Consider the following 72,089-nt stretch of genomic DNA (forward strand, 5'->3'; position numbering starts at 1 on the left):
AGTTAGTTAACAATAATTTATTTCCTAAACAGTATTGACGAATTGATTACATTATCTCCTAAGTTTAATTAAAGTAGAATTATTTTAAAAGTGTGCATCTATACTGGTAAAGTTTTTGTATAAAAACTTTAAAACTTAAAAAGGATGGACATAATATATAAAGTGGGTACATTAGGTAAGAGATAAATAGCGCTAATAGCTGCTATTTAGCATATCAAATGTTGTATGAACTTAAATCCATTTAGTGAGAATACAAGTTATTATTACTTGCGCAATTGCTGCAAAGTTAGTTAATAATAATTTATTTCCTAAACAGTATTGATGAATTGATTATATTATCTCCTAAGTTTAATTAAAGTAGAATTATTTTAAAAGTGTGCATCTATACTGGTAAAGTTTAGTATAAGAACTTTAAAACTTAAAAAGGATGGAGATAATATATAAAGTGGGTACATTAGGTAAGAGATAAATAGCGCTAATAGCTGCTATTTAGCATATCAAATGTTGTATGAACTTAAATCCATTTAGTGCGAATACAAGTTATTATTACTTGCGGAATTGCTGCAAAGTTAGTTAATAATAATTTATTTCCTAAACAGTATTGATGAATTGATTATATTATCTCCTAAGTTTAATTAAAGTAGAATTATTTTAAAAGTGCGCATCTATACTGGTAAAGTTTTTGTATAAGAACTTTAAAACTTAAAAAGGATGGAGATAATATATAAAGTGGGTACATTAGGTAAGAGATATATAGCGATAATAGCTGCTATTTAGCATATCAAATATTGTATGAACTTAAATCCATTTAGTGCGAATACAAGTTATTATTACTTGCGCAATTGCTGCAAAGTTAGTTAACAATAATTTATTTCCTAAACAGTATTGACGAATTGATTACATTATCTCCTAAGTTTAATTAAAGTAGAATTATTTTAAAAGTGTGCATCTATACTTGTAAAGTTTTTGTATAAGAACTTTAAAACTTAAAAAGGATGGACATAATATATAAAGTGGGTACATTAGGTAAGAGATAAATAGCGCTAATAGCTGCTATTTAGCATATCAAATGTTGTATGAACTTAAATCCATTTAGTGCGAATACAAGTTATTATTACTTGCGCAATTGCTGCAAAGTTAGTTAATAATAATTTATTTCCTAAACAGTATTGATGAATTGATTATATTATCTCCTAAGTTTAATTAAAGTAGAATTATTTTAAAAGTGTGCATCTATACTGGTAAAGTTTTTGTATAAGAAATTTAAAACTTAAAAAAATGGAGATAATATATAAAGTGGGTACATTACGTAAGAGATAAATAGCGCTAATCGCTGCTATTTAGCATATCAAATGTTGTATGAACTTAAATCCATTTAGTGCGAATACAAGTTATTATTACTTGCGCAATTGCTGCAAAGTTAGTTAATAATAATTTATTTCCTAAACAGTATTGATGAATCTATTATATTATCTCCTAAGTTTAATTAAAGTAGAATTATTTTAAAAGTCTGCATCTATACTGGTAAAGTTTTTGTATAAGAACTTTAAAACTTAAAAAGGATGGAGATAATATATAAAGTGGGTACATTAGGTAAGAGATAAATAGCGCTAATAGCTGCTATTTAGCATATCAAATGTTGTATGAACTTAAATCCATTATTGCGAATACAAGTTATTATTACTTGCGCAATTGCTGCAAAGTTAGTTAATAATAATTTATTTCCTAAACAGTATTGATGAATTGATTATATTATCTCCTAAGTTTAATTAAAGTAGAATTATTTTAAAAATGTGCATCTATACTGGTAAAGTTTTTGTATAAGAACTTGAAAACTTAAAAAGGATGGAAATAATATATAAAGTGGGTACATTAGGTAAGAGATATATAGCGGTAATAGCTGCTATTTAGCATATCAAATGTTGTATGAACTTAAATCCATTTAGTGCGAATACAAGTTATTATTACTTGCGCAATTGCTGCAAAGTTAGTTAACAATAATTTATTTCCTAAACAGTATTGACGAATTGATTACATTATCTCCTAAGTTTAATTAAAGTAGAATTATTTTAAAAGTGTGCATCTATACTGGTAAAGTTTTTGTATAAAAACTTTAAAACTTAAAAAGGATGGACATAATATATAAAGTGGGTACATTAGGTAAGAGATAAATAGCGCTAATAGCTGCTATTTAGCATATCAAATGTTGTATGAACTTAAATCCATTTAGTGAGAATACAAGTTATTATTACTTGCGCAATTGCTGCAAAGTTAGTTAATAATAATTTATTTCCTAAACAGTATTGATGAATTGATTATATTATCTCCTAAGTTTAATTAAAGTAGAATTATTTTAAAAGTGTGCATCTATACTGGTAAAGTTTAGTATAAGAACTTTAAAACTTAAAAAGGATGGAGATAATATATAAAGTGGGTACATTAGGTAAGAGATAAATAGCGCTAATAGCTGCTATTTAGCATATCAAATGTTGTATGAACTTAAATCCATTTAGTGCGAATACAAGTTATTATTACTTGCGGAATTGCTGCAAAGTTAGTTAATAATAATTTATTTCCTAAACAGTATTGATGAATTGATTATATTATCTCCTAAGTTTAATTAAAGTAGAATTATTTTAAAAGTGCGCATCTATACTGGTAAAGTTTTTGTATAAGAACTTTAAAACTTAAAAAGGATGGAGATAATATATAAAGTGGGTACATTAGGTAAGAGATATATAGCGATAATAGCTGCTATTTAGCATATCAAATATTGTATGAACTTAAATCCATTTAGTGCGAATACAAGTTATTATTACTTGCGCAATTGCTGCAAAGTTAGTTAACAATAATTTATTTCCTAAACAGTATTGACGAATTGATTACATTATCTCCTAAGTTTAATTAAAGTAGAATTATTTTAAAAGTGTGCATCTATACTTGTAAAGTTTTTGTATAAGAACTTTAAAACTTAAAAAGGATGGACATAATATATAAAGTGGGTACATTAGGTAAGAGATAAATAGCGCTAATAGCTGCTATTTAGCATATCAAATGTTGTATGAACTTAAATCCATTTAGTGCGAATACAAGTTATTATTACTTGCGCAATTGCTGCAAAGTTAGTTAATAATAATTTATTTCCTAAACAGTATTGATGAATTGATTATATTATCTCCTAAGTTTAATTAAAGTAGAATTATTTTAAAAGTGTGCATCTATACTGGTAAAGTTTTTGTATAAGAAATTTAAAACTTAAAAAAATGGAGATAATATATAAAGTGGGTACATTACGTAAGAGATAAATAGCGCTAATCGCTGCTATTTAGCATATCAAATGTTGTATGAACTTAAATCCATTTAGTGCGAATACAAGTTATTATTACTTGCGCAATTGCTGCAAAGTTAGTTAATAATAATTTATTTCCTAAACAGTATTGATGAATCTATTATATTATCTCCTAAGTTTAATTAAAGTAGAATTATTTTAAAAGTCTGCATCTATACTGGTAAAGTTTTTGTATAAGAACTTTAAAACTTAAAAAGGATGGAGATAATATATAAAGTGGGTACATTAGGTAAGAGATAAATAGCGCTAATAGCTGCTATTTAGCATATCAAATGTTGTATGAACTTAAATCCATTATTGCGAATACAAGTTATTATTACTTGCGCAATTGCTGCAAAGTTAGTTAATAATAATTTATTTCCTAAACAGTATTGATGAATTGATTATATTATCTCCTAAGTTTAATTAAAGTAGAATTATTTTAAAAGTGTGCATCTATACTGGTAAAGTTTTTGTATAAGAACATTAAAACTTAAAAAGGATGGAGATAATATATAAAGTGGGTACAATAGGTAAGAGATAAATAGCGATAATAGCTGCTATTAAGCATATCAAATGTTGTATGAACTTAAATCCATTTAGTGCGAATACAAGTTATTATTACTTGCGCAATTGCTGCAAAGTTAGTTAATAATAATTTATTTCCTAAACAGTATTGATGAATTGATTATATTATCTCCTAAGTTTAATTAAAGTAGAATTATTTTAAAAATGTGCATCTATACTGGTAAAGTTTTTGTATAAGAACTTGAAAACTTAAAAAGGATGGAAATAATATATAAAGTGGGTACATTAGGTAAGAGATATATAGCGGTAATAGCTGCTATTTAGCATATCAAATGTTGTATGAACTTAAATCCATTTAGTGCGAATACAAGTTATTATTACTTGCGCAATTGCTGCAAAGTTAGTTAACAATAATTTATTTCCTAAACAGTATTGACGAATTGATTACATTATCTCCTAAGTTTAATTAAAGTAGAATTATTTTAAAAGTGTGCATCTATACTGGTAAAGTTTTTGTATAAAAACTTTAAAACTTAAAAAGGATGGACATAATATATAAAGTGGGTACATTAGGTAAGAGATAAATAGCGCTAATAGCTGCTATTTAGCATATCAAATGTTGTATGAACTTAAATCCATTTAGTGAGAATACAAGTTATTATTACTTGCGCAATTGCTGCAAAGTTAGTTAATAATAATTTATTTCCTAAACAGTATTGATGAATTGATTATATTATCTCCTAAGTTTAATTAAAGTAGAATTATTTTAAAAGTGTGCATCTATACTGGTAAAGTTTAGTATAAGAACTTTAAAACTTAAAAAGGATGGAGATAATATATAAAGTGGGTACATTAGGTAAGAGATAAATAGCGCTAATAGCTGCTATTTAGCATATCAAATGTTGTATGAACTTAAATCCATTTAGTGCGAATACAAGTTATTATTACTTGCGGAATTGCTGCAAATTTAGTTAATAATAATTTATTTCCTAAACAGTATTGATGAATTGATTATATTATCTCCTAAGTTTAATTAAAGTAGAATTATTTTAAAAGTGCGCATCTATACTGGTAAAGTTTTTGTATAAGAACTTTAAAACTTAAAAAGGATGGAGATAATATATAAAGTGGGTACATTAGGTAAGAGATATATAGCGATAATAGCTGCTATTTAGCATATCAAATATTGTATGAACTTAAATCCATTTAGTGCGAATACAAGTTATTATTACTTGCGCAATTGCTGCAAAGTTAGTTAACAATAATTTATTTCCTAAACAGTATTGACGAATTGATTACATTATCTCCTAAGTTTAATTAAAGTAGAATTATTTTAAAAGTGTGCATCTATACTTGTAAAGTTTTTGTATAAGAACTTTAAAACTTAAAAAGGATGGACATAATATATAAAGTGGGTACATTAGGTAAGAGATAAATAGCGCTAATAGCTGCTATTTAGCATATCAAATGTTGTATGAACTTAAATCCATTTAGTGCGAATACAAGTTATTATTACTTGCGCAATTGCTGCAAAGTTAGTTAATAAGAATTTATTTCCTAAACAGTATTGATGAATTGATTATATTCCTCCTAAGTTTAATTAAAGTAGAATTATTTGAAAAGTGTGCATCTATACTGGTAAAGTTTAGTATAAGAACTTTAAAACTTAAAAAGGATGGAGATAATATATAAAGTGGGTACATTAGGTAAGAGATAAATAGCGCTAATAGCTGCTATTTAGCATGTCAAATGTTGTATGAACTTAAATCCATTTAGTGCGAATACAAGTTATTATTACTTGCGCAATTGCTGCAAAGTTAGTTAATAATAATTTATTTCCTAAACAGTATTGATGAATTGATTATATTATCTCCTAAGTTTAATTAAAGTAGAATTATTTTAAAAGTGTGCATCTATACTGGTAAAGTTTAGTATAAGAACTTTAAAACTTAAAAAGGATGGAGATAATATATAAAGTGGGTACATTAGGTAAGAGATAAATAGCGCTAATAGCTGCTATTTAGCATATCAAATGTTGTATGAACTTAAATCCATTTAGTGCGAATACAAGTTATTATTACTTGCGCAATTGCTGCAAAGTTAGTTAACAGTAATTTATTTCCTAAACAGTATTGATGAATTGATTATATTATCTCCTAAGTTTAATTAAAGTAGAATTATTTTAAAAGTGTGCATCTATACTGGTAAAGTTTTTGTATAAGAACTTTAAAATTTAAAAAGGATGGACATAATATATAAAGTGGGTACGTTAGGTTAGAGATAAATAGCGCTAATAGCTGCTATTTAGCATATCAAATGTTGTATGAACTTAAATCCATTTAGTGCGAATACAAGTTATTATTACTTGCGCAATTGCTGCAAAGTTAGTTAATAATAATTTATTTCCTAAACAGTATTGATGAATTGATTATATTATCTCCTAAGTTTAATTAAAGTAGAATTATTTTAAAAGTGTGCATCTATACTGGTAAAGTTTAGTATAAGAACTTTAAAATTTAAAAAGGATGGACATAATATATAAAGTGGGTACGTTAGGTAAGAGATAAATAGCGCTAATAGCTGCTATTTAGCATATCAAATGTTGTATGAACTTAAATCCATTTAGTGCGAATACAAGTTATTATTACTTGCGCAATTGCTGCAAAGTTAGTTAATAAGAATTTATTTCCTAAACAGTATTGATGAATCTATTATATTATCTCCTAAGTTTAATTAAAGTAGAATTATTTTAAAAGTGTGCATCTATACTGGTAAAGTTTTTGTATAAGAACTTTAAAACTTAAAAAGGATGGAGATAATATATAAAGTGGGTACATTAGGTAAGAGATAAATAGCGCTAATAGCTGCTATTTAGCATATCAAATGTTGTATGAACTTAAATCCATTTAGTGCGAATACAAGTTATTATTACTTGCGCAATTGCTGCAAAGTTAGTTAATAATAATTTATTTCCTAAACAGTATTGATGAATTGATTATATTATCTCCTAAGTTTAATTAAAGTAGAATTATTTTAAAAGTGTGCATCTATACTGGTAAAGTTTTTGTATAAAAACTTTAAAACTTAAAAAGGATGGACATAATATATAAAGTGGGTACGTTAGGTAAGAGATAAATAGCGCTAATAGCTGCTATTTAGCATATCAAATGTTGTATGAACTTAAATCCATTTAGTGCGAATACAAGTTATTATTACTTGCGCAATTGCTGCAAAGTTAGTTAATAATAATTTATTTCCTAAACAGTATTGATGAATTGATTATATTATCTCCTAAGTTTAATTAAAGTAGAATTATTTTAAAAGTGTGCATCTATACTGGTAAAGTTTTTGTATAAAAACTTTAAAACTTAAAAAGGATGGACATAATATATAAAGTGGGTATGTTAGGTAAGAGATAAATAGCGCTAATAGCTGCTATTTAGCATATCAAATGTTGTATGAACTTAAATCCATTTAGTGCGAATACAAGTTATTATTACTTGCGCAATTGCTGCAAAGTTAGTTAATAATAATTTATTTCCTAAACAGTATTGATGAATTGATTATATTATCTCCTAAGTTTAATTAAAGTAGAATTATTTTAAAAGTGCGCATCTATACTGGTAAAGTTTTTGTATAAGAACTTTAAAACTTAAAAAGGATGGAGATAATATATAAAGTGGGTACATTAGGTAAGAGATAAATAGCGGTAATAGCTGCTATTTAGCATATCAAATGTTGTATGAACTTAAATCCATTTAGTGCGAATACAAGTTATTATTACTTGCGCAATTGCTGCAAAGTTAGTTAATAATAATTTATTTCCTAAACAGTATTGATGAATTGATTATATTCCTCCTAAGTTTAATTAAAGCAGAATTATTTTAAAAGTGTGCATCTATACTGGTAAAGTTTAGTATAAGAACTTTAAAACTTAAAAAGGATGGAGATAATATATAAAGTGGGTACATTAGGTAAGAGATAAATAGCGCTAATAGCTGCTATTTAGCATATCAAATGTTGTATGAACTTAAATCCATTTAGTGCGAATACAAGTTATTATTACTTGCGCAATTGCTGCAAAGTTAGTTAATAATAATTTATTTCCTAAACAGTATTGATGAATTGATTATATTATCTCCTAAGTTTAATTAAAGTAGAATTATTTTAAAAGTGTGCATCTATACTGGTAAAGTTTTTGTATAAGAACTTTAAAACTTAAAAAGGATGGAGATAATATATAAAGTGGGTACATTAGGTAAGAGATAAATAGCGCTAATAGCTGCTATTTAGCATATCAAATGTTGTATGAACTTAAATCCATTTAGTGCGAATACAAGTTATTATTACTTGCGCAATTGCTGCAAAGTTAGTTAATAATAATTTATTTCCTAAACAGTATTGATGAATTGATTATATTATCTCCTAAGTTTAATTAAAGTAGAATTATTTTAAAAGTGTGCATCTATACTGGTAAAGTTTTTGTATAAGAACTTTAAAACTTAAAAAGGATGGAGATAATATATAAAGTGGGTACATTAGGTAAGAGATAAATAGCGCTAATAGCTGCTATTTAGCACATCAAATGTTGTATGAACTTAAATCCATTTAGTGCGAATACAAGTTATTATTACTTGCGCAATTGCTGCAAAGTTAGTTAACAATAATTTATTTCCTAAACAGTATTGACGAATTGATTACATTATCTCCTAAGTTTAATTAAAGTAGAATTATTTTAAAAGTGTGCATCTATACTGGTAAAGTTTTTGTATAAAAACTTTAAAACTTAAAAAGGATGGACATAATATATAAAGTGGGTACGTTAGGTAAGAGATAAATAGCGCTAATAGCTGCTATTTAGCATATCAAATGTTGTATGAACTTAAATCCATTTAGTGCGAATACAAGTTATTATTACTTGCGCAATTGCTGCAAAGTTAGTTAATAATAATTTATTTCCTAAACAGTATTGATGAATTGATTATATTATCTCCTAAGTTTAATTAAAGTAGAATTATTTTAAAAGTGTGCATCTATACTGGTAAAGTTTAGTATAAGAACTTTAAAACTTAAAAAGGATGGAGATAATATATAAAGTGGGTACATTAGGTAAGAGATAAATAGCGCTAATAGCTGCTATTTAGCATATCAAATGTTGTATGAACTTAAATCCATTTAGTGCGAATACAAGTTATTATTACTTGCGCAATTGCTGCAAAGTTAGTTAATAATAATTTATTTCCTAAACAGTATTGATGAATTGATTATATTATCTCCTAAGTTTAATTAAAGTAGAATTATTTTAAAAGTGTGCATCTATACTGGTAAAGTTTTTGTATAAAAACTTTAAAACTTAAAAAGGATGGACATAATATATAAAGTGGGTACGTTAGGTAAGAGATAAATAGCGCTAATAGCTGCTATTTAGCATATCAAATGTTGTATGAACTTAAATCCATTTAGTGCGAATACAAGTTATTATTACTTGCGCAATTGCTGCAAAGTTAGTTAATAATAATTTATTTCCTAAACAGTATTGATGAATTGATTATATTATCTCCTAAGTTTAATTAAAGTAGAATTATTTTAAAAGTGTGCATCTATACTTGTAAAGTTTTTGTATAAGAACTTTAAAACTTAAAAAGGATGGACATAATATATAAAGTGGGTACATTAGGTAAGAGATAAATAGCGCTAATAGCTGCTATTTAGCATATCAAATGTTGTATGAACTTAAATCCATTTAGTGCGAATACAAGTTATTATTACTTGCGCAATTGCTGCAAAGTTAGTTAATAATAATTTATTTCCTAAACAGTATTGATGAATTGATTATATTCCTCCTAAGTTTAATTAAAGCAGAATTATTTTAAAAGTGTGCATCTATACTGGTAAAGTTTAGTATAAGAACTTTAAAACTTAAAAAGGATGGAGATAATATATAAAGTGGGTACATTAGGTAAGAGATAAATAGCGCTAATAGCTGCTATTTAGCATATCAAATGTTGTATGAACTTAAATCCATTTAGTGCGAATACAAGTTATTATTACTTGCGCAATTGCTGCAAAGTTAGTTAATAATAATTTATTTCCTAAACAGTATTGATGAATTGATTATATTATCTCCTAAGTTTAATTAAAGTAGAATTATTTTAAAAGTGTGCATCTATACTGGTAAAGTTTTTGTATAAGAACTTTAAAACTTAAAAAGGATGGAGATAATATATAAAGTGGGTACATTAGGTAAGAGATAAATAGCGCTAATAGCTGCTATTTAGCATATCAAATGTTGTATGAACTTAAATCCATTTAGTGCGAATACAAGTTATTATTACTTGCGCAATTGCTGCAAAGTTAGTTAATAATAATTTATTTCCTAAACAGTATTGATGAATTGATTATATTATCTCCTAAGTTTAATTAAAGTAGAATTATTTTAAAAGTGTGCATCTATACTGGTAAAGTTTTTGTATAAGAACTTTAAAACTTAAAAAGGATGGAGATAATATATAAAGTGGGTACATTAGGTAAGAGATAAATAGCGCTAATAGCTGCTATTTAGCACATCAAATGTTGTATGAACTTAAATCCATTTAGTGCGAATACAAGTTATTATTACTTGCGCAATTGCTGCAAAGTTAGTTAACAATAATTTATTTCCTAAACAGTATTGACGAATTGATTACATTATCTCCTAAGTTTAATTAAAGTAGAATTATTTTAAAAGTGTGCATCTATACTGGTAAAGTTTTTGTATAAAAACTTTAAAACTTAAAAAGGATGGACATAATATATAAAGTGGGTACGTTAGGTAAGAGATAAATAGCGCTAATAGCTGCTATTTAGCATATCAAATGTTGTATGAACTTAAATCCATTTAGTGCGAATACAAGTTATTATTACTTGCGCAATTGCTGCAAAGTTAGTTAATAATAATTTATTTCCTAAACAGTATTGATGAATTGATTATATTATCTCCTAAGTTTAATTAAAGTAGAATTATTTTAAAAGTGTGCATCTATACTGGTAAAGTTTAGTATAAGAACTTTAAAACTTAAAAAGGATGGAGATAATATATAAAGTGGGTACATTAGGTAAGAGATAAATAGCGCTAATAGCTGCTATTTAGCATATCAAATGTTGTATGAACTTAAATCCATTTAGTGCGAATACAAGTTATTATTACTTGCGCAATTGCTGCAAAGTTAGTTAATAATAATTTATTTCCTAAACAGTATTGATGAATTGATTATATTATCTCCTAAGTTTAATTAAAGTAGAATTATTTTAAAAGTGTGCATCTATACTGGTAAAGTTTTTGTATAAAAACTTTAAAACTTAAAAAGGATGGACATAATATATAAAGTGGGTACGTTAGGTAAGAGATAAATAGCGCTAATAGCTGCTATTTAGCATATCAAATGTTGTATGAACTTAAATCCATTTAGTGCGAATACAAGTTATTATTACTTGCGCAATTGCTGCAAAGTTAGTTAATAATAATTTATTTCCTAAACAGTATTGATGAATTGATTATATTATCTCCTAAGTTTAATTAAAGTAGAATTATTTTAAAAGTGTGCATCTATACTTGTAAAGTTTTTGTATAAGAACTTTAAAACTTAAAAAGGATGGACATAATATATAAAGTGGGTACATTAGGTAAGAGATAAATAGCGCTAATAGCTGCTATTTAGCATATCAAATGTTGTATGAACTTAAATCCATTTAGTGCGAATACAAGTTATTATTACTTGCGCAATTGCTGCAAAGTTAGTTAATAATAATTTATTTCCTAAACAGTATTGATGAATTGATTATATTCCTCCTAAGTTTAATTAAAGCAGAATTATTTTAAAAGTGTGCATCTATACTGGTAAAGTTTAGTATAAGAACTTTAAAACTTAAAAAGGATGGAGATAATATATAAAGTGGGTACATTAGGTAAGAGATAAATAGCGCTAATAGCTGCTATTTAGCATATCAAATGTTGTATGAACTTAAATCCATTTAGTGCGAATACAAGTTATTATTACTTGCGCAATTGCTGCAAAGTTAGTTAATAATAATTTATTTCCTAAACAGTATTGATGAATTGATTATATTATCTCCTAAGTTTAATTAAAGTAGAATTATTTTAAAAGTGTGCATCTATACTGGTAAAGTTTTTGTATAAGAACTTTAAAACTTAAAAAGGATGGAGATAATATATAAAGTGGGTACATTAGGTAAGAGATAAATAGCGCTAATAGCTGCTATTTAGCATATCAAATGTTGTATGAACTTAAATCCATTTAGTGCGAATACAAGTTATTATTACTTGCGCAATTGCTGCAAAGTTAGTTAATAATAATTTATTTCCTAAACAGTATTGATGAATTGATTATATTATCTCCTAAGTTTAATTAAAGTAGAATTATTTTAAAAGTGTGCATCTATACTGGTAAAGTTTTTGTATAAGAACTTTAAAACTTAAAAAGGATGGAGATAATATATAAAGTGGGTACATTAGGTAAGAGATAAATAGCGCTAATAGCTGCTATTTAGCACATCAAATGTTGTATGAACTTAAATCCATTTAGTGCGAATACAAGTTATTATTACTTGCGCAATTGCTGCAAAGTTAGTTAACAATAATTTATTTCCTAAACAGTATTGACGAATTGATTACATTATCTCCTAAGTTTAATTAAAGTAGAATTATTTTAAAAGTGTGCATCTATACTGGTAAAGTTTTTGTATAAAAACTTTAAAACTTAAAAAGGATGGACATAATATATAAAGTGGGTACGTTAGGTAAGAGATAAATAGCGCTAATAGCTGCTATTTAGCATATCAAATGTTGTATGAACTTAAATCCATTTAGTGCGAATACAAGTTATTATTACTTGCGCAATTGCTGCAAAGTTAGTTAATAATAATTTATTTCCTAAACAGTATTGATGAATTGATTATATTATCTCCTAAGTTTAATTAAAGTAGAATTATTTTAAAAGTGTGCATCTATACTGGTAAAGTTTAGTATAAGAACTTTAAAACTTAAAAAGGATGGAGATAATATATAAAGTGGGTACATTAGGTAAGAGATAAATAGCGCTAATAGCTGCTATTTAGCATATCAAATGTTGTATGAACTTAAATCCATTTAGTGCGAATACAAGTTATTATTACTTGCGCAATTGCTGCAAAGTTAGTTAATAATAATTTATTTCCTAAACAGTATTGATGAATTGATTATATTATCTCCTAAGTTTAATTAAAGTAGAATTATTTTAAAAGTGTGCATCTATACTGGTAAAGTTTTTGTATAAAAACTTTAAAACTTAAAAAGGATGGACATAATATATAAAGTGGGTACGTTAGGTAAGAGATAAATAGCGCTAATAGCTGCTATTTAGCATATCAAATGTTGTATGAACTTAAATCCATTTAGTGCGAATACAAGTTATTATTACTTGCGCAATTGCTGCAAAGTTAGTTAATAATAATTTATTTCCTAAACAGTATTGATGAATTGATTATATTATCTCCTAAGTTTAATTAAAGTAGAATTATTTTAAAAGTGTGCATCTATACTGGTAAAGTTTTTGTATAAAAACTTTAAAACTTAAAAAGGATGGACATAATATATAAAGTGGGTATGTTAGGTAAGAGATAAATAGCGCTAATAGCTGCTATTTAGCATATCAAATGTTGTATGAACTTAAATCCATTTAGTGCGAATACAAGTTATTATTACTTGCGCAATTGCTGCAAAGTTAGTTAATAATAATTTATTTCCTAAACAGTATTGATGAATTGATTATATTATCTCCTAAGTTTAATTAAAGTAGAATTATTTTAAAAGTGCGCATCTATACTGGTAAAGTTTTTGTATAAGAACTTTAAAACTTAAAAAGGATGGAGATAATATATAAAGTGGGTACATTAGGTAAGAGATATATAGCGGTAATAGCTGCTATTTAGCATATCAAATATTGTATGAACTTAAATCCATTTAGTGCGAATACAAGTTATTATTACTTGCGCAATTGCTGCAAAGTTAGTTAACAATAATTTATTTCCTAAACAGTATTGACGAATTGATTACATTATCTCCTAAGTTTAATTAAAGTAGAATTATTTTAAAAGTGTGCATCTATACTTGTAAAGTTTTTGTATAAGAACTTTAAAACTTAAAAAGGATGGACATAATATATAAAGTGGGTACATTAGGTAAGAGATAAATAGCGCTAATAGCTGCTATTTAGCATATCAAATGTTGTATGAACTTAAATCCATTTAGTGCGAATACAAGTTATTATTACTTGCGCAATTGCTGCAAAGTTAGTTAATAATAATTTATTTCCTAAACAGTATTGATGAATTGATTATATTCCTCCTAAGTTTAATTAAAGCAGAATTATTTTAAAAGTGTGCATCTATACTGGTAAAGTTTAGTATAAGAACTTTAAAACTTAAAAAGGATGGAGATAATATATAAAGTGGGTACATTAGGTAAGAGATAAATAGCGCTAATAGCTGCTATTTAGCATATCAAATGTTGTATGAACTTAAATCCATTTAGTGCGAATACAAGTTATTATTACTTGCGCAATTGCTGCAAAGTTAGTTAATAATAATTTATTTCCTAAACAGTATTGATGAATTGATTATATTATCTCCTAAGTTTAATTAAAGTAGAATTATTTTAAAAGTGTGCATCTATACTGGTAAAGTTTAGTATAAGAACTTTAAAACTTAAAAAGGATGGAGATAATATATAAAGTGGGTACATTAGGTAAGAGATAAATAGCGCTAATAGCTGCTATTTAGCATATCAAATGTTGTATGAACTTAAATCCATTTAGTGCGAATACAAGTTATTATTACTTGCGCAATTGCTGCAAAGTTAGTTAATAATAATTTATTTCCTAAACAGTATTGATGAATTGATTATATTATCTCCTAAGTTTAATTAAAGTAGAATTATTTTAAAAGTGTGCATCTATACTGGTAAAGTTTTTGTATAAGAAATTTAAAACTTAAAAAAATGGAGATAATATATAAAGTGGGTACATTACGTAAGAGATAAATAGCGCTAATCGCTGCTATTTAGCATATCAAATGTTGTATGAACTTAAATCCATTTAGTGCGAATACAAGTTATTATTACTTGCGGAATTGCTGCAAAGTTAGTTAATAATAATTTATTTCCTAAACAGTATTGATGAATCTATTATATTATCTCCTAAGTTTAATTAAAGTAGAATTATTTTAAAAGTCTGCATCTATACTGGTAAAGTTTTTGTATAAGAACTTTAAAACTTAAAAAGGATGGAGATAATATATAAAGTGGGTACATTAGGTAAGAGATAAATAGCGCTAATAGCTGCTATTTAGCATATCAAATGTTGTATGAACTTAAATCCATTATTGCGAATACAAGTTATTATTACTTGCGCAATTGCTGCAAAGTTAGTTAATAATAATTTATTTCCTAAACAGTATTGATGAATTGATTATATTATCTCCTAAGTTTAATTAAAGTAGAATTATTTTAAAAGTGTGCATCTATACTGGTAAAGTTTTTGTATAAGAACATTAAAACTTAAAAAGGATGGAGATAATATATAAAGTGGGTACAATAGGTAAGAGATAAATAGCGATAATAGCTGCTATTAAGCATATCAAATGTTGTATGAACTTAAATCCATTTAGTGCGAATACAAGTTATTATTACTTGCGCAATTGCTGCAAAGTTAGTTAATAATAATTTATTTCCTAAACAGTATTGATGAATTGATTATATTATCTCCTAAGTTTAATTAAAGTAGAATTATTTTTAAAATGTGCATCTATACTGGTAAAGTTTTTGTATAAGAACTTGAAAAGTTAAAAAGGATGGAAATAATATATAAAGTGGGTACATTAGGTAAGAGATATATAGCGGTAATAGCTGCTATTTAGCATATCAAATGTTGTATGAACTTAAATCCATTTAGTGCGAATACAAGTTATTATTACTTGCGCAATTGCTGCAAAGTTAGTTAACAATAATTTATTTCCTAAACAGTATTGACGAATTGATTACATTATCTCCTAAGTTTAATTAAAGTAGAATTATTTTAAAAGTGTGCATCTATACTGGTAAAGTTTTTGTATATAAACTTTAAAACTTAAAAAGGATGGACATAATATATAAAGTGGGTACATTAGGTAAGAGATAAATAGCGCTAATAGCTGCTATTTAGCATATCAAATGTTGTATGAACTTAAATCCATTTAGTGAGAATACAAGTTATTATTACTTGCGCAATTGCTGCAAAGTTAGTTAATAATAATTTATTTCCTAAACAGTATTGATGAATTGATTATATTATCTCCTAAGTTTAATTAAAGTAGAATTATTTTAAAAGTGTGCATCTATACTGGTAAAGTTTAGTATAAGAACTTTAAAACTTAAAAAGGATGGAGATAATATATAAAGTGGGTACATTAGGTAAGAGATAAATAGCGCTAATAGCTGCTATTTAGCATATCAAATGTTGTATGAACTTAAATCCATTTAGTGCGAATACAAGTTATTATTACTTGCGGAATTGCTGCAAAGTTAGTTAATAATAATTTATTTCCTAAACAGTATTGATGAATTGATTATATTATCTCCTAAGTTTAATTAAAGTAGAATTATTTTAAAAGTGCGCATCTATACTGGTAAAGTTTTTGTATAAGAACTTTAAAACTTAAAAAGGATGGAGATAATATATAAAGTGGGTACATTAGGTAAGAGATATATAGCGATAATAGCTGCTATTTAGCATATCAAATATTGTATGAACTTAAATCCATTTAGTGCGAATACAAGTTATTATTACTTGCGCAATTGCTGCAAAGTTAGTTAACAATAATTTATTTCCTAAACAGTATTGACGAATTGATTACATTATCTCCTAAGTTTAATTAAAGTAGAATTATTTTAAAAGTGTGCATCTATACTTGTAAAGTTTTTGTATAAGAACTTTAAAACTTAAAAAGGATGGACATAATATATAAAGTGGGTACATTAGGTAAGAGATAAATAGCGCTAATAGCTGCTATTTAGCATATCAAATGTTGTATGAACTTAAATCCATTTAGTGCGAATACAAGTTATTATTACTTGCGCAAATGCTGCAAAGTTAGTTAATAAGAATTTATTTCCTAAACAGTATTGATGAATTGATTATATTCCTCCTAAGTTTAATTAAAGTAGAATTATTTGAAAAGTGTGCATCTATACTGGTAAAGTTTAGTATAAGAACTTTAAAACTTAAAAAGGATGGAGATAATATATAAAGTGGGTACATTAGGTAAGAGATAAATAGCGCTAATAGCTGCTATTTAGCATGTCAAATGTTGTATGAACTTAAATCCATTTAGTGCGAATACAAGTTATTATTACTTGCGCAATTGCTGCAAAGTTAGTTAATAATAATTTATTTCCTAAACAGTATTGATGAATTGATTATATTATCTCCTAAGTTTAATTAAAGTAGAATTATTTTAAAAGTGTGCATCTATACTGGTAAAGTTTTTGTATAAGAACTTTAAAACTTAAAAAGGATGGAGATAATATATAAAGTGGGTACATTAGGTAAGAGATAAATAGCGCTAATAGCTGCTATTTAGCATATCAAATGTTGTATGAACTTAAATCCATTTAGTGCGAATACAAGTTATTATTACTTGCGCAATTGCTGCAAAGTTAGTTAACAATAATTTATTTCCTAAACAGTATTGACGAATTGATTACATTATCTCCTAAGTTTAATTAAAGTAGAATTATTTTAAAAGTGTGCATCTATACTGGTAAAGTTTTTGTATAAAAACTTTAAAACTTAAAAAGGATGGACATAATATATAAAGTGGGTACGTTAGGTAAGAGATAAATAGCGCTAATAGCTGCTATTTAGCATATCAAATGTTGTATGAACTTAAATCCATTTAGTGCGAATACAAGTTATTATTACTTGCGCAATTGCTGCAAAGTTAGTTAATAATAATTTATTTCCTAAACAGTATTGATGAATTGATTATATTATCTCCTAAGTTTAATTAAAGTAGAATTATTTTAAAAGTGCGCATCTATACTGGTAAAGTTTTTGTATAAGAACTTTAAAACTTAAAAAGGATGGAGATAATATATAAAGTGGGTACATTAGGTAAGAGATAAATAGCGCTAATAGCTGCTATTTAGCATATCAAATGTTGTATGAACTTAAATCCATTTAGTGCGAATACAAGTTATTATTACTTGCGCAATTGCTGCAAAGTTAGTTAACAATAATTTATTTCCTAAACAGTATTGACGAATTGATTACATTATCTCCTAAGTTTAATTAAAGTAGAATTATTTTAAAAGTGTGCATCTATACTGGTAAAGTTTTTGTATAAAAACTTTAAAACTTAAAAAGGATGGACATAATATATAAAGTGGGTACGTTAGGTAAGAGATAAATAGCGCTAATAGCTGCTATTTAGCATATCAAATGTTGTATGAACTTAAATCCATTTAGTGCGAATACAAGTTATTATTACTTGCGCAATTGCTGCAAAGTTAGTTAATAATAATTTATTTCCTAAACAGTATTGATGAATTGATTATATTATCTCCTAAGTTTAATTAAAGTAGAATTATTTTAAAAGTGTGCATCTATACTGGTAAAGTTTAGTATAAGAACTTTAAAACTTAAAAAGGATGGAGATAATATATAAAGTGGGTACATTAGGTAAGAGATAAATAGCGCTAATAGCTGCTATTTAGCATATCAAATGTTGTATGAACTTAAATCCATTTAGTGCGAATACAAGTTATTATTACTTGCGCAATTGCTGCAAAGTTAGTTAATAATAATTTATTTCCTAAACAGTATTGATGAATTGATTATATTATCTCCTAAGTTTAATTAAAGTAGAATTATTTTAAAAGTGTGCATCTATAATGGTAAAGTTTTTGTATAAAAACTTTAAAACTTAAAAAGGATGGACATAATATATAAAGTGGGTACGTTAGGTAAGAGATAAATAGCGCTAATAGCTGCTATTTAGCATAAGAAATGTTGTATGAACTTAAATCCATTTAGTGCGAATACAAGTTATTATTACTTGCGCAATTGCTGCAAAGTTAGTTAATAATAATTTATTTCCTAAACAGTATTGATGAATTGATTATATTATCTCCTAAGTTTAATTAAAGTAGAATTATTTTAAAAGTGTGCATTTATACTGGTAAAGTTTTTGTATAAAAACATTAAAACTTAAAAAGGATGGACATAATATATAAAGTGGGTATGTTAGGTAAGAGATAAATAGCGCTAATAGCTGCTATTTAGCATATCAAATGTTGTATGAACTTAAATCCATTTAGTGCGAATACAATTTATTATTACTTGCGCAATTGCTGCAAAGTTAGTTAACAATAATTTATTTCCTAAACAGTATTGACGAATTGATTACATTATCTCCTAAGTTTAATTAAAGTAGAATTATTTTAAAAGTGTGCATCTATACTTGTAAAGTTTTTGTATAAGAACTTTAAAACTTAAAAAGGATGGACATAATATATAAAGTGGGTACATTAGGTAAGAGATAAATAGCGCTAATAGCTGCTATTTAGCATATCAAATGTTGTATGAACTTAAATCCATTTAGTGCGAATACAAGTTATTATTACTTGCGCAATTGCTGCAAAGTTAGTTAATAAGAATTTATTTCCTAAACAGTATTGATGAATTGATTATATTCCTCCTAAGTTTAATTAAAGTAGAATTATTTTAAAAGTGTGCATCTATACTGGTAAAGTTTAGTTTAAGAACTTTTAAACTTAAAAAGGATGGAGATAATATATAAAGTGGGTACATTAGGTAAGAGATAAATAGCGCTAATAGCTGCTATTTAGCATATCAAATGTTGTATGAACTTAAATCCATTTAGTGCGAATACAAGTTATTATTACTTGCGCAATTGCTGCAAAGTTAGTTAATAATAATTTATTTCCTAAACAGTATTGATGAATTGATTATATTATCTCCTAAGTTTAATTAAAGTAGAATTATTTTAAAAGTGTGCATCTATACTGGTAAAGTTTAGTATAAGAACTTTAAAACTTAAAAAGGATGGAGATAATATATAAAGTGGGTACATTAGGTAAGAGATATATAGCGATAATAGCTGCTATTTAGCATATCAAATATTGTATGAACTTAAATCCATTTAGTGAGAATACAAGTTATTATTACTTGCGCAATTGCTGCAAAGTTAGTTAATAATAATTTATTTCCTAAACAGTATTGATGAATTGATTATATTATCTCCTAAGTTTAATTAAAGTAGAATTATTTTAAAAGTGTGCATCTATACTGGTAAAGTTTAGTATAAGAACTTTAAAACTTAAAAAGGATGGAGATAATATATAAAGTGGGTACATTAGGTAAGAGATAAATAGCGCTAATAGCTGCTATTTAGCATATCAAATGTTGTATGAACTTAAATCCATTTAGTGCGAATACAAGTTATTATTACTTGCGGAATTGCTGCAAAGTTAGTTAATAATAATTTATTTCCTAAACAGTATTGATGAATTGATTATATTATCTCCTAAGTTTAATTAAAGTAGAATTATTTTAAAAGTGCGCATCTATACTGGTAAAGTTTTTGTATAAGAACTTTAAAATTTAAAAAGGATGGAGATAATATATAAAGTGGGCACATTAGGTAAGAGATATATAGCGATAATAGCTGCTATTTAGCATATCAAATATTGTATGAACTTAAATCCATTTAGTGCGAATACAAGTTATTATTACTTGCGCAATTGCTGCAAAGTTAGTTAACAATAATTTATTTCCTAAACAGTATTGACGAATTGATTACATTATCTCCTAAGTTTAATTAAAGTAGAATTATTTTAAAAGTGTGCATCTATACTTGTAAAGTTTTTGTATAAGAACTTTAAAACTTAAAAAGGATGGACATAATATATAAAGTGGGTACATTAGGTAAGAGATAAATAGCGCTAATAGCTGCTATTTAGCATATCAAATGTTGTATGAACTTAAATCCATTTAGTGCGAATACAAGTTATTATTACTTGCGCAATTGCTGCAAAGTTAGTTAATAAGAATTTATTTCCTAAACAGTATTGATGAATTGATTATATTCCTCCTAAGTTTAATTAAAGTAGAATTATTTGAAAAGTGTGCATCTATACTGGTAAAGTTTAGTATAAGAACTTTAAAACTTAAAAAGGATGGAGATAATATATAAAGTGGGTACATTAGGTAAGAGATAAATAGCGCTAATAGCTGCTATTTAGCATGTCAAATGTTGTATGAACTTAAATCCATTTAGTGCGAATACAAGTTATTATTACTTGCGCAATTGCTGCAAAGTTAGTTAATAATAATTTATTTCCTAAACAGTATTGATGAATTGATTATATTATCTCCTAAGTTTAATTAAAGTAGAATTATTTTAAAAGTGTGCATCTATACTGGTAAAGTTTAGTATAAGAACTTTAAAACTTAAAAAGGATGGAGATAATATATAAAGTGGGTACATTAGGTAAGAGATAAATAGCGCTAATAGCTGCTATTTAGCATATCAAATGTTGTATGAACTTAAATCCATTTAGTGCGAATACAAGTTATTATTACTTGCGCAATTGCTGCAAAGTTAGTTAAGAATAATTTATTTCCTAAACAGTATTGACGAATTGATTACATTATCTCCTAAGTTTAATTAAAGTAGAATTATTTTAAAAGTGTGCATCTATACTGGTAAAGTTTTTGTATAAAAACTTTAAAACTTAAAAAGGATGGACATAATATATAAAGTGGGTACGTTAGGTAAGAGATAAATAGCGCTAATAGCTGCTATTTAGCATATCAAATGTTGTATGAACTTAAATCCATTTAGTGCGAATACAAGTTATTATTACTTGCGCAATTGCTGCAAAGTTAGTTAATAATAATTTATTTCCTAAACAGTATTGATGAATTGATTATATTATCTCCTAAGTTTAATTAAAGTAGAATTATTTTAAAAGTGTGCATCTATACTGGTAAAGTTTAGTATAAGAACTTTAAAACTTAAAAAGGATGGAGATAATATATAAAGTGGGTACATTAGGTAAGAGATAAATAGCGCTAATAGCTGCTATTTAGCATATCAAATGTTGTATGAACTTAAATCCATTTAGTGCGAATACAAGTTATTATTACTTGCGCAATTGCTGCAAAGTTAGTTAATAATAATTTATTTCCTAAACAGTATTGATGAATTGATTATATTATCTCCTAAGTTTAATTAAAGTAGAATTATTTTAAAAGTGTGCATCTATAATGGTAAAGTTTTTGTATAAAAACTTTAAAACTTAAAAAGGATGGACATAATATATAAAGTGGGTACGTTAGGTAAGAGATAAATAGCGCTAATAGCTGCTATTTAGCATAAGAAATGTTGTATGAACTTAAATCCATTTAGTGCGAATACAAGTTATTATTACTTGCGCAATTGCTGCAAAGTTAGTTAATAATAATTTATTTCCTAAACAGTATTGATGAATTGATTATATTATCTCCTAAGTTTAATTAAAGTAGAATTATTTTAAAAGTGTGCATTTATACTGGTAAAGTTTTTGTATAAAAACATTAAAACTTAAAAAGGATGGACATAATATATAAAGTGGGTATGTTAGGTAAGAGATAAATAGCGCTAATAGCTGCTATTTAGCATATCAAATGTTGTATGAACTTAAATCCATTTAGTGCGAATACAAGTTATTATTACTTGCGCAATTGCTGCAAAGTTAGTTAATAATAATTTATTTCCTAAACAGTATTGATGAATTGATTATATTTTCTCCTAAGTTTAATTAAAGTAGAATTATTTTAAAAGTGCGCATCTATACTGGTAAAGTTTTTGTATAAGAACTTTAAAACTTAAAAAGGATGGAGATAATATATAAAGTGGGTACATTAGGTAAGAGATATATAGCGGTAATAGCTGCTATTTAGCATATCAAATATTGTATGAACTTAAATCCATTTAGTGCGAATACAATTTATTATTACTTGCGCAATTGCTGCAAAGTTAGTTAACAATAATTTATTTCCTAAACAGTATTGACGAATTGATTACATTATCTCCTAAGTTTAATTAAAGTAGAATTATTTTAAAAGTGTGCATCTATACTTGTAAAGTTTTTGTATAAGAACTTTAAAACTTAAAAAGGATGGACATAATATATAAAGTGGGTACATTAGGTAAGAGATAAATAGCGCTAATAGCTGCTATTTAGCATATCAAATGTTGTATGAACTTAAATCCATTTAGTGCGAATACAAGTTATTATTACTTGCGCAATTGCTGCAAAGTTAGTTAATAAGAATTTATTTCCTAAACAGTATTGATGAATTGATTATATTCCTCCTAAGTTTAATTAAAGTAGAATTATTTTAAAAGTGTGCATCTATACTGGTAAAGTTTAGTTTAAGAACTTTTAAACTTAAAAAGGATGGAGATAATATATAAAGTGGGTACATTAGGTAAGAGATAAATAGCGCTAATAGCTGCTATTTAGCATATCAAATGTTGTATGAACTTAAATCCATTTAGTGCGAATACAAGTTATTATTACTTGCGCAATTGCTGCAAAGTTAGTTACTAATAATTTATTTCCTAAACAGTATTGATGAATTGATTATATTATCTCCTAAGTTTAATTAAAGTAGAATTATTTTAAAAGTGTGCATCTATAATGGTAAAGTTTTTGTATAAAAACTTTAAAACTTAAAAAGGATGGACATAATATATAAAGTGGGTACGTTAGGTAAGAGATAAATAGCGCTAATAGCTGCTATTTAGCATAAGAAATGTTGTATGAACTTAAATCCATTTAGTGCGAATACAAGTTATTATTACTTGCGCAATTGCTGCAAAGTTAGTTAATAATAATTTATTTCCTAAACAGTATTGATGAATTGATTATATTATCTCCTAAGTTTAATTAAAGTAGAATTATTTTAAAAGTGTGCATTTATACTGGTAAAGTTTTTGTATAAAAACATTAAAACTTAAAAAGGATGGACATAATATATAAAGTGGGTATGTTAGGTAAGAGATAAATAGCGCTAATAGCTGCTATTTAGCATATCAAATGTTGTATGAACTTAAATCCATTTAGTGCGAATACAAGTTATTATTACTTGCGCAATTGCTGCAAAGTTAGTTAATAATAATTTATTTCCTAAACAGTATTGATGAATTGATTATATTTTCTCCTAAGTTTAATTAAAGTAGAATTATTTTAAAAGTGCGCATCTATACTGGTAAAGTTTTTGTATAAGAACTTTAAAACTTAAAAAGGATGGAGATAATATATAAAGTGGGTACATTAGGTAAGAGATATATAGCGGTAATAGCTGCTATTTAGCATATCAAATATTGTATGAACTTAAATCCATTTAGTGCGAATACAATTTATTATTACTTGCGCAATTGCTGCAAAGTTAGTTAACAATAATTTATTTCCTAAACAGTATTGACGAATTGATTACATTATCTCCTAAGTTTAATTAAAGTAGAATTATTTTAAAAGTGTGCATCTATACTTGTAAAGTTTTTGTATAAGAACTTTAAAACTTAAAAAGGATGGACATAATATATAAAGTGGGTACATTAGGTAAGAGATAAATAGCGCTAATAGCTGCTATTTAGCATATCAAATGTTGTATGAACTTAAATCCATTTAGTGCGAATACAAGTTATTATTACTTGCGCAATTGCTGCAAAGTTAGTTAATAAGAATTTATTTCCTAAACAGTATTGATGAATTGATTATATTCCTCCTAAGTTTAATTAAAGTAGAATTATTTGAAAAGTGTGCATCTATACTGGTAAAGTTTAGTATAAGAACTTTAAAACTTAAAAAGGATGGAGATAATATATAAAGTGGGTACATTAGGTAAGAGATAAATAGCGCTAATAGCTGCTATTTAGCATGTCAAATGTTGTATGAACTTAAATCCATTTAGTGCGAATACAAGTTATTATTACTTGCGCAATTGCTGCAAAGTTAGTTAATAATAATTTATTTCCTAAACAGTATTGATGAATTGATTATATTATCTCCTAAGTTTAATTAAAGTAGAATTATTTTAAAAGTGTGCATCTATACTGGTAAAGTTTAGTATAAGAACTTTAAAACTTAAAAAGGATGGAGATAATATATAAAGTGGGTACATTAGGTAAGAGATAAATAGCGCTAATAGCTGCTATTTAGCATATCAAATGTTGTATGAACTTAAATCCATTTAGTGCGAATACAAGTTATTATTACTTGCGCAATTGCTGCAAAGTTAGTTAAGAATAATTTATTTCCTAAACAGTATTGACGAATTGATTACATTATCTCCTAAGTTTAATTAAAGTAGAATTATTTTAAAAGTGTGCATCTATACTGGTAAAGTTTTTGTATAAAAACTTTAAAACTTAAAAAGGATGGACATAATATATAAAGTGGGTACGTTAGGTAAGAGATAAATAGCGCTAATAGCTGCTATTTAGCATATCAAATGTTGTATGAACTTAAATCCATTTAGTGCGAATACAAGTTATTATTACTTGCGCAATTGCTGCAAAGTTAGTTAATAATAATTTATTTCCTAAACAGTATTGATGAATTGATTATATTATCTCCTAAGTTTAATTAAAGTAGAATTATTTTAAAAGTGTGCATCTATACTGGTAAAGTTTAGTATAAGAACTTTAAAACTTAAAAAGGATGGAGATAATATATAAAGTGGGTACATTAGGTAAGAGATAAATAGCGCTAATAGCTGCTATTTAGCATATCAAATGTTGTATGAACTTAAATCCATTTAGTGCGAATACAAGTTATTATTACTTGCGCAATTGCTGCAAAGTTAGTTAATAATAATTTATTTCCTAAACAGTATTGATGAATTGATTATATTATCTCCTAAGTTTAATTAAAGTAGAATTATTTTAAAAGTGTGCATCTATAATGGTAAAGTTTTTGTATAAAAACTTTAAAACTTAAAAAGGATGGACATAATATATAAAGTGGGTACGTTAGGTAAGAGATAAATAGCGCTAATAGCTGCTATTTAGCATAAGAAATGTTGTATGAACTTAAATCCATTTAGTGCGAATACAAGTTATTATTACTTGCGCAATTGCTGCAAAGTTAGTTAATAATAATTTATTTCCTAAACAGTATTGATGAATTGATTATATTATCTCCTAAGTTTAATTAAAGTAGAATTATTTTAAAAGTGTGCATTTATACTGGTAAAGTTTTTGTATAAAAACATTAAAACTTAAAAAGGATGGACATAATATATAAAGTGGGTATGTTAGGTAAGAGATAAATAGCGCTAATAGCTGCTATTTAGCATATCAAATGTTGTATGAACTTAAATCCATTTAGTGCGAATACAAGTTATTATTACTTGCGCAATTGCTGCAAAGTTAGTTAATAATAATTTATTTCCTAAACAGTATTGATGAATTGATTATATTTTCTCCTAAGTTTAATTAAAGTAGAATTATTTTAAAAGTGCGCATCTATACTGGTAAAGTTTTTGTATAAGAACTTTAAAACTTAAAAAGGATGGAGATAATATATAAAGTGGGTACATTAGGTAAGAGATATATAGCGGTAATAGCTGCTATTTAGCATATCAAATATTGTATGAACTTAAATCCATTTAGTGCGAATACAATTTATTATTACTTGCGCAATTGCTGCAAAGTTAGTTAACAATAATTTATTTCCTAAACAGTATTGACGAATTGATTACATTATCTCCTAAGTTTAATTAAAGTAGAATTATTTTAAAAGTGTGCATCTATACTTGTAAAGTTTTTGTATAAGAACTTTAAAACTTAAAAAGGATGGACATAATATATAAAGTGGGTACATTAGGTAAGAGATAAATAGCGCTAATAGCTGCTATTTAGCATATCAAATGTTGTATGAACTTAAATCCATTTAGTGCGAATACAAGTTATTATTACTTGCGCAATTGCTGCAAAGTTAGTTAATAAGAATTTATTTCCTAAACAGTATTGATGAATTGATTATATTCCTCCTAAGTTTAATTAAAGTAGAATTATTTTAAAAGTGTGCATCTATACTGGTAAAGTTTAGTTTAAGAACTTTTAAACTTAAAAAGGATGGAGATAATATATAAAGTGGGTACATTAGGTAAGAGATAAATAGCGCTAATAGCTGCTATTTAGCATATCAAATGTTGTATGAACTTAAATCCATTTAGTGCGAATACAAGTTATTATTACTTGCGCAATTGCTGCAAAGTTAGTTACTAATAATTTATTTCCTAAACAGTATTGATGAATTGATTATATTATCTCCTAAGTTTAATTAAAGTAGAATTATTTTAAAAGTGTGCATCTATAATGGTAAAGTTTTTGTATAAAAACTTTAAAACTTAAAAAGGATGGACATAATATATAAAGTGGGTACGTTAGGTAAGAGATAAATAGCGCTAATAGCTGCTATTTAGCATAAGAAATGTTGTATGAACTTAAATCCATTTAGTGCGAATACAAGTTATTATTACTTGCGCAATTGCTGCAAAGTTAGTTAATAATAATTTATTTCCTAAACAGTATTGATGAATTGATTATATTATCTCCTAAGTTTAATTAAAGTAGAATTATTTTAAAAGTGTGCATTTATACTGGTAAAGTTTTTGTATAAAAACATTAAAACTTAAAAAGGATGGACATAATATATAAAGTGGGTATGTTAGGTAAGAGATAAATAGCGCTAATAGCTGCTATTTAGCATATCAAATGTTGTATGAACTTAAATCCATTTAGTGCGAATACAAGTTATTATTACTTGCGCAATTGCTGCAAAGTTAGTTAATAATAATTTATTTCCTAAACAGTATTGATGAATTGATTATATTTTCTCCTAAGTTTAATTAAAGTAGAATTATTTTAAAAGTGCGCATCTATACTGGTAAAGTTTTTGTATAAGAACTTTAAAACTTAAAAAGGATGGAGATAATATATAAAGTGGGTACATTAGGTAAGAGATATATAGCGGTAATAGCTGCTATTTAGCATATCAAATATTGTATGAACTTAAATCCATTTAGTGCGAATACAATTTATTATTACTTGCGCAATTGCTGCAAAGTTAGTTAACAATAATTTATTTCCTAAACAGTATTGACGAATTGATTACATTATCTCCTAAGTTTAATTAAAGTAGAATTATTTTAAAAGTGTGCATCTATACTTGTAAAGTTTTTGTATAAGAACTTTAAAACTTAAAAAGGATGGACATAATATATAAAGTGGGTACATTAGGTAAGAGATAAATAGCGCTAATAGCTGCTATTTAGCATATCAAATGTTGTATGAACTTAAATCCATTTAGTGCGAATACAAGTTATTATTACTTGCGCAATTGCTGCAAAGTTAGTTAATAAGAATTTATTTCCTAAACAGTATTGATGAATTGATTATATTCCTCCTAAGTTTAATTAAAGTAGAATTATTTTAAAAGTGTGCATCTATACTGGTAAAGTTTAGTTTAAGAACTTTTAAACTTAAAAAGGATGGAGATAATATATAAAGTGGGTACATTAGGTAAGAGATAAATAGCGCTAATAGCTGCTATTTAGCATATCAAATGTTGTATGAACTTAAATCCATTTAGTGCGAATACAAGTTATTATTACTTGCGCAATTGCTGCAAAGTTAGTTACTAATAATTTATTTCCTAAACAGTATTGATGAATTGATTATATTATCTCCTAAGTTTAATTAAAGTAGAATTATTTTAAAAGTGTGCATCTATACTGGTAAAGTTTAGTATAAGAACTTTAAAACTTAAAAAGGATGGAGATAATATATAAAGTGGGTACATTAGGTAAGAGATATATAGCGATAATAGCTGCTATTTAGCATATCAAATATTGTATGAACTTAAATCCATTTAGTGAGAATACAAGTTATTATTACTTGCGCAATTGCTGCAAAGTTAGTTAATAATAATTTATTTCCTAAACAGTATTGATGAATTGATTATATTATCTCCTAAGTTTAATTAAAGTAGAATTATTTTAAAAGTGTGCATCTATACTGGTAAAGTTTAGTATAAGAACTTTAAAACTTAAAAAGGATGGAGATAATATATAAAGTGGGTACATTAGGTAAGAGATAAATAGCGCTAATAGCTGCTATTTAGCATATCAAATGTTGTATGAACTTAAATCCATTTAGTGCGAATACAAGTTATTATTACTTGCGGAATTGCTGCAAAGTTAGTTAATAATAATTTATTTCCTAAACAGTATTGATGAATTGATTATATTATCTCCTAAGTTTAATTAAAGTAGAATTATTTTAAAAGTGCGCATCTATACTGGTAAAGTTTTTGTATAAGAACTTTAAAATTTAAAAAGGATGGAGATAATATATAAAGTGGGCACATTAGGTAAGAGATATATAGCGATAATAGCTGCTATTTAGCATATCAAATATTGTATGAACTTAAATCCATTTAGTGCGAATACAAGTTATTATTACTTGCGCAATTGCTGCAAAGTTAGTTAACAATAATTTATTTCCTAAACAGTATTGACGAATTGATTACATTATCTCCTAAGTTTAATTAAAGTAGAATTATTTTAAAAGTGTGCATCTATACTTGTAAAGTTTTTGTATAAGAACTTTAAAACTTAAAAAGGATGGACATAATATATAAAGTGGGTACATTAGGTAAGAGATAAATAGCGCTAATAGCTGCTATTTAGCATATCAAATGTTGTATGAACTTAAATCCATTTAGTGCGAATACAAGTTATTATTACTTGCGCAATTGCTGCAAAGTTAGTTAATAAGAATTTATTTCCTAAACAGTATTGATGAATTGATTATATTCCTCCTAAGTTTAATTAAAGTAGAATTATTTGAAAAGTGTGCATCTATACTGGTAAAGTTTAGTATAAGAACTTTAAAACTTAAAAAGGATGGAGATAATATATAAAGTGGGTACATTAGGTAAGAGATAAATAGCGCTAATAGCTGCTATTTAGCATGTCAAATGTTGTATGAACTTAAATCCATTTAGTGCGAATACAAGTTATTATTACTTGCGCAATTGCTGCAAAGTTAGTTAATAATAATTTATTTCCTAAACAGTATTGATGAATTGATTATATTATCTCCTAAGTTTAATTAAAGTAGAATTATTTTAAAAGTGTGCATCTATACTGGTAAAGTTTAGTATAAGAACTTTAAAACTTAAAAAGGATGGAGATAATATATAAAGTGGGTACATTAGGTAAGAGATAAATAGCGCTAATAGCTGCTATTTAGCATATCAAATGTTGTATGAACTTAAATCCATTTAGTGCGAATACAAGTTATTATTACTTGCGCAATTGCTGCAAAGTTAGTTAACAGTAATTTATTTCCTAAACAGTATTGACGAATTGATTACATTATCTCCTAAGTTTAATTAAAGTAGAATTATTTTAAAAGTGTGCATCTATACTGGTAAAGTTTTTGTATAAGAACTTGAAAACTTAAAAAGGATGGAAATAATATATAAAGTGGGTACATTAGGTAAGAGATATATAGCGGTAATAGCTGCTATTTAGCATATCAAATGTTGTATGAACTTAAATCCATTTAGTGCGAATACAAGTTATTATTACTTGCGCAATTGCTGCAAAGTTAGTTAACAATAATTTATTTCCTAAACAGTATTGACGAATTGATTACATTATCTCCTAAGTTTAATTAAAGTAGAATTATTTTAAAAGTGTGCATCTATACTTGTAAAGTTTTTGTATAAGAACTTTAAAACTTAAAAAGGATGGACATAATATATAAAGTGGGTACATTAGGTAAGAGATAAATAGCGCTAATAGCTGCTATTTAGCATATCAAATGTTGTATGAACTTAAATCCATTTAGTGCGAATACAAGTTATTATTACTTGCGCAATTGCTGCAAAGTTAGTTAATAATAATTTATTTCCTAAACAGTATTGATGAATTGATTATATTCCTCCTAAGTTTAATTAAAGCAGAATTATTTTAAAAGTGTGCATCTATACTGGTAAAGTTTAGTATAAGAACTTTAAAACTTAAAAAGGATGGAGATAATATATAAAGTGGGTACATTAGGTAAGAGATAAATAGCGCTAATAGCTGCTATTTAGCATATCAAATGTTGTATGAACTTAAATCCATTTAGTGCGAATACAAGTTATTATTACTTGCGCAATTGCTGCAAAGTTAGTTAATAATAATTTATTTCCTAAACAGTATTGATGAATTGATTATATTATCTCCTAAGTTTAATTAAAGTAGAATTATTTTAAAAGTGTGCATCTATACTGGTAAAGTTTAGTATAAGAACTTTAAAACTTAAAAAGGATGGAGATAATATATAAAGTGGGTACATTAGGTAAGAGATAAATAGCGCTAATAGCTGCTATTTAGCATATCAAATGTTGTATGAACTTAAATCCATTTAGTGCGAATACAAGTTATTATTACTTGCGCAATTGCTGCAAAGTTAGTTAATAATAATTTATTTCCTAAACAGTATTGATGAATTGATTATATTATCTCCTAAGTTTAATTAAAGTAGAATTATTTTAAAAGTGTGCATCTATACTGGTAAAGTTTTTGTATAAGAAATTTAAAACTTAAAAAAATGGAGATAATATATAAAGTGGGTACATTACGTAAGAGATAAATAGCGCTAATCGCTGCTATTTAGCATATCAAATGTTGTATGAACTTAAATCCATTTAGTGCGAATACAAGTTATTATTACTTGCGGAATTGCTGCAAAGTTAGTTAATAATAATTTATTTCCTAAACAGTATTGATGAATCTATTATATTATCTCCTAAGTTTAATTAAAGTAGAATTATTTTAAAAGTCTGCATCTATACTGGTAAAGTTTTTGTATAAGAACTTTAAAACTTAAAAAGGATGGAGATAATATATAAAGTGGGTACATTAGGTAAGAGATAAATAGCGCTAATAGCTGCTATTTAGCATATCAAATGTTGTATGAACATAAATCCATTATTGCGAATACAAGTTATTATTACTTGCGCAATTGCTGCAAAGTTAGTTAATAATAATTTATTTCCTAAACAGTATTGATGAATTGATTATATTATCTCCTAAGTTTAATTAAAGTAGAATTATTTTAAAAGTGTGCATCTATACTGGTAAAGTTTTTGTATAAGAACATTAAAACTTAAAAAGGATGGAGATAATATATAAAGTGGGTACAATAGGTAAGAGATAAATAGCGATAATAGCTGCTATTAAGCATATCAAATGTTGTATGAACTTAAATCCATTTAGTGCGAATACAAGTTATTATTACTTGCGCAATTGCTGCAAAGTTAGTTAATAATAATTTATTTCCTAAACAGTATTGATGAATTGATTATATTATCTCCTAAGTTTAATTAAAGTAGAATTATTTTAAAAATGTGCATCTATACTGGTAAAGTTTTTGTATAAGAACTTGAAAACTTAAAAAGGATGGAAATAATATATAAAGTGGGTACATTAGGTAAGAGATATATAGCGGTAATAGCTGCTATTTAGCATATCAAATGTTGTATGAACTTAAATCCATTTAGTGCGAATACAAGTTATTATTACTTGCGCAATTGCTGCAAAGTTAGTTAACAATAATTTATTTCCTAAACAGTATTGACGAATTGATTACATTATCTCCTAAGTTTAATTAAAGTAGAATTATTTTAAAAGTGTGCATCTATACTGGTAAAGTTTTTGTATAAAAACTTTAAAACTTAAAAAGGATGGACATAATATATAAAGTGGGTACATTAGGTAAGAGATAAATAGCGCTAATAGCTGCTATTTAGCATATCAAATGTTGTATGAACTTAAATCCATTTAGTGAGAATACAAGTTATTATTACTTGCGCAATTGCTGCAAAGTTAGTTAATAATAATTTATTTCCTAAACAGTATTGATGAATTGATTATATTATCTCCTAAGTTTAATTAAAGTAGAATTATTTTAAAAGTGTGCATCTATACTGGTAAAGTTTAGTATAAGAACTTTAAAACTTAAAAAGGATGGAGATAATATATAAAGTGGGTACATTAGGTAAGAGATAAATAGCGCTAATAGCTGCTATTTAGCATATCAAATGTTGTATGAACTTAAATCCATTTAGTGCGAATACAAGTTATTATTACTTGCGGAATTGCTGCAAAGTTAGTTAATAATAATTTATTTCCTAAACAGTATTGATGAATTGATTATATTATCTCCTAAGTTTAATTAAAGTAGAATTATTTTAAAAGTGCGCATCTATACTGGTAAAGTTTTTGTATAAGAACTTTAAAACTTAAAAAGGATGGAGATAATATATAAAGTGGGTACATTAGGTAAGAGATATATAGCGATAATAGCTGCTATTTAGCATATCAAATATTGTATGAACTTAAATCCATTTAGTGCGAATACAAGTTATTATTACTTGCGCAATTGCTGCAAAGTTAGTTAACAATAATTTATTTCCTAAACAGTATTGACGAATTGATTACATTATCTCCTAAGTTTAATTAAAGTAGAATTATTTTAAAAGTGTGCATCTATACTTGTAAAGTTTTTGTATAAGAACTTTAAAACTTAAAAAGGATGGACATAATATATAAAGTGGGTACATTAGGTAAGAGATAAATAGCGCTAATAGCTGCTATTTAGCATATCAAATGTTGTATGAACTTAAATCCATTTAGTGCGAATACAAGTTATTATTACTTGCGCAATTGCTGCAAAGTTAGTTAATAAGAATTTATTTCCTAAACAGTATTGATGAATTGATTATATTCCTCCTAAGTTTAATTAAAGTAGAATTATTTGAAAAGTGTGCATCTATACTGGTAAAGTTTAGTATAAGAACTTTAAAACTTAAAAAGGATGGAGATAATATATAAAGTGGGTACATTAGGTAAGAGATAAATAGCGCTAATAGCTGCTATTTAGCATGTCAAATGTTGTATGAACTTAAATCCATTTAGTGCGAATACAAGTTATTATTACTTGCGCAATTGCTGCAAAGTTAGTTAATAATAATTTATTTCCTAAACAGTATTGATGAATTGATTATATTATCTCCTAAGTTTAATTAAAGTAGAATTATTTTAAAAGTGTGCATCTATACTGGTAAAGTTTAGTATAAGAACTTTAAAACTTAAAAAGGATGGAGATAATATATAAAGTGGGTACATTAGGTAAGAGATAAATAGCGCTAATAGCTGCTATTTAGCATATCAAATGTTGTATGAACTTAAATCCATTTAGTGCGAATACAAGTTATTATTACTTGCGCAATTGCTGCAAAGTTAGTTAACAGTAATTTATTTCCTAAACAGTATTGATGAATTGATTATATTATCTCCTAAGTTTAATTAAAGTAGAATTATTTTAAAAGTGTGCATCTATACTGGTAAAGTTTTTGTATAAGAACTTTAAAACTTAAAAAGGATGGAGATAATATATAAAGTGGGTACATTAGGTAAGAGATAAATAGCGCTAATAGCTGCTATTTAGCATATCAAATGTTGTATGAACTTAAATCCATTTAGTGCGAATACAAGTTATTATTACTTGCGCAATTGCTGCAAAGTTAGTTAACAATAATTTATTTCCTAAACAGTATTGACGAATTGATTACATTATCTCCTAAGTTTAATTAAAGTAGAATTATTTTAAAAGTGTGCATCTATACTGGTAAAGTTTTTGTATAAAAACTTTAAAACTTAAAAAGGATGGACATAATATATAAAGTGGGTACGTTAGGTAAGAGATAAATAGCGCTAATAGCTGCTATTTAGCATATCAAATGTTGTATGAACTTAAATCCATTTAGTGCGAATACAAGTTATTATTACTTGCGCAATTGCTGCAATGTTAGTTAATAATAATTTATTTCCTAAACAGTATTGATGAATTGATTATATTATCTCCTAAGTTTAATTAAAGTAGAATTATTTTAAAAGTGTGCATCTATACTGGTAAAGTTTAGTATAAGAACTTTAAAACTTAAAAAGGATGGAGATAATATATAAAGTGGGTACATTAGGTAAGAGATAAATAGCGCTAATAGCTGCTATTTAGCATATCAAATGTTGTATGAACTTAAATCCATTTAGTGCGAATACAAGTTATTATTACTTGCGCAATTGCTGCAAAGTTAGTTAATAATAATTTATTTCCTAAACAGTATTGATGAATTGATTATATTATCTCCTAAGTTTAATTAAAGTAGAATTATTTTAAAAGTGTGCATCTATAATGGTAAAGTTTTTGTATAAAAACTTTAAAACTTAAAAAGGATGGACATAATATATAAAGTGGGTACGTTAGGTAAGAGATAAATAGCGCTAATAGCTGCTATTTAGCATAAGAAATGTTGTATGAACTTAAATCCATTTAGTGCGAATACAAGTTATTATTACTTGCGCAATTGCTGCAAAGTTAGTTAATAATAATTTATTTCCTAAACAGTATTGATGAATTGATTATATTATCTCCTAAGTTTAATTAAAGTAGAATTATTTTAAAAGTGTGCATTTATACTGGTAAAGTTTTTGTATAAAAACATTAAAACTTAAAAAGGATGGACATAATATATAAAGTGGGTATGTTAGGTAAGAGATAAATAGCGCTAATAGCTGCTATTTAGCATATCAAATGTTGTATGAACTTAAATCCATTTAGTGCGAATACAAGTTATTATTACTTGCGCAATTGCTGCAAAGTTAGTTAATAATAATTTATTTCCTAAACAGTATTGATGAATTGATTATATTTTCTCCTAAGTTTAATTAAAGTAGAATTATTTTAAAAGTGCGCATCTATACTGGTAAAGTTTTTGTATAAGAACTTTAAAACTTAAAAAGGATGGAGATAATATATAAAGTGGGTACATTAGGTAAGAGATATATAGCGGTAATAGCTGCTATTTAGCATATCAAATATTGTATGAACTTAAATCCATTTAGTGCGAATACAATTTATTATTACTTGCGCAATTGCTGCAAAGTTAGTTAACAATAATTTATTTCCTAAACAGTATTGACGAATTGATTACATTATCTCCTAAGTTTAATTAAAGTAGAATTATTTTAAAAGTGTGCATCTATACTTGTAAAGTTTTTGTATAAGAACTTTAAAACTTAAAAAGGATGGACATAATATATAAAGTGGGTACATTAGGTAAGAGATAAATAGCGCTAATAGCTGCTATTTAGCATATCAAATGTTGTATGAACTTAAATCCATTTAGTGCGAATACAAGTTATTATTACTTGCGCAATTGCTGCAAAGTTAGTTAATAAGAATTTATTTCCTAAACAGTATTGATGAATTGATTATATTCCTCCTAAGTTTAATTAAAGTAGAATTATTTTAAAAGTGTGCATCTATACTGGTAAAGTTTAGTTTAAGAACTTTTAAACTTAAAAAGGATGGAGATAATATATAAAGTGGGTACATTAGGTAAGAGATAAATAGCGCTAATAGCTGCTATTTAGCATATCAAATGTTGTATGAACTTAAATCCATTTAGTGCGAATACAAGATATTATTACTTGCGCAATTGCTGCAAAGTTAGTTAATAATAATTTATTTCCTAAACAGTATTGATGAATTGATTATATTATCTCCTAAGTTTAATTAAAGTAGAATTATTTTAAAAGTGTGCATCTATACTTGTAAAGTTTTTGTATAAGAACTTTAAAACTTAAAAAGGATGGACATAATATATAAAGTGGGTACATTAGGTAAGAGATAAATAGCGCTAATAGCTGCTATTTAGCATATCAAATGTTGTATGAACTTAAATCCATTTAGTGCGAATACAAGTTATTATTACTTGCGCAATTGCTGCAAAGTTAGTTAATAATAATTTATTTCCTAAACAGTATTGATGAATTGATTATATTCCTCCTAAGTTTAATTAAAGCAGAATTATTTTAAAAGTGTGCATCTATACTGGTAAAGTTTAGTATAAGAACTTTAAAACTTAAAAAGGATGGAGATAATATATAAAGTGGGTACATTAGGTAAGAGATAAATAGCGCTAATAGCTGCTATTTAGCATATCAAATGTTGTATGAACTTAAATCCATTTAGTGCGAATACAAGTTATTATTACTTGCGCAATTGCTGCAAAGTTAGTTAATAATAATTTATTTCCTAAACAGTATTGATGAATTGATTATATTATCTCCTAAGTTTAATTAAAGTAGAATTATTTTAAAAGTGTGCATCTATACTGGTAAAGTTTAGTATAAGAACTTTAAAACTTAAAAAGGATGGAGATAATATATAAAGTGGGTACATTAGGTAAGAGATAAATAGCGCTAATAGCTGCTATTTAGCATATCAAATGTTGTATGAACTTAAATCCATTTAGTGCGAATACAAGTTATTATTACTTGCGCAATTGCTGCAAAGTTAGTTAATAATAATTTATTTCCTAAACAGTATTGATGAATTGATTATATTATCTCCTAAGTTTAATTAAAGTAGAATTATTTTAAAAGTGTGCATCTATACTGGTAAAGTTTTTGTATAAGAAATTTAAAACTTAAAAAAATGGAGATAATATATAAAGTGGGTACATTACGTAAGAGATAAATAGCGCTAATCGCTGCTATTTAGCATATCAAATGTTGTATGAACTTAAATCCATTTAGTGCGAATACAAGTTATTATTACTTGCGGAATTGCTGCAAAGTTAGTTAATAATAATTTATTTCCTAAACAGTATTGATGAATCTATTATATTATCTCCTAAGTTTAATTAAAGTAGAATTATTTTAAAAGTCTGCATCTATACTGGTAAAGTTTTTGTATAAGAACTTTAAAACTTAAAAAGGATGGAGATAATATATAAAGTGGGTACATTAGGTAAGAGATAAATAGCGCTAATAGCTGCTATTTAGCATATCAAATGTTGTATGAACATAAATCCATTATTGCGAATACAAGTTATTATTACTTGCGCAATTGCTGCAAAGTTAGTTAATAATAATTTATTTCCTAAACAGTATTGATGAATTGATTATATTATCTCCTAAGTTTAATTAAAGTAGAATTATTTTAAAAGTGTGCATCTATACTGGTAAAGTTTTTGTATAAGAACATTAAAACTTAAAAAGGATGGAGATAATATATAAAGTGGGTACAATAGGTAAGAGATAAATAGCGATAATAGCTGCTATTAAGCATATCAAATGTTGTATGAACTTAAATCCATTTAGTGCGAATACAAGTTATTATTACTTGCGCAATTGCTGCAAAGTTAGTTAATAATAATTTATTTCCTAAACAGTATTGATGAATTGATTATATTATCTCCTAAGTTTAATTAAAGTAGAATTATTTTAAAAATGTGCATCTATACTGGTAAAGTTTTTGTATAAGAACTTGAAAACTTAAAAAGGATGGAAATAATATATAAAGTGGGTACATTAGGTAAGAGATATATAGCGGTAATAGCTGCTATTTAGCATATCAAATGTTGTATGAACTTAAATCCATTTAGTGCGAATACAAGTTATTATTACTTGCGCAATTGCTGCAAAGTTAGTTAACAATAATTTATTTCCTAAACAGTATTGACGAATTGATTACATTATCTCCTAAGTTTAATTAAAGTAGAATTATTTTAAAAGTGTGCATCTATACTGGTAAAGTTTTTGTATAAAAACTTTAAAACTTAAAAAGGATGGACATAATATATAAAGTGGGTACATTAGGTAAGAGATAAATAGCGCTAATAGCTGCTATTTAGCATATCAAATGTTGTATGAACTTAAATCCATTTAGTGAGAATACAAGTTATTATTACTTGCGCAATTGCTGCAAAGTTAGTTAATAATAATTTATTTCCTAAACAGTATTGATGAATTGATTATATTATCTCCTAAGTTTAATTAAAGTAGAATTATTTTAAAAGTGTGCATCTATACTGGTAAAGTTTAGTATAAGAACTTTAAAACTTAAAAAGGATGGAGATAATATATAAAGTGGGTACATTAGGTAAGAGATAAATAGCGCTAATAGCTGCTATTTAGCATATCAAATGTTGTATGAACTTAAATCCATTTAGTGCGAATACAAGTTATTATTACTTGCGGAATTGCTGCAAAGTTAGTTAATAATAATTTATTTCCTAAACAGTATTGATGAATTGATTATATTATCTCCTAAGTTTAATTAAAGTAGAATTATTTTAAAAGTGCGCATCTATACTGGTAAAGTTTTTGTATAAGAACTTTAAAACTTAAAAAGGATGGAGATAATATATAAAGTGGGTACATTAGGTAAGAGATATATAGCGATAATAGCTGCTATTTAGCATATCAAATATTGTATGAACTTAAATCCATTTAGTGCGAATACAAGTTATTATTACTTGCGCAATTGCTGCAAAGTTAGTTAACAATAATTTATTTCCTAAACAGTATTGACGAATTGATTACATTATCTCCTAAGTTTAATTAAAGTAGAATTATTTTAAAAGTGTGCATCTATACTTGTAAAGTTTTTGTATAAGAACTTTAAAACTTAAAAAGGATGGACATAATATATAAAGTGGGTACATTAGGTAAGAGATAAATAGCGCTAATAGCTGCTATTTAGCATATCAAATGTTGTATGAACTTAAATCCATTTAGTGCGAATACAAGTTATTATTACTTGCGCAATTGCTGCAAAGTTAGTTAATAAGAATTTATTTCCTAAACAGTATTGATGAATTGATTATATTCCTCCTAAGTTTAATTAAAGTAGAATTATTTGAAAAGTGTGCATCTATACTGGTAAAGTTTAGTATAAGAACTTTAAAACTTAAAAAGGATGGAGATAATATATAAAGTGGGTACATTAGGTAAGAGATAAATAGCGCTAATAGCTGCTATTTAGCATGTCAAATGTTGTATGAACTTAAATCCATTTAGTGCGAATACAAGTTATTATTACTTGCGCAATTGCTGCAAAGTTAGTTAATAATAATTTATTTCCTAAACAGTATTGATGAATTGATTATATTATCTCCTAAGTTTAATTAAAGTAGAATTATTTTAAAAGTGTGCATCTATACTGGTAAAGTTTAGTATAAGAACTTTAAAACTTAAAAAGGATGGAGATAATATATAAAGTGGGTACATTAGGTAAGAGATAAATAGCGCTAATAGCTGCTATTTAGCATATCAAATGTTGTATGAACTTAAATCCATTTAGTGCGAATACAAGTTATTATTACTTGCGCAATTGCTGCAAAGTTAGTTAACAGTAATTTATTTCCTAAACAGTATTGATGAATTGATTATATTATCTCCTAAGTTTAATTAAAGTAGAATTATTTTAAAAGTGTGCATCTATACTGGTAAAGTTTTTGTATAAGAACTTTAAAACTTAAAAAGGATGGAGATAATATATAAAGTGGGTACATTAGGTAAGAGATAAATAGCGCTAATAGCTGCTATTTAGCATATCAAATGTTGTATGAACTTAAATCCATTTAGTGCGAATACAAGTTATTATTACTTGCGCAATTGCTGCAAAGTTAGTTAACAATAATTTATTTCCTAAACAGTATTGACGAATTGATTACATTATCTCCTAAGTTTAATTAAAGTAGAATTATTTTAAAAGTGTGCATCTATACTGGTAAAGTTTTTGTATAAAAACTTTAAAACTTAAAAAGGATGGACATAATATATAAAGTGGGTACGTTAGGTAAGAGATAAATAGCGCTAATAGCTGCTATTTAGCATATCAAATGTTGTATGAACTTAAATCCATTTAGTGCGAATACAAGTTATTATTACTTGCGCAATTGCTGCAATGTTAGTTAATAATAATTTATTTCCTAAACAGTATTGATGAATTGATTATATTATCTCCTAAGTTTAATTAAAGTAGAATTATTTTAAAAGTGTGCATCTATACTGGTAAAGTTTAGTATAAGAACTTTAAAACTTAAAAAGGATGGAGATAATATATAAAGTGGGTACATTAGGTAAGAGATAAATAGCGCTAATAGCTGCTATTTAGCATATCAAATGTTGTATGAACTTAAATCCATTTAGTGCGAATACAAGTTATTATTACTTGCGCAATTGCTGCAAAGTTAGTTAATAATAATTTATTTCCTAAACAGTATTGATGAATTGATTATATTATCTCCTAAGTTTAATTAAAGTAGAATTATTTTAAAAGTGTGCATCTATAATGGTAAAGTTTTTGTATAAAAACTTTAAAACTTAAAAAGGATGGACATAATATATAAAGTGGGTACGTTAGGTAAGAGATAAATAGCGCTAATAGCTGCTATTTAGCATAAGAAATGTTGTATGAACTTAAATCCATTTAGTGCGAATACAAGTTATTATTACTTGCGCAATTGCTGCAAAGTTAGTTAATAATAATTTATTTCCTAAACAGTATTGATGAATTGATTATATTATCTCCTAAGTTTAATTAAAGTAGAATTATTTTAAAAGTGTGCATTTATACTGGTAAAGTTTTTGTATAAAAACATTAAAACTTAAAAAGGATGGACATAATATATAAAGTGGGTATGTTAGGTAAGAGATAAATAGCGCTAATAGCTGCTATTTAGCATATCAAATGTTGTATGAACTTAAATCCATTTAGTGCGAATACAAGTTATTATTACTTGCGCAATTGCTGCAAAGTTAGTTAATAATAATTTATTTCCTAAACAGTATTGATGAATTGATTATATTTTCTCCTAAGTTTAATTAAAGTAGAATTATTTTAAAAGTGCGCATCTATACTGGTAAAGTTTTTGTATAAGAACTTTAAAACTTAAAAAGGATGGAGATAATATATAAAGTGGGTACATTAGGTAAGAGATATATAGCGGTAATAGCTGCTATTTAGCATATCAAATATTGTATGAACTTAAATCCATTTAGTGCGAATACAATTTATTATTACTTGCGCAATTGCTGCAAAGTTAGTTAACAATAATTTATTTCCTAAACAGTATTGACGAATTGATTACATTATCTCCTAAGTTTAATTAAAGTAGAATTATTTTAAAAGTGTGCATCTATACTTGTAAAGTTTTTGTATAAGAACTTTAAAACTTAAAAAGGATGGACATAATATATAAAGTGGGTACATTAGGTAAGAGATAAATAGCGCTAATAGCTGCTATTTAGCATATCAAATGTTGTATGAACTTAAATCCATTTAGTGCGAATACAAGTTATTATTACTTGCGCAATTGCTGCAAAGTTAGTTAATAAGAATTTATTTCCTAAACAGTATTGATGAATTGATTATATTCCTCCTAAGTTTAATTAAAGTAGAATTATTTTAAAAGTGTGCATCTATACTGGTAAAGTTTAGTTTAAGAACTTTTAAACTTAAAAAGGATGGAGATAATATATAAAGTGGGTACATTAGGTAAGAGATAAATAGCGCTAATAGCTGCTATTTAGCATATCAAATGTTGTATGAACTTAAATCCATTTAGTGCGAATACAAGATATTATTACTTGCGCAATTGCTGCAAAGTTAGTTAATAATAATTTATTTCCTAAACAGTATTGATGAATTGATTATATTATCTCCTAAGTTTAATTAAAGTAGAATTATTTTAAAAGTGTGCATCTATACTGGTAAAGTTTAGTATAAGAACTTTAAAACTTAAAAAGGATGGAGATAATATATAAAGTGGGTACATTAGGTAAGAGATATATAGCGATAATAGCTGCTATTTAGCATATCAAATATTGTATGAACTTAAATCCATTTAGTGAGAATAAAAGTTATTATTACTTGCGCAATTGCTGCAAAGTTAGTTAATAATAATTTATTTCCTAAACAGTATTGATGAATTGATTATATTATCTCCTAAGTTTAATTAAAGTAGAATTATTTTAAAAGTGTGCATCTATACTGGTAAAGTTTAGTATAAGAACTTTAAAACTTAAAAAGGATGGAGATAATATATAAAGTGGGTACATTAGGTAAGAGATAAATAGCGCTAATAGCTGCTATTTAGCATATCAAATGTTGTATGAACTTAAATACATTTAGTGCGAATACAAGTTATTATTACTTGCGGAATTGCTGCAAAGTTAGTTAATAATAATTTATTTCCTAAACAGTATTGATGAATTGATTATATTATCTCCTAAGTTTAATTAAAGTAGAATTATTTTAAAAGTGCGCATCTATACTGGTAAAGTTTTTGTATAAGAACTTTAAAATTTAAAAAGGATGGAGATAATATATAAAGTGGGCACATTAGGTAAGAGATATATAGCGATAATAGCTGCTATTTAGCATATCAAATATTGTATGAACTTAAATCCATTTAGTGCGAATACAAGTTATTATTACTTGCGCAATTGCTGCAAAGTTAGTTAACAATAATTTATTTCCTAAACAGTATTGACGAATTGATTACATTATCTCCTAAGTTTAATTAAAGTAGAATTATTTTAAAAGTGTGCATCTATACTTGTAAAGTTTTTGTATAAGAACTTTAAAACTTAAAAAGGATGGACATAATATATAAAGTGGGTACATTAGGTAAGAGATAAATAGCGCTAATAGCTGCTATTTAGCATATCAAATGTTGTATGAACTTAAATCCATTTAGTGCGAATACAAGTTATTATTACTTGCGCAATTGCTGCAAAGTTAGTTAATAAGAATTTATTTCCTAAACAGTATTGATGAATTGATTATATTCCTCCTAAGTTTAATTAAAGTAGAATTATTTGAAAAGTGTGCATCTATACTGGTAAAGTTTAGTATAAGAACTTTAAAACTTAAAAAGGATGGAGATAATATATAAAGTGGGTACATTAGGTAAGAGATAAATAGCGCTAATAGCTGCTATTTAGCATGTCAAATGTTGTATGAACTTAAATCCATTTAGTGCGAATACAAGTTATTATTACTTGCGCAATTGCTGCAAAGTTAGTTAATAATAATTTATTTCCTAAACAGTATTGATGAATTGATTATATTATCTCCTAAGTTTAATTAAAGTAGAATTATTTTAAAAGTGTGCATCTATACTGGTAAAGTTTAGTATAAGAACTTTAAAACTTAAAAAGGATGGAGATAATATATAAAGTGGGTACATTAGGTAAGAGATAAATAGCGCTAATAGCTGCTATTTAGCATATCAAATGTTGTATGAACTTAAATTCATTTAGTGCGAATACAAGTTATTATTACTTGCGCAATTGCTGCAAAGTTAGTTAACAGTAATTTATTTCCTAAACAGTATTGACGAATTGATTACATTATCTCCTAAGTTTAATTAAAGTAGAATTATTTTAAAAGTGTGCATCTATACTGGTAAAGTTTTTGTATAAAAACTTTAAAACTTAAAAAGGATGGACAAAATATATAAAGTGGGTACGTTAGGTAAGAGATAAATAGCGCTAATAGCTGCTATTTAGCATATCAAATGTTGTATGAACTTAAATCCATTTAGTGCGAATACAAGTTATTATTACTTGCGCAATTGCTGCAAAGTTAGTTAATAATAATTTATTTCCTAAACAGTATTGATGAATTGATTATATTATCTCCTAAGTTTAATTAAAGTAGAATTATTTTAAAAGTGTGCATCTATACTGGTAAAGTTTTTGTATAAGAACTTTAAAACTTAAAATGGATGGAGATAATATATAAAGTGGGTACATTAGGTAAGAGATAAATAGCGCTAATAGCTGCTATTTAGCATATCAAATGTTGTATGAACTTAAATCCATTTAGTGCGAATACAAGTTATTATTACTTGCGCAATTGCTGCAAAGTTAGTTAACAATAATTTATTTCCTAAACAGTATTGACGAATTGATTACATTATCTCCTAAGTTTAATTAAAGTAGAATTATTTTAAAAGTGTGCATCTATACTGGTAAAGTTTTTGTATAAAAACTTTAAAACTTAAAAAGGATGGACATAATATATAAAGTGGGTACGTTAGGTAAGAGATAAATAGCGCTAATAGCTGCTATTTAGCATATCAAATGTTGTATGAACTTAAATCCATTTAGTGCGAATACAAGTTATTATTACTTGCGCAATTGCTGCAAAGTTAGTTAATAATAATTTATTTCCTAAACAGTATTGATGAATTGATTATATTATCTCCTAAGTTTAATTAAAGTAGAATTATTTTAAAAGTGTGCATCTATACTGGTAAAGTTTTTGTATAAAAACATTAAAACTTAAAAAGGATGGACATAATATATAAAGTGGGTATGTTAGGTAAGAGATAAATAGCGCTAATAGCTGCTATTTAGCATATCAAATGTTGTATGAACTTAAATCCATTTAGTGCGAATACAAGTTATTATTACTTGCGCAATTGCTGCAAAGTTAGTTAATAATAATTTATTTCCTAAACAGTATTGATGAATTGATTATATTTTCTCCTAAGTTTAATTAAAGTAGAATTATTTTAAAAGTGCGCATCTATACTGGTAAAGTTTTTGTATAAGAACTTTAAAACTTAAAAAGGATGGAGATAATATATAAAGTGGGTACATTAGGTAAGAGATATATAGCGCTAATAGCTGCTATTTAGCATATCAAATGTTGTATGAACTTAAATCCATTTAGTGCGAATACAAGTTATTATTACTTGCGCAATTGCTGCAAAGTTAGTTAATAATAATTTATTTCCTAAACAGTATTGATGAATTGATTATATTTTCTCCTAAGTTTAATTAAAGTAGAATTATTTTAAAAGTGTGCATCTATACTGGTAAAGTTTAGTTTAAGAACTTTAAAACTTAAAAAGGATGGAGATAATATATAAAGTGGGTACATTAGGTAAGAGATAAATAGCGCTAATAGCTGCTATTTAGCATATCAAATGTTGTATGAACTTAAATCCATTTAGTGCGAATACAAGTTATTATTACTTGCGCAATTGCTGCAAAGTTAGTTAATAATAATTTATTTCCTAAACAGTATTGATGAATTGATTATATTATCTCCTAAGTTTAATTAAAGTAGAATTATTTTAAAAGTGCGCATCTATACTGGTAAAGTTTTTGTATAAGAACTTTAAAACTTAAAAAGGATGGAGATAATATATAAAGTGGGTACATTAGGTAAGAGATATATAGCGGTAATAGCTGCTATTTAGCATATCAAATATTGTATGAACTTAAATCCATTTAGTGCGAATACAATTTATTATTACTTGCGCAATTGCTGCAAAGTTAGTTAACAATAATTTATTTCCTAAACAGTATTGACGAATTGATTACATTATCTCCTAAGTTTAATTAAAGTAGAATTATTTTAAAAGTGTGCATCTATACTTGTAAAGTTTTTGTATAAGAACTTTAAAACTTAAAAAGGATGGACATAATATATAAAGTGGGTACATTAGGTAAGAGATAAATAGCGCTAATAGCTGCTATTTAGCATATCAAATGTTGTATGAACTTAAATCCATTTAGTGCGAATACAAGTTATTATTACTTGCGCAATTGCTGCAAAGTTAGTTAATAAGAATTTATTTCCTAAACAGTATTGATGAATTGATTATATTCCTCCTAAGTTTAATTAAAGTAGAATTATTTTAAAAGTGTGCATCTATACTGGTAAAGTTTAGTTTAAGAACTTTTAAACTTAAAAAGGATGGAGATAATATATAAAGTGGGTACATTAGGTAAGAGATAAATAGCGCTAATAGCTGCTATTTAGCATATCAAATGTTGTATGAACTTAAATCCATTTAGTGCGAATACAAGATATTATTACTTGCGCAATTGCTGCAAAGTTAGTTAATAATAATTTATTTCCTAAACAGTATTGATGAATTGATTATATTATCTCCTAAGTTTAATTAAAGTAGAATTATTTTAAAAGTGTGCATCTATACTGGTAAAGTTTAGTATAAGAACTTTAAAACTTAAAAAGGATGGAGATAATATATAAAGTGGGTACATTAGGTAAGAGATATATAGCGATAATAGCTGCTATTTAGCATATCAAATATTGTATGAACTTAAATCCATTTAGTGAGAATAAAAGTTATTATTACTTGCGCAATTGCTGCAAAGTTAGTTAATAATAATTTATTTCCTAAACAGTATTGATGAATTGATTATATTATCTCCTAAGTTTAATTAAAGTAGAATTATTTTAAAAGTGTGCATCTATACTGGTAAAGTTTAGTATAAGAACTTTAAAACTTAAAAAGGATGGAGATAATATATAAAGTGGGTACATTAGGTAAGAGATAAATAGCGCTAATAGCTGCTATTTAGCATATCAAATGTTGTATGAACTTAAATACATTTAGTGCGAATACAAGTTATTATTACTTGCGGAATTGCTGCAAAGTTAGTTAATAATAATTTATTTCCTAAACAGTATTGATGAATTGATTATATTATCTCCTAAGTTTAATTAAAGTAGAATTATTTTAAAAGTGCGCATCTATACTGGTAAAGTTTTTGTATAAGAACTTTAAAATTTAAAAAGGATGGAGATAATATATAAAGTGGGCACATTAGGTAAGAGATATATAGCGATAATAGCTGCTATTTAGCATATCAAATATTGTATGAACTTAAATCCATTTAGTGCGAATACAAGTTATTATTACTTGCGCAATTGCTGCAAAGTTAGTTAACAATAATTTATTTCCTAAACAGTATTGACGAATTGATTACATTATCTCCTAAGTTTAATTAAAGTAGAATTATTTTAAAAGTGTGCATCTATACTTGTAAAGTTTTTGTATAAGAACTTTAAAACTTAAAAAGGATGGACATAATATATAAAGTGGGTACATTAGGTAAGAGATAAATAGCGCTAATAGCTGCTATTTAGCATATCAAATGTTGTATGAACTTAAATCCATTTAGTGCGAATACAAGTTATTATTACTTGCGCAATTGCTGCAAAGTTAGTTAATAAGAATTTATTTCCTAAACAGTATTGATGAATTGATTATATTCCTCCTAAGTTTAATTAAAGTAGAATTATTTGAAAAGTGTGCATCTATACTGGTAAAGTTTAGTATAAGAACTTTAAAACTTAAAAAGGATGGAGATAATATATAAAGTGGGTACATTAGGTAAGAGATAAATAGCGCTAATAGCTGCTATTTAGCATGTCAAATGTTGTATGAACTTAAATCCATTTAGTGCGAATACAAGTTATTATTACTTGCGCAATTGCTGCAAAGTTAGTTAATAATAATTTATTTCCTAAACAGTATTGATGAATTGATTATATTATCTCCTAAGTTTAATTAAAGTAGAATTATTTTAAAAGTGTGCATCTATACTGGTAAAGTTTAGTATAAGAACTTTAAAACTTAAAAAGGATGGAGATAATATATAAAGTGGGTACATTAGGTAAGAGATAAATAGCGCTAATAGCTGCTATTTAGCATATCAAATGTTGTATGAACTTAAATTCATTTAGTGCGAATACAAGTTATTATTACTTGCGCAATTGCTGCAAAGTTAGTTAACAGTAATTTATTTCCTAAACAGTATTGACGAATTGATTACATTATCTCCTAAGTTTAATTAAAGTAGAATTATTTTAAAAGTGTGCATCTATACTGGTAAAGTTTTTGTATAAAAACTTTAAAACTTAAAAAGGATGGACAAAATATATAAAGTGGGTACGTTAGGTAAGAGATAAATAGCGCTAATAGCTGCTATTTAGCATATCAAATGTTGTATGAACTTAAATCCATTTAGTGCGAATACAAGTTATTATTACTTGCGCAATTGCTGCAAAGTTAGTTAATAATAATTTATTTCCTAAACAGTATTGATGAATTGATTATATTATCTCCTAAGTTTAATTAAAGTAGAATTATTTTAAAAGTGTGCATCTATACTGGTAAAGTTTTTGTATAAGAACTTTAAAACTTAAAATGGATGGAGATAATATATAAAGTGGGTACATTAGGTAAGAGATAAATAGCGCTAATAGCTGCTATTTAGCATATCAAATGTTGTATGAACTTAAATCCATTTAGTGCGAATACAAGTTATTATTACTTGCGCAATTGCTGCAAAGTTAGTTAACAATAATTTATTTCCTAAACAGTATTGACGAATTGATTACATTATCTCCTAAGTTTAATTAAAGTAGAATTATTTTAAAAGTGTGCATCTATACTGGTAAAGTTTTTGTATAAAAACTTTAAAACTTAAAAAGGATGGACATAATATATAAAGTGGGTACGTTAGGTAAGAGATAAATAGCGCTAATAGCTGCTATTTAGCATATCAAATGTTGTATGAACTTAAATCCATTTAGTGCGAATACAAGTTATTATTACTTGCGCAATTGCTGCAAAGTTAGTTAATAATAATTTATTTCCTAAACAGTATTGATGAATTGATTATATTATCTCCTAAGTTTAATTAAAGTAGAATTATTTTAAAAGTGTGCATCTATACTGGTAAAGTTTTTGTATAAAAACATTAAAACTTAAAAAGGATGGACATAATATATAAAGTGGGTATGTTAGGTAAGAGATAAATAGCGCTAATAGCTGCTATTTAGCATATCAAATGTTGTATGAACTTAAATCCATTTAGTGCGAATACAAGTTATTATTACTTGCGCAATTGCTGCAAAGTTAGTTAATAATAATTTATTTCCTAAACAGTATTGATGAATTGATTATATTTTCTCCTAAGTTTAATTAAAGTAGAATTATTTTAAAAGTGCGCATCTATACTGGTAAAGTTTTTGTATAAGAACTTTAAAACTTAAAAAGGATGGAGATAATATATAAAGTGGGTACATTAGGTAAGAGATATATAGCGCTAATAGCTGCTATTTAGCATATCAAATGTTGTATGAACTTAAATCCATTTAGTGCGAATACAAGTTATTATTACTTGCGCAATTGCTGCAAAGTTAGTTAATAATAATTTATTTCCTAAACAGTATTGATGAATTGATTATATTTTCTCCTAAGTTTAATTAAAGTAGAATTATTTTAAAAGTGTGCATCTATACTGGTAAAGTTTAGTTTAAGAACTTTAAAACTTAAAAAGGATGGAGATAATATATAAAGTGGGTACATTAGGTAAGAGATAAATAGCGCTAATAGCTGCTATTTAGCATATCAAATGTTGTATGAACTTAAATCCATTTAGTGCGAATACAAGTTATTATTACTTGCGCAATTGCTGCAAAGTTAGTTAATAATAATTTATTTCCTAAACAGTATTGATGAATTGATTATATTATCTCCTAAGTTTAATTAAAGTAGAATTATTTTAAAAGTGTGCATCTATACTGGTAAAGTTTAGTATAAGAACTTTAAAACTTAAAAAGGATGGAGATAATATATAAAGTGGGTACATTAGGTAAGAGATATATAGCGATAATAGCTGCTATTTAGCATATCAAATATTGTATGAACTTAAATCCATTTAGTGCGAATACAAGTTATTATTACTTGCGCAATTGCTGCAAAGTTAGTTAACAATAATTTATTTCCTAAACAGTATTGACGAATTGATTACATTATCTCCTAAGTTTAATTAAAGTAGAATTATTTTAAAAGTGTGCATCTCTACTTGTAAAGTTTTTGTATAAGAACTTTAAAACTTAAAAAGGATGGACATAATATATAAAGTGGATACATTAGGTAAGAGATAAATAGCGCTAATAGCTGCTATTTAGCATATCAAATGTTGTATGAACTTAAATCCATTTAGTGCGAATACAAGTTATTATTACTTGCGCAATTGCTGCAAAGTTAGTTAATAAGAATTTATTTCCTAAACAGTATTGATGAATTGATTATATTCCTCCTAAGTTTAATTAAAGTAGAATTATTTGAAAAGTGTGCATCTATACTGGTAAAGTTTAGTATAAGAACTTTAAAACTTAAAAAGGATGGAGATAATATATAAAGTGGGTACATTAGGTAAGAGATAAATAGCGCTAATAGCTGCTATTTAGCATGTCAAATGTTGTATGAACTTAAATCCATTTAGTGCGAATACAAGTTATTATTACTTGCGCAATTCCTGCAAAGTTAGTTAATAATAATTTATTTCCTAAACAGTATTGATGAATTGATTATATTATCTCCTAAGTTTAATTAAAGTAGAATTATTTTAAAAGTGTGCATCTATACTGGTAAAGTTTTTGTATAAAAACTTTAAAACTTAAAAAGGATGGACATAATATATAAAGTGGATACGTTAGGTAAGAGATAAATAGCGCTAATAGCTGCTATTTAGCATATCAAATGTTGTATGAACTTAAATCCATTTAGTGCGAATACAAGTTATTATTACTTGCGCAATTGCTGCAAAGTTAGTTAATAATAATTTATTTCCTAAACAGTATTGATGAATTGATTATATTATCTCCTAAGTTTAATTAAAGTAGAATTATTTTAAAAGTGTGCATCTATACTGGTAAAGTTTTTGTATAAAAACTTTAAAACTTAAAAAGGATGGACATAATATATAAAGTGGGTATGTTAGGTAAGAGATAAATAGCGCTAATAGCTGCTATTTAGCATATCAAATGTTGTATGAACTTAAATCCATTTAGTGCGAATACAAGTTATTATTACTTGCGCAATTGCTGCAAAGTTAGTTAATAATAATTTATTTCCTAAACAGTATTGATGAATTGATTATATTATCTCCTAAGTTTAATTAAAGTAGAATTATTTTAAAAGTGCGCATCTATACTGGTAAAGTTTTTGTATAAGAACTTTAAAACTTAAAAAGGATGGAGATAATATATAAAGTGGGTACATTAGGTAAGGGATATATAGCGGTAATAGCTGCTATTTAGCATATCAAATATTGTATGAACTTAAATCCATTTAGTGCGAATACAAGTTATTATTACTTGCGCAATTGCTGCAAAGTTAGTTAACAATAATTTATTTCCTAAACAGTATTGACGAATTGATTACATTATCTCCTAAGTTTAATTAAAGTAGAATTATTTTAAAAGTGTGCATCTATACTTGTAAAGTTTTTGTATAAGAACTTTAAAACTTAAAAAGGATGGACATAATATATAAAGTGGGTACATTAGGTAAGAGATAAATAGCGCTAATAGCTGCTATTTAGCATATCAAATGTTGTATGAACTTAAATCCATTTAGTGCGAATACAAGTTATTATTACTTGCGCAATTGCTGCAAAGTTAGTTAATAAGAATTTATTTCCTAAACAGTATTGATGAATTGATTATATTCCTCCTAAGTTTAATTAAAGCAGAATTATTTTAAAAGTGTGCGTCTATACTGGTAAAGTTTAGTATAAGAACTTTAAAACTTAAAAAGGATGGAGATAATATATAAAGTGGGTACATTAGGTAAGAGATAAATAGCGCTAATAGCTGCTATTTAGCATATCAAATGTTGTATGAACTTAAATCCATTTAGTGAGAATACAAGTTATTATTACTTGCGCAATTGCTGCAAAGTTAGTTAATAATAATTTATTTCCTAAACAGTATTGATGAATTCATTATATTATCTCCTAAGTTTAATTAAAGTAGAATTATTTTAAAAGTGTGCATCTATACTGGTAAAGTTTAGTATAAGAACTTTAAAACTTAAAAAGGATGGAGATAATATATAAAGTGGGTACATTAGGTAAGAGATAAATAGCGCTAATAGCTGCTATTTAGCATATCAAATGTTGTATGAACTTAAATCCATTTAGTGCGAATACAAGTTATTATTCCTTGCGCAATTGGTGCAAAGTTAGTTAATAATAATTTATTTCCTAAACAGTATTGATGAATTGATTATATTATCTCCTAAGTTTAATTAAAGTAGAATTATTTTAAAAGTGTGCATCTATACTGGTAAAGTTTTTGTATAAGAACTTTAAAACTTAAAAAAATGGAGATAATATATAAAGTGGGTACATTACGTAAGAGATAAATAGCGCTAATCGCTGCTATTTAGCATATCAAATGTTGTATGAACTTAAATCCATTTAGTGCGAATACAAGTTATTATTACTTGCGCAATTGCTGCAAAGTTAGTTAATAATAATTTATTTCCTAAACAGTATTGATGAATTGATTATATTATCTCCTAAGTTTAATTAAAGTAGAATTATTTTAAAAGTGTGCATCTATACTGGTAATGTTTTTGTATAAGAACTTTAAAACTTAAAAAGTATGGACATAATATATAAAGTGGGTATGTTAGGTAAGAGATAAATAGCGCTAATAGCTGCTATTTAGCATATCAAATGTTGTATGAACTTAAATCCATTTAGTGCGAATACAAGTTATTATTACTTGCGCAATTGCTGCAAAGTTAGTTAATAAGAATTTATTTCCTAAACAGTATTGATGAATTGATTATATTCCTCCTAAGTTTAATTAAAGCAGAATTATTTTAAAAGTGTGCATCTATACTGGTAAAGTTTAGTATAAGAACTTTAAAACTTAAAAAGGATGGAGATAATATATAAAGTGGGTACATTAGGTAAGAGATAAATAGCGCTAATAGCTGCTATTTAGCATATCAAATGTTGTATGAACTTAAATCCATTATTGCGAATACAAGTTATTATTACTTGCGCAATTGCTGCAAAGTTAGTTAATAATAATTTATTTCCTAAAGAGTATTGATGAATTGATTATATTATCTCCTAAGTTTAATTAAAGTAGAATTATTTTAAAAGTGTGCATCTATACTGGTAAAGTTTTTGTATAAAAACTTTAAAACTTAAAAAGGATGGACATAATATATAAAGTGGGTATGTTAGGTAAGAGATAAATATCGCTAATAGCTGCTATTTAGCATATCAAATGTTGTATGAACTTAAATCCATTTAGTGCGAATACAAGTTATTATTACTTGCGCAATTGCTGCAAAGTTAGTTAATAAGAATTTATTTCCTAAACAGTATTGATGAATTGATTATATTCCTCCTAAGTTTAATTAAAGCAGAATGATTTTAAAAGTGTGCATCTATACTGGTAAAGTTTAGTATAAGAACTTTAAAACTTAAAAAGGATGGAGATAATATATAAAGTGGGTACATTAGGTAAGAGATAAATAGCGCTAATAGCTGCTATTTAGCATATCAAATGTTGTATGAACTTAAATCCATTTAGTGCGAATACAAGTTATTATTACTTGCGCAATTGCTGCAAAGTTAGTTAATAATAATTTATTTCCTAAACAGTATTGATGAATTGATTATATTATCTCCTAAGTTTAATTAAAGTAGAATTATTTTAAAAGTGCGCATCTATACTGGTAAAGTTTTTGTATAAGAACTTTAAAACTTAAAAAGCATGGAGATAATATATAAAGTGGGTACATTAGGTAAGAGATATATAGCGGTAATAGCTGCTATTTAGCATATCAAATATTGTATGAACTTAAATCCATTTAGTGCGAATACAAGTTATTATTACTTGCGCAATTGCTGCAAAGTTAGTTAACAATAATTTATTTCCTAAACAGTATTGACGAATTGATTACATTATCTCCTAAGTTTAATTAAAGTAGAATTATTTTAAAAGTGTGCATCTATACTTGTAAAGTTTTTGTATAAGAACTTTAAAACTTAAAAAGGATGGACATAATATATAAAGTGGGTACATTAGGTAAGAGATAAATAGCGCTAATAGCTGCTATTTAGCATATCAAATGTTGTATGAACTTAAATCCATTTAGTGCGAATACAAGTTATTATTACTTGCGCAATTGCTGCAAAGTTAGTTAATAAGAATTTATTTCCTAAACAGTATTGATGAATTGATTATATTCCTCCTAAGTTTAATTAAAGCAGAATTATTTTAAAAGTGTGCATCTATACTGGTAAAGTTTAGTATAAGAACTTTAAAACTTAAAAAGGATGGAGATAATATATAAAGTGGGTACATTAGGTAAGAGATAAATAGCGCTAATAGCTGCTATTTAGCATATCAAATGTTGTATGAACTTAAATCCATTTAGTGCGAATACAAGTTATTATTACTTGCGCAATTGCTGCAAAGTTAGTTAATAATAATTTATTTCCTAAACAGTATTGATGAATTGATTATATTATCTCCTAAGTTTAATTAAAGTAGAATTATTTTAAAAGTGTGCATCTATACTGGTAAAGTTTAGTATAAGAACTTTAAAACTTAAAAAGGATGGAGATAATATATAAAGTGGGTACATTAGGTAAGAGATAAATAGCGCTAATAGCTGCTATTTAGCATATCAAATGTTGTATGAACTTAAATCCATTTAGTGCGAATACAAGTTATTATTCCTTGCGCAATTGCTGCAAAGTTAGTTAATAATAATTTATTTCCTAAACAGTATTGATGAATTGATTATATTATCTCCTAAGTTTAATAATAGTAGAATTATTTTAAAAGTGTGCATCTATACTGGTAAAGTTTTTGTATAAGAACTTTAAAACTTAAAAAAATGGAGATAATATATAAAGTGGGTACATTACGTAAGAGATAAATAGCGCTAATCGCTGCTATTTAGCATATCAAATGTTGTATGAACTTAAATCCATTTAGTGCGAATACAAGTTATTATTACTTGCGCAATTGCTGCAAAGTTATTTAATAATAATTTATTTCCTAAACAGTATTGATGAATTGATTATATTATCTCCTAAGTTTAATTAAAGTAGAATTATTTTAAAAGTGTGCATCTATACTGGTAATGTTTTTGTATAAGAACTTTAAAACTTAAAAAGTATGGAGATAATATATAAAGTGGGTACATTAGGTAAGAGATAAATAGCGCTAATAGCTGCTATTTAGCATATCAAATGTTGTATGAACTTAAATCCATTATTGCGAATACAAGTTATTATTACTTGCGCAATTGCTGCAAAGTTAGTTAATAATAATTTATTTCCTAAACAGTATTGATGAATTGATTATATTATCTCCTAAGTTTAATTAAAGTAGAATTATTTTAAAAGTGTGCATCTATACTGGTAAAGTTTTTGTATAAAAACTTTAAAACTTAAAAAGGATGGACATAATATATAAAGTGGGTATGTTAGGTAAGAGATAAATAGCGCTAATAGCTGCTATTTAGCATATCAAATGTTGTATGAACTTAAATCCATTTAGTGCGAATACAAGTTATTATTACTTGCGCAATTGCTGCAAAGTTAGTTAATAAGAATTTATTTCCTAAACAGTATTGATGAATTGATTATATTCCTCCTAAGTTTAATTAAAGCAGAATTATTTTAAAAGTGTGCATCTATACTGGTAAAGTTTAGTATAAGAACTTTAAAACTTAAAAAGGATGGAGATAATATATAAAGTGGGTACATTAGGTAAGAGATAAATAGCGCTAATAGCTGCTATTTAGCATATCAAATGTTGTATGAACTTAAATCCATTTAGTGCGAATACAAGTTATTATTACTTGCGCAATTGCTGCAAAGTTAGTTAATAATAATTTATTTCCTAAACAGTATTGATGAATTGATTATATTATCTCCTAAGTTTAATTAAAGTAGAATTATTTTAAAAGTGTGCATCTATACTGGTAAAGTTTAGTATAAGAACTTTAAAACTTAAAAAGGATGGAGATAATATATAAAGTGGGTACATTAGGTAAGAGATAAATAGCGCTAATAGCTGCTATTTAGCATATCAAATGTTGTATGAACTTAAATCCATTTAGTGCGAATACAAGTTATTATTCCTTGCGCAATTGCTGCAAAGTTAGTTAATAATAATTTATTTCCTAAACAGTATTGATGAATTGATTATATTATCTCCTAAGTTTAATTAAAGTAGAATTATTTTAAAAGTGTGCATCTATACTGGTAAAGTTTTTGTATAAGAACTTTAAAACTTAAAAAAATGGAGATAATATATAAAGTGGGTACATTACGTAAGAGATAAATAGCGCTAATCGCTGCTATTTAGCATATCAAATGTTGTATGAACTTAAATCCATTTAGTGCGAATACAAGTTATTATTACTTGCGCAATTGCTGCAAAGTTAGTTAATAATAATTTATTTCCTAAACAGTATTGATGAATTGATTATATTATCTCCTAAGTTTAATTAAAGTAGAATTATTTTAAAAGTGTGCATCTATACTGGTAATGTTTTTGTATAAGAACTTTAAAACTTAAAAAGTATGGAGATAATATATAAAGTGGGTACATTAGGTAAGAGATAAATAGCGCTAATAGCTGCTATTTAGCATATCAAATGTTGTATGAACTTAAATCCATTATTGCGAATACAAGTTATTATTACTTGCGCAATTGCTGCAAAGTTAGTTAATAATAATTTATTTCCTAAACAGTATTGATGAATTGATTATATTATCTCCTAAGTTTAATTAAAGTAGAATTATTTTAAAAGTGTGCATCTATACTGGTAAAGTTTTTGTACAAAAACTTTAAAACTTAAAAAGGATGGACATAATATATAAAGTGGGTATGTTAGGTAAGAGATAAATAGCGCTAATAGCTGCTATTTAGCATATCAAATGTTGTATGAACTTAAATCCATTTAGTGCGAATACAAGTTATTATTACTTGCGCAATTGCTGCAAAGTTAGTTAATAATAATTTATTTCCTAAACAGTATTGATGAATTGATTATATTATCTCCTAAGTTTAATTATTTTAAAAGTGTGCATCTATACTGGTAAAGTTTTTGTATAAGAACTTTAAAACTTAAAAAAATGGAGATAATATATAAAGTGGGTACATTACGTAAGAGATAAATAGCGCTAATCGCTGCTATTTAGCATATCAAATGTTGTATGAACTTAAGTCCATTTAGTGCGAATACAAGTTATTATTACTTGCGCAATTGCTGCAAAGTTAGTTAACAATAATTTATTTCCTAAACAGTATTGACGAATTGATTACATTATCTCCTAAGTTTAATTAAAGTAGAATTATTTTAAAAGTGTGCATCTATACTTGTAAAGTTTTTGTATAAGAACTTTAAAACTTAAAAAGGATGGACATAATATATAAAGTGGGTACATTAGGTAAGAGAAAAATAGCGCTAATAGCTGCTATTTAGCATATCAAATGTTGTATGAACTTAAATCCATTTAGTGCGAATACAAGTTATTATTACTTGCGCAATTGCTGCAAAGTTAGTTAATAAGAATTTATTTCCTAAACAGTATTGATGAATTGATTATATTCCTCCTAAGTTTAATTAAAGTAGAATTATTTGAAAAGTGTGCATCTATACTGGTAAAGTTTAGTATAAGATCTTTAAAACTTAAAAAGGATGGAGATAATATATAAAGTGGGTACATTAGGTAAGAGATAAATAGCGCTAATAGCTGCTATTTAGCATGTCAAATATTGTATGAACTTAAATCCATTTAGTGCGAATACAAGTTATTATTACTTGCGCAATTGCTGCAAAGTTAGTTAACAATAATTTATTTCCTAAACAGTATTGACGAATTGATTACATTATCTCCTAAGTTTAATTAAAGTAGAATTATTTTAAAAGTGTGCATCTATACTTGTAAAGTTTTTGTATAAGAACTTTAAAACTTAAAAAGGATGGACATAATATATAAAGTGGGTACATTAGGTAAGAGAAAAATAGCGCTAATAGCTGCTATTTAGCATATCAAATGTTGTATGAACTTAAATCCATTTAGTGCGAATACAAGTTATTATTACTTGCGCAATTGCTGCAAAGTTAGTTAATAAGAATTTATTTCCTAAACAGTATTGATGAATTGATTATATTCCTCCTAAGTTTAATTAAAGTAGAATTATTTGAAAAGTGTGCATCTATACTGGTAAAGTTTAGTATAAGAACTTTAAAACTTAAAAAGGATGGAGATAATATATAAAGTGGGTACATTAGGTAAGAGATAAATAGCGCTAATAGCTGCTATTTAGCATGTCAAATATTGTATGAACTTAAATCCATTTAGTGCGAATACAAGTTATTATTACTTGCGCAATTGCTGCAAAGTTAGTTAACAATAATTTATTTCCTAAACAGTATTGACGAATTGATTACATTATCTCCTAAGTTTAATTAAAGTAGAATTATTTTAAAAGTGTGCATCTATACTTGTAAAGTTTTTGTATAAGAACTTTAAAACTTAAAAAGGATGGACATAATATATAAAGTGGGTACATTAGGTAAGAGATAAATAGCGCTAATAGCTGCTATTTAGCATATCAAATGTTGTATGAACTTAAATCCATTTAGTGCGAATACAAGTTATTATTACTTGCGCAATTGCTGCAAAGTTAGTTAACAATAATTTATTTCCTAAACAGTATTGATGAATTGATTATATTCCTCCTAAGTTTAATTAAAGCAGAATTATTTTAAAAGTGTGCATCTATACTGGTAAAGTTTAGTATAAGAACTTTAAAACTTAAAAAGGATGGAGATAATATATAAAGTGGGTACATTAGGTAAGAGATAAATAGCGCTAATAGCTGCTATTTAGCATATCAAATGTTGTATGAACTTAAATCCATTTAGTGCGAATACAAGTTATTATTACTTGCGCAATTGCTGCAAAGTTAGTTAATAATAATTTATTTCCTAAACAGTATTGATGAATTGATTATATTATCTCCTAAGTTTAATTAAAGTAGAATTATTTTAAAAGTGTGCATCTATACTGGTAAAGTTTAGTATAAGAACTTTAAAACTTAAAAAGGATGGAGATAATATATAAAGTGGGTACATTAGGTAAGAGATAAATAGCGCTAATAGCTGCTATTTAGCATATCAAATGTTGTATGAACTTAAATCCATTTAGTGCGAATACAAGTTATTATTCCTTGCGCAATTGCTGCAAAGTTAGTTAATAATAATTTATTTCCTAAACAGTATTGATGAATTGATTATATTATCTCCTAAGTTTAATTAAAGTAGAATTATTTTAAAAGTGTGCATCTATACTGGTAAAGTTTTTGTATAAGAACTTTAAAACTTAAAAAAATGGAGATAATATATAAAGTGGGTACATTACGTAAGAGATAAATAGCGCTAATCGCTGCTATTTAGCATATCAAATGTTGTATGAACTTAAATCCATTTAGTGCGAATACAAGTTATTATTACTTGCGCAATTGCTGCAAAGTTAGTTAATAATAATTTATTTCCTAAACAGTATTGATGAATTGATTATATTATCTCCTAAGTTTAATTAAAGTAGAATTATTTTAAAAGTGTGCATCTTCACTGGTAATGTTTTTGTATAAGAACTTTAAAACTTAAAAAGTATGGAGATAATATATAAAGTGGGTACATTAGGTAAGAGATAAATAGCGCTAATAGCTGCTATTTAGCATATCAAATGTTGTATGAACTTAAATCCATTATTGCGAATACAAGTTATTATTACTTGCGCAATTGCTGCAAAGTTAGTTAATAATAATTTATTTCCTAAACAGTATTGATGAATTGATTATATTATCTCCTAAGTTTAATTAAAGTAGAATTATTTTAAAAGTGTGCATCTATACTGGTAATGTTTTTGTATAAGAACTTTAAAACTTAAAAAGTATGGAGATAATATATAAAGTGGGTACATTAGGTAAGAGATAAATAGCGCTAATAGCTGCTATTTAGCATATCAAATGTTGTATGAACTTAAATCCATTATTGCGAATACAAGTTATTATTACTTGCGCAATTGCTGCAAAGTTAGTTAATAATAATTTATTTCCTAAACAGTATTGATGAATTGATTATATTATCTCCTAAGTTTAATTAAAGTAGAATTATTTTAAAAATGTGCATCTATACTGGTAAAGTTTTTGTATAAGAACTTTAAAACTTAAAAAGAATGGAAATAATATATAAAGTGGGTACATTAGGTAAGAGATATATAGCGGTAATAGCTGCTATTTAGCATATCAAATGTTGTATGAACTTAAATCCATTTAGTGAGAATACAAGTTATTATTACTTGCGCAATTGCTGCAAAGTTAGTTAATAATAATTTATTTCCTAAACAGTATTGATGAATTGATTATATTATCTCCTAAGTTTAATTAAAGTAGAATTATTTTAAAAGTGTGCATCTATACTGGTAAAGTTTAGTATAAGAACTTTAAAACTTAAAAAGGATGGAGATAATATATAAAGTGGGTACATTAGGTAAGAGATAAATAGCGCTAATAGCTGCTATTTAGCATATCAAATGTTGTATGAACTTAAATCCATTTAGTGCGAATACAAGTTATTATTACTTGCGGAATTGCTGCAAAGTTAGTTAATAACAATTTATTTCCTAAACAGTATTGATGAATTGATTATATTATCTCCTAAGTTTAATTAAAGTAGAATTATTTTAAAAGTGCGCATCTATACTGGTAAAGTTTTTGTATAAGAACTTTAAAACTTAAAAAGGATGGAGATAATATATAAAGTGGGTACATTAGGTAAGAGATATATAGCGATAATAGCTGCTATTTAGCATATCAAATATTGTATGAACTTAAATCCATTTAGTGCGAATACAAGTTATTATTACTTGCGCAATTGCTGCAAAGGTAGTTAACAATAATTTATTTCCTAAACAGTATTGACGAATTGATTACATTATCTCCTAAGTTTAATTAAAGTAGAATTATTTTAAAAGTGTGCATCTATACTTGTAAAGTTTTTGTATAAGAACTTTAAAACTTAAAAAGGATGGACATAATATATAAAGTGGGTACATTAGGTAAGAGAAAAATAGCGCTAATAGCTGCTATTTAGCATATCAAATGTTGTATGAACTTAAATCCATTTAGTGCGAATACAAGTTATTATTACTTGCGCAATTGCTGCAAAGTTAGTTAATAAGAATTTATTTCCTAAACAGTATTGATGAATTGATTATATTCCTCCTAAGTTTAATTAAAGTAGAATTATTTGAAAAGTGTGCATCTATACTGGTAAAGTTTAGTATAAGAACTTTAAAACTTAAAAAGGATGGAGATAATATATAAAGTGGGTACATTAGGTAAGAGATAAATAGCGCTAATAGCTGCTATTTAGCATGTCAAATATTGTATGAACTTAAATCCATTTAGTGCGAATACAAGTTATTATTACTTGCGCAATTGCTGCAAAGTTAGTTAACAATAATTTATTTCCTAAACAGTATTGACGAATTGATTACATTATCTCCTAAGTTTAATTAAAGTAGAATTATTTTAAAAGTGTGCATCTATACTTGTAAAGTTTTTGTATAAGAACTTTAAAACTTAAAAAGGATGGACATAATATATAAAGTGGGTACATTAGGTAAGAGATAAATAGCGCTAATAGCTGCTATTTAGCATATCAAATGTTGTATGAACTTAAATCCATTTAGTGCGAATACAAGTTATTATTACTTGCGCAATTGCTGCAAAGTTAGTTAATAAGAATTTATTTCCTAAACAGTATTGATGAATTGATTATATTCCTCCTAAGTTTAATTAAAGCAGAATTATTTTAAAAGTGTGCATCTATACTGGTAAAGTTTAGTATAAGAACTTTAAAACTTAAAAAGGATGGAGATAATATATAAAGTGGGTACATTAGGTAAGAGATAAATAGCGCTAATAGCTGCTATTTAGCATATCAAATGTTGTATGAACTTAAATCCATTTAGTGCGAATACAAGTTATTATTACTTGCGCTATTGCTGGAAAGTTAGTTAATAATAATTTATTTCCTAAACAGTATTGATGAATTGATTATATTATCTCCTAAGTTTAATTAAAGTAGAATTATTTTAAAAGTGTGCATCTATACTGGTAAAGTTTAGTATAAGAACTTTAAAACTTAAAAAGGATGGAGATAATATATAAAGTGGGTACATTAGGTAAGAGATAAATAGCGCTAATAGCTGCTATTTAGCATATCAAATGTTGTATGAACTTAAATCCATTTAGTGCGAATACAAGTTATTATTCCTTGCGCAATTGCTGCAAAGTTAGTTAATAATAATTTATTTCCTAAACAGTATTGATGAATTGATTATATTATCTCCTAAGTTTAATTAAAGTAGAATTATTTTAAAAGTGTGCATCTATACTGGTAAAGTTTTTGTATAAGAACTTTAAAACTTAAAAAAATGGAGATAATATATAAAGTGGGTACATTACGTAAGAGATAAATAGCGCTAATCGCTGCTATTTAGCATATCAAATGTTGTATGAACTTAAATCCATTTAGTGCGAATACAAGTTATTATTACTTGCGCAATTGCTGCAAAGTTAGTTAATAATAATTTATTTCCTAAACAGTATTGATGAATTGATTATATTATCTCCTAAGTTTAATTAAAGTAGAATTATTTTAAAAGTGTGCATCTATACTGGTAATGTTTTTGTATAAGAACTTTAAAACTTAAAAAGTATGGAGATAATATATAAAGTGGGTACATTAGGTAAGAGATAAATAGCGCTAATAGCTGCTATTTAGCATATCAAATGTTGTATGAACTTAAATCCATTATTGCGAATACAAGTTATTATTACTTGCGCAATTGCTGCAAAGTTAGTTAATAATAATTTATTTCCTAAACAGTATTGATGAATTGATTATATTATCTCCTAAGTTTAATTAAAGTAGAATTATTTTAAAAGTGTGCATCTATACTGGTAAAGTTTTTGTATAAAAACTTTAAAACTTAAAAAGGATGGACATAATATATAAAGTGGGTATGTTAGGTAAGAGATAAATAGCGCTAATAGCTGCTATTTAGCATATCAAATGTTGTATGAACTTAAATCCATTTAGTGCGAATACAAGTTATTATTACTTGCGCAATTGCTGCAAAGTTAGTTAATAAGAATTTATTTCCTAAACAGTATTGATGAATTGATTATATTCCTCCTAAGTTTAATTAAAGCAGAATTATTTTAAAAGTGTGCATCTATACTGGTAAAGTTTAGTATAAGAACTTTAAAACTTAAAAAGGATGGAGATAATATATAAAGTGGGTACATTAGGTAAGAGATAAATAGCGCTAATAGCTGCTATTTAGCATATCAAATGTTGTATGAACTTAAATCCATTTAGTGCGAATACAAGTTATTATTACTTGCGCAATTGCTGCAAAGTTAGTTAATAATAATTTATTTCCTAAACAGTATTGATGAATTGATTATATTATCTCCTAAGTTTAATTAAAGTAGAATTATTTTAAAAGTGTGCATCTATACTGGTAAAGTTTAGTATAAGAACTTTAAAACTTAAAAAGGATGGAGATAATATATAAAGTGGGTACATTAGGTAAGAGATAAATAGCGCTAATAGCTGCTATTTAGCATATCAAATGTTGTATGAACTTAAATCCATTTAGTGCGAATACAAGTTATTATTACTTGCGCAATTGCTGCAAAGTTAGTTAATAATAATTTATTTCCTAAACAGTATTGATGAATTGATTATATTATCTCCTAAGTTTAATTAAAGTAGAATTATTTTAAAAGTGTGCATCTATACTGGTAAAGTTTAGTATAAGAACTTTAAAACTTAAAAAGGATGGAGATAATATATAAAGTGGGTACATTAGGTAAGAGATAAATAGCGCTAATAGCTGCTATTTAGCATATCAAATGTTGTATGAACTTAAATCCATTTAGTGCGAATACAAGTTATTATTCCTTGCGCAATTGCTGCAAAGTTAGTTAATAATAATTTATTTCCTAAACAGTATTGATGAATTGATTATATTATCCTTAAGTTTAATTAAAGTAGAATTATTTTAAAAGTGTGCATCTATACTGGTAAAGTTTTTGTATAAGAACTTTAAAACTTAAAAAAATGGAGATAATATATAAAGTGGGTACATTACGTAAGAGATAAATAGCGCTAATCGCTGCTATTTAGCATATCAAATGTTGTATGAACTTAAATCCATTTAGTGCGAATACAAGTTATTATTACTTGCGCAATTGCTGCAAAGTTAGTTAATAATAATTTATTTCCTAAACAGTATTGATGAATTGATTATATTATCTCCTAAGTTTAATTAAAGTAGAATTATTTTAAAAGTGTGCATCTATACTGGTAATGTTTTTGTATAAGAACTTTAAAACTTAAAAAGTATGGAGATAATATATAAAGTGGGTACATTAGGTAAGAGATAAATAGCGCTAATAGCTGCTATTTAGCATATCAAATGTTGTATGAAATTAAATCCATTATTGCGAATACAAGTTATTATTACTTGCGCAATTGCTGCAAAGTTAGTTAATAATAATTTATTTCCTAAACAGTATTGATGAATTGATTATATTATCTCCTAAGTTTAATTAAAGTAGAATTATTTTAAAAGTGTGCATCTATACTGGTAAAGTTTTTGTATAAAAACTTTAAAACTTAAAAAGGATGGACATAATATATAAAGTGGGTATGTTAGGTAAGAGATAAATAGCGCTAATAGCTGCTATTTAGCATATCAAATGTTGTATGAACTTAAATCCATTTAGTGCGAATACAAGTTATTATTACTTGCGCAATTGCTGCAAAGTTAGTTAATAATAATTTATTTCCTAAACAGTATTGATGAATTGATTATATTATCTCCTAAGTTTAATTAAAGTAGAATTATTTTAAAAGTGCGCATCTATACTGGTAAAGTTTTTGTATAAGAACTTTAAAACTTAAAAAGGATGGAGATAATATATAAAGTGGGTACATTAGGTAAGAGATATATAGCGGTAATAGCTGCTATTTAGCATATCAAATATTGTATGAACTTAAATCCATTTAGTGCGAATACAAGTTATTATTACTTGCGCAATTGCTGCAAAGTTAGTTAACAATAATTTATTTCCTAAACAGTATTGACGAATTGATTACATTATCTCCTAAGTTTAATTAAAGTAGAATTATTTTAAAAGTGTGCATCTATACTTGTAAAGTTTTTGTATAAGAACTTTAAAACTTAAAAAGGATGGACATAATATATAAAGTGGGTACATTAGGTAAGAGATAAATAGCGCTAATAGCTGCTATTTAGCATATCAAATGTTGTATGAACTTAAATCCATTTAGTGCGAATACAAGTTATTATTACTTGCGCAATTGCTGCAAAGTTAGTTAATAAGAATTTATTTCCTAAACAGTATTGATGAATTGATTATATTCCTCCTAAGTTTAATTAAAGCAGAATTATTTTAAAAGTGTGCATCTATACTGGTAAAGTTTAGTATAAGAACTTTAAAACTTAAAAAGGATGGAGATAATATATAAAGTGGGTACATTAGGTAAGAGATAAATAGCGCTAATAGCTGCTATTTAGCATATCAAATGTTGTATGAACTTAAATCCATTTAGTGCGAATACAAGTTATTATTACTTGCGCAATTGCTGCAAAGTTAGTTAATAATAATTTATTTCCTAAACAGTATTGATGAATTGATTATATTATCTCCTAAGTTTAATTAAAGTAGAATTATTTTAAAAGTGTGCATCTATACTGGTAAAGTTTAGTATAAGAACTTTAAAACTTAAAAAGGATGGAGATAATATATAAAGTGGGTACATTACGTAAGAGATAAATAGCGCTAATCGCTGCTATTTAGCATATCAAATGTTGTATGAACTTAAATCCATTTAGTGCGAATACAAGTTATTATTACTTGCGCAATTGCTGCAAAGTTAGTTAATAATAATTTATTTCCTAAACAGTATTGATGAATTGATTATATTATCTCCTAAGTTTAATTAAAGTAGAATTATTTTAAAAGTGTGCATCTATACTGGTAATGTTTTTGTATAAGAACTTTAAAACTTAAAAAGTATGGAGATAATATATAAAGTGGGTACATTAGGTAAGAGATAAATAGCGCTAATAGCTGCTATTTAGCATATCAAATGTTGTATGAACTTAAATCCATTATTGCGAATACAAGTTATTATTACTTGCGCAATTGCTGCAAAGTTAGTTAATAATAATTTATTTCCTAAACAGTATTGATGAATTGATTATATTATCTCCTAAGTTTAATTAAAGTAGAATTATTTTAAAAATGTGCATCTATACTGGTAAAGTTTTTGTATAAGAACTTTAAAACTTAAAAAGAATGGAAATAATATATAAAGTGGGTACATTAGGTAAGAGATATATAGCGGTAATAGCTGCTATTTAGCATATCAAATGTTGTATGAACTTAAATCCATTTAGTGAGAATACAAGTTATTATTACTTGCGCAATTGCTGCAAAGTTAGTTAATAATAATTTATTTCCTAAACAGTATTGATGAATTGATTATATTATCTCCTAAGTTTAATTAAAGTAGAATTATTTTAAAAGTGTGCATCTATACTGGTAAAGTTTAGTATAAGAACTTTAAAACTTAAAAAGGATGGAGATAATATATAAAGTGGGTACATTAGGTAAGAGATAAATAGCGCTAATAGCTGCTATTTAGCATATCAAATGTTGTATGAACTTAAATCCATTTAGTGCGAATACAAGTTATTATTACTTGCGGAATTGCTGCAAAGTTAGTTAATAACAATTTATTTCCTAAACAGTATTGATGAATTGATTATATTATCTCCTAAGTTTAATTAAAGTAGAATTATTTTAAAAGTGCGCATCTATACTGGTAAAGTTTTTGTATAAGAACTTTAAAACTTAAAAAGGATGGAGATAATATATAAAGTGGGTACATTAGGTAAGAGATATATAGCGATAATAGCTGCTATTTAGCATATCAAATGTTGTATGAACTTAAATCCATTTAGTGCGAATACAAGTTATTATTACTTGCGCAATTGCTGCAAAGTTAGTTAATAAGAATTTATTTCCTAAACAGTATTGATGAATTGATTATATTCCTCCTAAGTTTAATTAAAGTAGAATTATTTGAAAAGTGTGCATCTATACTGGTAAAGTTTAGTATAAGAACTTTAAAACTTAAAAAGGATGGAGATAATATATAAAGTGGGTACATTAGGTAAGAGATAAATAGCGCTAATAGCTGCTATTTAGCATGTCAAATGTTGTATGAACTTAAATCCATTTAGTGCGAATACAAGTTATTATTACTTGCGCAATTGCTGCAAAGTTAGTTAATAATATTTTATTTCCTAAACAGTATTGATGAATTGATTATATTATCTCCTAAGTTTAATTAAAGTAGAATTATTTTAAAAGTGTGCATCTATACTGGTAAAGTTTTTGTATAAGAACTTTAAAACTTAAAAAGAATGGAGATAATATATAAAGTGGGTACATTACGTAAGAGATAAATAGCGCTAATAGCTGCTATTTAGCATATCAAATGTTGTATGAACTTAAATCCATTTAGTGCGAATACAAGTTATTATTACTTGCGCAATTGCTGCAAAGTTAGTTAATAATAATTTATTTCCTAAACAGTATTGACGAATTGATTACATTATCTCCTAAGTTTAATTAAAGTAGAATTATTTTAAAAGTGTGCATCTATACTGGTAAAGTTTAGTATAAGAACTTTAAAACTTAAAAAGGATGGAGATAATATATAAAGTGGGTACATTAGGTAAGAGATAAATAGCGCTAATAGCTGCTATTTAGCATATCAAATGTTGTATGAACTTAAATCCATTTAGTGCGAATACAAGTTATTATTACTTGCGCAATTGCTGCAAAGTTAGTTAACAGTAATTTATTTCCTAAACAGTATTGACGAATTGATTACATTATCTCCTAAGTTTAATTAAAGTAGAATTATTTTAAAAGTGTGCATCTATACTGGTAAAGTTTTTGTATAAAAACTTTAAAACTTAAAAAGGATGGAAAAAATATATAAAGTGGGTACGTTAGGTGAGAGATAAATAGCGCTAATAGCTGCTATTTAGCATATCAAATGTTGTATGAACTTAAATCCATTTAGTGCGAATACAAGTTATTATTACTTGCGCAATTGCTGCAAAGTTAGTTAATAATAATTTATTTCCTAAACAGTATTGATGAATTGATTATATTATCTCCTAAGTTTAATTAAAGTAGAATTATTTTAAAAGTGTGCATCTATACTGGTAAAGTTTTTGTATAAGAACTTTAAAACTTAAAAAGGATGGAGATAATATATAAAGTGGGTACATTAGGTAAGAGATAAATAGCGCTAATAGCTGCTATTTAGCATATCAAATGTTGTATGAACTTAAATCCATTTAGTGCGAATACAAATTATTATTACTTGCGCAATTGCTGCAAAGTTAGTTAACAATAATTTATTTCCTAAACAGTATTGACGAATTGATTACATTATCTCCTAAGTTTAATTAAAGTAGAATTATTTTAAAAGTGTGCATCTATACTGGTAAAGTTTTTGTATAAAAACTTTAAAACTTAAAAAGGATGGACATAATATATAAAGTGGGTACGTTAGGTAAGAGATAAATAGCGCTAATAGCTGCTATTTAGCATATCAAATGTTGTATGAACTTAAATCCATTTAGTGCGAATACAAGTTATTATTACTTGCGCAATTGCTGCAAAGTTAGTTAATAATAATTTATTTCCTAAACAGTATTGATGAATTGAATATATTATCTCCTAAGTTTAATTAAAGTAGAATTATTTTAAAAGTGTGCATCTATACTGGTAAAGTTTTTGTATAAAAACATTAAAACTTAAAAAGGATGGACATAATATATAAAGTGGGTATGTTAGGTAAGAGATAAATAGCGCTAATAGCTGCTATTTAGCATATCAAATGTTGTATGAACTTAAATCCATTTAGTGCGAATACAAGTTATTATTACTTGCGCAATTGCTGCAAAGTTAGTTAATAATAATTTATTTCCTAAACAGTATTGATGAATTGATTATATTATCTCCTAAGTTTACTTAAATTAGAATTATTTTAAAAGTGTGCATCTATACTTGTAAAGTTTTTGTATAAGAACTTTAAAACTTAAAAAGGATGGACATAATATATAAAGTGGGTACATTAGGTAAGAGATAAATAGCGCTAATAGCTGCTATTTAGCATATCAAATGTTGTATGAACTTAAATCCATTTAGTGCGAATACAAGTTATTATTACTTGCGCAATTGCTGCAAAGTTAGTTAATAAGAATTTATTTCCTAAACAGTATTGATGAATTGATTATATTCCTCCTAAGTTTAATTAAAGTAGAATTATTTTAAAAGTGTGCATCTATACTGGTAAAGTTTAGTTTAAGAACTTTAAAACTTAAAAAGGATGGAGATAATATATAAAGTGGGTACATTAGGTAAGAGATAAATAGCGCTAATAGCTGCTATTTAGCATATCAAATGTTGTATGAACTTAAATCCATTTAGTGCGAATACAAGTTATTATTACTTGCGCAATTGCTGCAAAGTTAGTTAATAATAATTTATTTCCTAAACAGTATTGATGAATTGATTATATTATCTCCTAAGTTTAATTAAAGTAGAATTATTTTAAAAGTGTGCATCTATACTGGTAAAGTTTAGTATAAGAACTTTAAAACTTAAAAAGGATGGAGATAATATATAAAGTAGGTACATTAGGTAAGAGATAAATAGCGATAATAGCTGCTATTTAGCATATCAAATGTTGTATGAACTTAAATCCATTTAGTGCGAATACAAGTTATTATTACTTGCGCAATTGCTGCAAAGTTAGTTAATAATAATTTATTTCCTAAACAGTATTGATGTATTGATTATATTATCTCCTAAGTTTAATTAAAGTAGAATTATTTTAAAAGTGTGCATCTATACTGGTAAAGTTTTTGTATAAAAACTTTAAAACTTAAAAAGGATGGACATAATATATAAAGTGGGTACGTTAGGTAAGAGATAAATAGCGCTAATAGCTGCTATTTAGCATATCAAATGTTGTATGAACTTAAATCCATTTAGTGCGAATACAAGTTATTATTACTTGCGCAATTGCTGCAAAGTTAGTTAATAATAATTTATTTCCTAAACAGTATTGATGAAATGAATATATTATCTCCTAAGTTTAATTAAAGTAGAATTATTTTAAAAGTGTGCATCTATACTGGTAAAGTTTTTGTATAAAAACATTAAAACTTAAAAAGGATGGACATAATATATAAAGTGGGTATGTTAGGTAAGAGATAAATAGCGCTAATAGCTGCTATTTAGCATATCAAATGTTGTATGAACTTAAATCCATCTAGTGCGAATACAAGTTATTATTACTTGCGCAATTGCTGCAAAGTTAGTTAATAATAATTTATTTCCTAAACAGTATTGATGTATTGATTATATTATCTCCTAAGTTTAATTAAAGTAGAATTATTTTAAAAGTGTGCATCTATACTGGTAAAGTTTTTGTATAAAAACTTTAAAACTTAAAAAGGATGGACATAATATATAAAGTGGGTACGTTAGGTAAGAGATAAATAGCGCTAATAGCTGCTATTTAGCATATCAAATGTTGTATGAACTTAAATCCATTTAGTGCGAATACAAGTTATTATTACTTGCGCAATTGCTGCAAAGTTAGTTAATAATAATTTATTTCCTAAACAGTATTGATGAATTGAATATATTATCTCCTAAGTTTAATTAAAGTAGAATTATTTTAAAAGTGTGCATCTATACTGGTAAAGTTTTTGTATAAAAACATTAAAACTTAAAAAGGATGGACATAATATATAAAGTGGGTATGTTAGGTAAGAGATAAATAGCGCTAATAGCTGCTATTTAGCATATCAAATGTTGTATGAACTTAAATCCATTTAGTGCGAATACAAGTTATTATTACTTGCGCAATTGCTGCAAAGTTAGTTAATAATAATTTATTTCCTAAACAGTATTGATGAATTGATTATATTATCTCCTAAGTTTAATTAAAGTAGAATTATTTTAAAAGTGTGCATCTATACTGGTAAAGTTTAGTATAAGAACTTTAAAACTTAAAAAGGATGGAGATAATATATAAAGTAGGTACATTAGGTAAGAGATAAATAGCGATAATAGCTGCTATTTAGCATATCAAATGTTGTATGAACTTAAATCCATTTAGTGCGAATACAAGTTATTATTACTTGCGCAATTGCTGCAAAGTTAGTTAATAATAATTTATTTCCTAAACAGTATTGATGTATTGATTATATTATCTCCTAAGTTTAATTAAAGTAGAATTATTTTAAAAGTGTGCATCTATACTGGTAAAGTT

Source organism: Stegodyphus dumicola, chromosome 1 (assembly GCF_044657685.1).
Source record: "Stegodyphus dumicola isolate Sdum_Otavi_A_Nest chromosome 1, ASM4465768v1".
Taxonomy (NCBI): Eukaryota; Metazoa; Arthropoda; class Arachnida; order Araneae; family Eresidae; genus Stegodyphus; species Stegodyphus dumicola.